The sequence below is a fragment of the Lolium rigidum genome, chromosome 7 (assembly GCF_022539505.1).
Source record: "Lolium rigidum isolate FL_2022 chromosome 7, APGP_CSIRO_Lrig_0.1, whole genome shotgun sequence".
Taxonomy (NCBI): domain Eukaryota; kingdom Viridiplantae; phylum Streptophyta; class Magnoliopsida; order Poales; family Poaceae; genus Lolium; species Lolium rigidum.
In genome coordinates, this window is record NC_061514.1 from 61,895,430 (window position 1) to 61,967,518 (window position 72,089).

The 72,089-nt window shown below is 45.5% G+C and overlaps 2 protein-coding genes across 2 annotated transcripts; one reads left to right on the forward strand and one right to left on the reverse strand.

Annotated features, from left to right (window-relative positions):
• The first annotated feature begins 37,025 nt into the window (after window positions 1–37,025).
• On the forward strand, window positions 37,026–37,515 carry LOC124672133 (FCS-Like Zinc finger 1-like). Its single transcript, XM_047208407.1, has 2 exons — window positions 37,026–37,180; window positions 37,266–37,515. Exons 1-2 carry the CDS (start codon window positions 37,026–37,028, stop codon window positions 37,513–37,515), a joined length of 405 nt encoding a protein of 134 aa, XP_047064363.1.
• Window positions 37,516–42,800: 5,285 nt separating this feature from the next.
• On the reverse strand, window positions 42,801–45,674 carry LOC124671435. The gene is made up of 11 exons (XM_047207806.1): window positions 45,579–45,674; window positions 45,295–45,492; window positions 44,950–45,138; window positions 43,970–44,077; window positions 43,850–43,891; window positions 43,668–43,763; window positions 43,484–43,573; window positions 43,243–43,359; window positions 43,105–43,134; window positions 42,957–43,028; window positions 42,801–42,881 (listed from the first exon to the last, which is right to left on the reverse strand). Exons 1-11 carry the CDS (start codon window positions 45,672–45,674, stop codon window positions 42,801–42,803), a joined length of 1,119 nt encoding a protein of 372 aa, XP_047063762.1.
• Between the last annotated feature and the right edge of the window lie 26,415 nt (window positions 45,675–72,089).

Sequence of the window (72,089 nt, forward strand, 5' to 3'; positions counted from 1 at the left end):
TTCGTGACAGCAAGAAATCTGTTCATGCGCAATAATCCAAATCTAGTATTGACTTTACTATCAAAGACTTTACTTGGCACAATAATGCAATAAAATAAAGATAAGGAGAGGTTGCTACAGTAGTAACAACTTCCAAGACTCAAATATAAAACAAAAGTGCAGAAGTAAAATAATGGGTTGTCTCCCATAAGCGTTTTTCTTTAACGCCTTTCAGCTAGGCGCAGAAAGTGTGAATCAAATATTATCAAGAGACGAAGCATCAACATCATAATTTGTTCTAATAATAGAATCATAAGGTAAATTCATTCTCTTTCTAGGGAAGTGTTCCATACCTTTCTTGACAGGAAATTGATACTTAATATTACCTTCCTTCATATCAGAACTAACACCAGAAAATTGCTCTCTCATAACAAGATTTAGTAAAGCAGGTTTAATTTCAAAAAATTCTGCTGTAGTAGCAGGTGGAGCAATAGGTGTGCATAGGAAATCATTATTATTTGTGCTAGTGAAGTCACACAACTTAGTATTCTCAACGAGTACCCATTTTAGCAGTAGTAAATAAAGCAAACTAAATAAAGTAAATGCAAGTAACTAATTTTTTGTGTTTTCAATATAGAGAACAAGACAGTAAATAAAGTAAATCTAGCAACTATTTTTTGTGTGTTTTTGGTATAAAGAACAAACAAAGCGGTAAATAAAGTAAAGTAAAGCAAGACAAAAACAAAGTAAAGAGATTGGATGTGGGAGACTCCCCTTGCAGCGTGTCTTGATCTCCCCGGCAACGGTGCCAGAAAAAATGCTTGATGGCGTGTAAGACACACGTCCGTTGGGAACCCCAAGAGGAAGGTGTGATGCGTACGGCGAACAAGTTTTCCCTCGGAAAGAAACCAAGGTTATCGAACCAGTAGGAGTCAAGGAACACGTGAAGGTTGTTGGTGGCGAGTGTAGTGCGGCGCAACACCGGGGATTCGGCGCCAGGCATGGAACCTGCACAACACAATCAAAGTACTTCGCCCCAACGTAACGGTGAGGTTGTCAATCTCACCGAAGCTTGCCGTGAACAAAGGATTAGATGTATAGTGTGGAAGATGATGTTTGTTTGCGAAGAACAGTAAAGAACAATTGCAGTAGATTGTATTTCAGATGTAAAGAATGGACCGGGGTCCACAGTTCACTAGTGGTGTCTCTCCGATAAGAAATAGCATGTTGGGTGAACAAATTACAGTTGGGCAATTGACAAATAAAGAAAGAATAATAATGCACATACATATATCATGATGAGTACTATGAGATTTAATCAGGGCATTACGACAAAGTACATAGACCGCTATCCAGCATGCATCTATGCCTAAAAAGTCCACCTTCAGGTTATCATCCGAACCCCTTCCGGTATTAAGTTGCAAATAACGAGACAATTGCATTAAGTATGGTGCGTAATGTAATCAACACAAATATCCTTAGACAAAGCATCGATGTTTTATCCCTAGTGGCAACAGACACATCCACAACCTTAGAACTTTCTCGTCATCGTCCCGCATTCAATGGAGGCATGAACCCAATATCGAGCATAAATACTCCCTCTTGGAGTCACAAGTATCAACTTGGCCAGAGCCTCTACTAGCAACGGAGAGCATGCAAGAACATAAACAACATATATGATAGATTGATAATGAACTTGACATAGTATTCAATATTCATCGGATCCCAACAAACACAACATGTAGCATTAGAAATAGATTATCTTGATCATGATAGGAAGCTCACAAGATCTAACATGATAGCACAATGAGGAGAAGACAATCATCTAGCTACTGCTATGGACCCATAGTCTAGGGGTGAACTACTCACACATCGATCCGGAGGCGATCATGGCGATGAAGAGACCTCCGGGAGATGATTCCCCTCTCCGGCAGGGTGCCGGAGGCGATCTCCTGAATCCCCCGAGATGTTATTGGCGGTGGCGGCGTCTCTGGAAGGTTTTCCGTATCGTGGCTCTCGGTACTGGGGTTTCCGCGACGAAGGCTTTAAGTAGGCGGAAGGGCGGAGTCGGAGGCGTCACGAGGGGCCCACACACTAGGGCGGCGCGGGCCCCTCCTTGGTCGCGCAGCCTTAGTGTGTCGCCACCTCGTGGCCCCACTTCGTATCCTCTTCGGTCTTCTGGAAGCTTCATGGAAAAATAAGACCCTGGGCGTTGATTTCGTCCAATTCTGAGAATATTTCCTTTGTAGGATTTCTGAAACCAAAAACAGCAGAAAACAGCAACTAGCTCTCGGCATCTCGTCAATAGGTTAGTGCCGGAAAATGTATAATAATGACATAAAGTGTGTATAAAACATGTGAGTATCATCATAAAAGTAGCATGGAACATAAGAAATTATAGATACGTTTGAGACGTATCAAGCAGTGTAATCCCACCATCGTCATCCTTCAGCAGCTTGATGTTTAAGATCACATCAGCTACTCCCAAGTCCTTCATCTCAAAACAACGAGATAGGAACTCCTTGACCTCCTTAATTATAGTAAGGTTGGTCCCGAATATCAATATGTCATCGACATAGAGACAAAGAATAACTCCCTCGCCCCCACCATGGCGATAGTATACACACTTGTCAGCTTCATTTACAACAAAGCCTTCAGGGGTTAAAGTTCTTTCAAACTTTTCATGCCACTCGCTTAGGTGCTTGCTTAAGCCCATACAAAGACTTCAGTAATTTACACACCTTTCCTTCTTGACCATCTACTACAAATCCATCGAGCTCGCTCCATATAAATTTCCTCTTCAAGCTCTCCATTTAGGAAAGCAGTCTTAACATCCATTTGATGAACGAGAAGAACATGTGAGGCAGCCAAGGATAGTAGCACTCGAATGGTGGTCAATCTGGCAACATGTGAGTATATATCAAAGAAATCTTCACCTTCTTTCTGGGTATAACCCTTGGCCACAAGACGTGCCTTATACTTTTCAATAGTACCATCAGGCCTAAGCTTTTTCTTGAACACCCACTTGCATCCTACAGGTTTGCACCCATAAGAACGATCAGTAACCTCCCAAGTTCCATTAGCTAAGATGGAATCCATCTCGCTACGGACAGCTTCCTTCCGGTAGTCGACATCCCGAGATGCATAGGCTTCGAGATAGAAGTGGGAGTATCATCCACGAGGTACACAATGAAATCATGTCCAAAGGACTTGGCAGTCCTCTCGTCTCTTGCTCCTTTTGGGAGCTTCATTGTCATCCTCCACAGGATTCTCAAAGTGTTCTATAGCCATGGTAGGTTCAGGAAATAATTCCTGAGTAGATGAACTGGGCATCTCCTGAATTGATGAGCTAGACGTTTCTTTCATAGGAAAGATGTCCTCAAAGAAAGTCGCATCATTCGACTCCATAATTGTACCAACATGCATGTCGGATACCTCAGATTTTACTATCAAAAATCTGTAGCCAATGCTGTGAAATGCATATCCCAGAAGAACACAATCCACGGTTTTTGGTCCAAGCTTGCGCTTCTTGGGTATTGGCACATTTACTTTCGCCATACAGCCCCAAGTTCGTAGGTAAGAGAGTTTCAGTCTTTTCCTTTCCCATTCCTCAAACGGGGTAATGGTTTTGTTCTTTGTGGGAACACGGTTTAGGACATGACATGCAGTCAATATCGCCTCCCCACCATGCCTTGGATAGACCCGATGTATCTAACATGGCGTTAACCAAATCAGTTAGAGTACGATTCTTTCTTTCGGCCACCCCATTTGACTGAGGTGAGTAGGGAGGCATCCTCTCATGGATAATACCATGTTCCGCACAAAAAGAATCAAACTCCTTGGAAAAATACTCTCCACCACGATCAGACCTTAGCAGCTTGATCTTTCGATCAAGTTGGTTTTCTGCTTCAGCTTTAAAGATTTTGAAGTAATTAAGAGCTTCATCTTTAGATTTCAGGAGGTACACATAACAATATCGAGTAGAGTCATCAATTAAAGTCATGAAGTATCTTTTTCCTCCTTTTGTCAATTCACCATTCATTTCACAAAGATCTGAATGTATAAGCTCCAGTGGTGCCAAGTCTCTTGCCTCCGCAGTCTTGTGAGACATATTTGGCACTTGGATTTCTTGACAATAGCAAATTTCGGAATTATATTCATATTCGCTAGCCGCGTCATGCACCCAAAATTAATATGACAAAGTCGTGAATGCCAAATATCGGACTCACTATCATTGCAAACATGATTAATAATTTGAGTACATAAGTCCGACGAGAGATAAGCGGAACAAGCCTCCGCACACATAACCCTTTCCAACAAATTGTCCACACTTGGAAATTACAACTTTATTGGACTCAAAAAACAACTTAAAACCATCTTGACATAAAAGCGATCCGCTAACGAGATTCTTATTAATTGATGGAACGTGCTGCACATTCTTCAGCTGGATGGTCTTTCCTGAAGTAAACTTCAGATCCACCGTACCAACACCATGAACAGAAGCATGTGAGCCGTTTCCCATCTGCACGGAGCAAGTCCTTGCGACCTGATAAGAAGAAAACATAGAGACATCAGAACATACATGTGTATTGGCTCCGGTGTCTATCCACCAATCAGGAGAATTACATGCGAAAGGACGGTAGGAGAAGTACCGTACCCAACGTCCTTCATCTCGGTATCAACAACAATAACAACATTTGCGGACTTGCCGTTGTTCTCACGCCGATCATGGCGTTACGGGCAATCAGGGAGCCCAATGTCCGGGAGCGCCACAAACATGGCAGTTCCCTTTCTTCTTATAAGGAGTCTTCCTCTTGAAGTTGGTTGAGTTGGAGGCTTTGTTCTTCACGTCAAACTTGCCTTTTCCATTGTTCTTATTCTTAGACTTGTGAGATTGGAAGTTCTTCTTCTGTACCACATTGGCACTAGAACCTCCCTCAAAACTATGAGCGCGTGTGTCCTTTGCTCTCGCCTTCTCTTCCACATGAAGCGAGCCAATGAGATCCGAAATGGAAAACTCTTGTCTCTTATGTTTCAGAGAAGTAGCAAAGTTCCTCCACGAGGGAGGAAGCTTGGCAATAATGCCGCCGGCCACAAATTTGTCTGGTAAGGTACACTAAAAACTGCTCGAGTTCATTGGCAAGGGACTGAATCTAATGAGCCTGCTCAACCACGGAGCGCTCATCAGTCATCCTGTAGTCATAGTATTGGTCCATGACATACAATTCAGTGACAGCGTCCGAGACCCCAAATTTGGCCTCGAGCGCATCCCACGCATCTTTACAATGGTCGAAAGCCATGTACGGGTCAATAATGTTGTCCCCAAGAATGCTGAACAAGGCCGCCTTAAACATGGCATCGACCTTCTCAAACTTTTCCTGCTCCTCTGCAGAGAGAGGCCCCTCAGATCTAGCATCTGTGGCGCTAAAACAGCCTAGGTTTGTAAACCATAGAACTGCCTTTGTGCGCCACCTCTTGTAATGCATACCATCAAAGAGGGGAGGTCGAGTAGCGGCAGCACCGCTGCTTGAATTGATTTGCCTAAAATCAGGTTTTTGGATTGTTGAATATATAAGCAAATATCCATATGAAATAATCCGTACAAGTAATTGATAAACCATGACTACGAAAATAACAAATAAACTAATCATGCAGACTAGTAAGGTAGTTGAACAGATCACATCTAAACAAGATAAACTGATCGCATCTACCACACAAACTAGAAGAAGAAAATCTAACAGAAACTGAAAGAGAAACGACAAGATCACATACTTTGCGACGAGCGTCGTTGTCGCCCATGTTGAGGTTGCCGAAGAAGTCGCCGAGGTCCGGGAAGAAGTTGTCGGTGTGGAGGAACTCGTCGTCCGATGGCGACGTTGTGATGCCGATAGTCGCGGCCGGAGCGCTCCCCAAAACCTGATTGCCCCTCACCCGTACGGGTTCACGAGAGGCAGGGTTCCGGAGGCCTACTGTCCCGGCAGTCGGTGCACGCCGACGGACGGGATGAGGAAGACGAAGGCGGCGGCGCAATGAACTGGAAACAGGTAGTCGCGTATGCGTCTCGTTCCGGTGACTAGGGTTGTGCAGGGTCTTATATAGTGCGGTTTGGGAAGGTCGTGGGGCGCAGCCCACATCCGAGTCGGCACAGCCACGATCCAGAAAAACCGGAAGGTAAAACGGCTGAGTAACGCGTCCGTTAATGACTCAAAATTGATTACACAATTAGTTTCCCAAACAGCAAAAAGATAAGCTCGGCTCAGGGAGATTCCCGCAACCCGCGGCGCGTCGTGACGTGTCATGGCGAGGCGAGGCGGGCGGTGGAGGAGGAGGAGTGCGCGAGGGCTCTCTCTCTTCTCACTCACTTACTAGGACTAGAACAGCCCACCTTATATACCACTCCAACTCCCTCCCAACTAGCAATGTGGGACTAAACTTCAGCCCCCCCTAGTGCAGCCACTGATTATTGGAATGGGCCATGTGAATTTCAGAATTTGATAATGGGCCATGGGCCAAAGGCCAAATGCCCAAAATTCCAGCAAAGACGACTAAGCGAAACAATAGGCATCCACCATCCCGTCCTCTAGACTTGCCCTACCACCATGCTTCTTGAGCCACAAATTTTCGAGTACCAAGGCAGCACCTTCATGAAGGGATGTGATGTAATAACGCCGCTGGTGCCCGCGTCAGCAAGTTGGTCCTAGGATTTCCCAAAGCACACTATGAGTAATGGATAGGGGAAAACTACGACACCCTCCAAGGAGGAAGCACGATGCCTAGGGGCGCCGCCGCGTAGATGTCAGACTTAGTAGCAAGGATTTCTCCCGTCCCCCAACACACAAACCCATAAAATCCTGGCCATGAATCCCCGACGGCACTGCCAGAACATGCAGACCTAGCTCTAGCGCACATGTGCACAAGAAAGGAGGGGGCAGCAGTAGAATGACAAGCATGTCGGGCACAACGTCTGTTGAGCTTAGGTCCATTAGGCCCGCAAAGGCAACCACCCAATCTAGGCTCACCTGGCCTGGGTTTGGCTCGCACGCTTGAGGCCACCGCCGTAGCGATGTGTTGTCATCCGTCCAACTCGGATCATGAGAGTCGACACGTGGGCTGGCCAGATCTGGCCAACCGACGGTCCAGTACCCCGCCGCCAAGCTCTCAACCACCAAACACCTCTCGAACCACCTCGAACAGCAGTGCCCTAGGCCAGCGCCCCTTCCCCCTCCCATGGTTGAGCAAACACAGCCGTTGCCCCCAGGGCGGCTCCCTCCTGACCAAAGAACTGGCCCGCGATGCGCGCAACCCACCCACCTAGGAAGCTTCCCACGGTTCCCACGGTCAGCAAGCACCCAAGCCGGGGAGCTCCATCCATGAGCACCACGACTCCCACCACTAGGGCCACCACCCCGTCATCCAGCTCCATCCATAAGCAACTGTTGAGATACATATCCTTGTATATCCGGATGTGTATCCCCTGTAGTTATGTATAGCGATACATATCTTTGTATTTATTATTGGACGTGCCTCCTTCCTTGTATAGCCGAGGACGTGGCCTATATATGTACCGCCATATGCATCCGATCAATACATCGAGCATTGCATCTCTTTCCACATGGTATCAGACACCACCTTGATCCTACCCCAGCCGCGCGCCGCCACGCACCCCCCGTGCGCCCCCACCCCTAAACCATAACCGCGCCACCCAAGCCGTGCGCCGCCCCCTCACCCCTAAACCCTAGCCGATCGCCGCCTCTCCTCCGCTAGTCGTGCGCCACCTCCTCTTCCCCACCATGTCCACTCCCAGCTCCAACCCCTTCGCCGACTCCTCCATCCCCGACCCCGGCCAGCTCCGCGCCGTCGCCATCACCGACCATGTCCCCGTCAAGTTGTCCACCACTGCTGCCAACTACCTCGCCTGGAAGACGTACTTCTACCTCCTCTTCCGCGAGTACAACCTGCGCGACCACATCGACGACACTGTCGATCTCCTCGCCCACGACTCCGACTGGTTGGCCATCGACGCCACCATCATCCGCTGGCTCTTCCTCACAGTCTCGTCGGACATCTTCAAGACCGTCGTTCAGGAGGGCGATGATGCCCGCACGGTGTGGGTGAAGATCAACGGCCTCTTCACCAATAATGCTCGAACGTGTTGCCTTTTTGCAGCAGGAATTCTTTGGTACACCCCAGGGCGATCAAGCCTTGGACGCCTAGTCGCCTACTGCCTGCGCCTCAAGGCCATCTCCGACGAGCTCCAGGACCTTGGGTTCCGGATTGGCGATGAGCTCTGATACGTCTCAAACGTATCTATAATTTCTTATGTTCCATGCTACTTTTATGATGATACTGACATGTTTTATACACACTTTATGTCATTATTATGCATTTTCCGGAACTAACCTATTAACGAGATGCCGAAGTGCGAGTTCCTGTTTTCTGCTGTTTTTGGTTTCAGAAATCCTAGTAAGGAAATATTCTCGGAATTGGACGAAATCAAGGCCCACGATCTTATATTTCCACGAAGCTTCCAGAACACCGAAGAGGGACCAGAGGGGAGGCCCAGGGCCCCCACACGCCATCGCGGCGCGGCCAGAGGGGGGCGCCCCTACTGTGTGGGCCCCCAGAACCCTTCCGACTCCGTCTCTTCGCCTATTTAAGCCCTGGTGACCTAAAACCTCGACACCAATAAGCCACGATACGAGAAAAGTTCTAGAGCCACCGCCATCGCGAAGCCAAGATTCGGGGGACAGAAGTCTCTGTTCCAGCACGCCGCCGGGACGGGGAATTGCCCCCGGAAGCCATCTCCATCGACACCACCGCCATCTTCATCACCGCTGCTGTCTCCTATGATGAGGAGGGAGTAGTTCTCCCCCGAGGCTAAGGGCTGTACCGGTAGCTATGTGGTTAATCTCTCTCCCATGTACTTCAATACAATGATCTCATGAGCTGCCTTACATGATTGAGATCCATATGATGAGCTTTGTAATCTAGATGTCGTTATGCTATTCAAGTGGATTTTACTTATGTGATCTCCGGAGACTCCTTGTCCCACGTGTGTAAAGGTGGCAGTGTGTGCACCGTGTGGGTCTCTTAGGCTATATTTTACAGAATACTTATTCACTGAGTTATGATTTGAGTTGGATGTCTCTATGAAATTGTGGTGTGTTAGTACCTCCTATGAATGCTCACCGTGACAGCGTGGGGTGTTTATTAGTACTTGGGAATACATCTTTAAGGTTTGCCTACATGATGAATTAGTGTTCGTTATCTTGCCAAAGAGTAATTCAGAATCACATAGTGAAGTGCTTATTTATATTCCTTTATGATTGCAATGTTGAGAGTGTCCACTAGTGAAAGTATGATCCCTAGGCCTTGTTTCCAAGCATCGAATCACCGTTTATTTACTGTTCCACTGCATGTTTACTTGCTACCATATTTTATTCAGATTGTTATTACCACTCATATTCATCCATATCACTTGTATTTCACTATCTCTTCGCCGAACTAGTGCACCTATACATCTGACAAGTGTATTAGGTGTGTTGGGGACACAAGAGACTTCTTGTATCGTAATTGCAGGGTTGCTTGAGAGGGATATCTTTGTCCTCTACCTCCCTGAGTTCGATAAAACTTGGGTGATTCACTTAAGGGAAACTTGCTGCTGTTCTACAAACCTCTGCTCTTGGAGGCCCAACACTGTCTACAGGAATAGAAGCGTGCGTAGACATCAAGCTATTTTCTGGCGCCGTTGCTGGGGACCAAAGAAAAGCTACACCACAGAGATTTCTACCTCCCACGTCAACCACGCGCCAGTTGTGGACAGCAAGCTATTTTCTGGCGCCGTTGCCGGGAAGGTAAGGTAAAGGGTATTCACATCCTCCGACTACTAAGCTATTTCCTAGCACTGTTGCCAGTGTGTGAGTGCTCGAAGCTATTTCCTTTAGATCCTGCAATTGCATCTTTTTGTTTCTTGTTTTTATTTTTCACTAGTTAGGCATAATGGAAAATAACAGGGAGCTTTTTATTCTATTTCCTGAGTTAAGACATGGATTGTTTGATGCGAAAATTAAAAAACCTATGGAACCTTATTTGCATGCTAATAGCAATGATATTAGTATGAACGCTTCGAACACCATTGTTGCTAATGCTATGGAAAATTCTAAGCTTGGGGAAGCTGGTTTTGATGAGCATGATATTTTTAGTCCCCCAAGCATGGAGGAGAAAATTTACTTTGATGATACTTTACCTCCTATATATGATGATTACAATGATGACTATCATCCACCTACTATTGAGGAGAAAATTAATTATGATCATACTATGCCTCCTATATTTGATGATTATGGTGATAATGATAGCTACCTTGTTGAATTTGCTCCCACTACAATTAATAAGAATGACTATGCTTATGTTGGGAGTAGTAATTATTTTATGCATGAGAATCATGATAAGAATGCTTTATGTGATAGTTATATTATTGAGTTTGTTCATGATGCCACTGAAAGTTATTATGAGAGAGGGGAACATGGTTATATGCATCTTAATAATATTAAGTTTCCCCTCTTTATGTTGAGAATCTTGAAGTTACTCGTGTTTTATCTTCCTATGCTTGTCACTTTGCTCCTCATGAACTTGTTTATTTACAAGATTCCTTTTCATAGGAAGTGAGTTAGACTTAAATTTGTTTCATACTTGCTTTTTGATGCCCTCTTTTGCTTCAACTCTTATTTCTTGCGTGTGCATCATTAAAATTACTGAGCCCATCTTAATGGCTATAAAGAAAGCACTTCTTGGGAGATAACCCATGCTTTTATTTTGCTACTGTTTTGTTGTGTTTTGGAAGTTGTTAATACTGTAGCAACCTCTCCTTATCTTTATTTTATTGCATTGTTGTGCCAAGTAAAGTCTTTGATAGTAAGGTTGACACTAGATTTGGATTGCTCGCGTGAAACAGATTTCTTCGTTGTCACGAATTTCAATAGGCCTCTCTGTAGGTAACTCAGCAAAATCTGCCAATTTACGTGTGTGATCCTCAGATATGTACGCAACTTTCATTCAATTTGAGCTTTTTCATCTGAGCAAGTTAAGTGCCTCAAAAAAAATCGTCTTTACGGACTGTTCTGTTTTGACAGATTCTGCCTTTTATTTCGCATTGCCTGTTTTGCTATGTTTGATGGATTTCTTTGTTCCATTAACTTTTAGTAGCTTTGTGCAATGTCCAGAAGTGTTAAGAATGATTGTGTCAACTCTGAATATGTGAATTTTTGATTATGCACTAACCCTCTAATGAGTTTGTTTTGAGTTTGGTGTGGAGGAAGTTTTCAAGGGTCAAGAGAGGAGGATGATACAATATGATCAAGAAGAGTGAAAAGTCTAAGCTTGGGGATGCCCCCGTGGTTCATCCCTGCATATTTCAAGAATACTCAAGCATCAAAGCTTGGGGATGCCCAAGGCATCCCCTTCTTCATCGACAACTTATCAGGTCACCTCTAGTGAAACTATATTTTTATTCCATCACATCTTATGTCCTTTACTTGGAGCGTCTGTGTGCTTTTATTTTCGTTTTGTTATTTTCATTCTCTGAATAAATTCATGCTTGTGTGGGAGAGAGACACGCTCCGCTTTTTCATTTGAACACTTGTGTTCTTCGCTTTATTTTTAATGTTCATGGCTAAAGTTAAAAGCTGCTGCATTTTTATTGCTATTTGGTTGGAACAGAAAATGCTTCATGTGGTCATTGGTATAATGTCTTGAATAATTTGATACTTGGCAATTGTTGTGCTCATATAGATCATGTTTAAGCTCTTGCATCATGTACTTTGCACCCATTAATGAAGAACTACATAGAGCTTGTTAAAATTTGGTTTGCATGATTGGTCTCTAGAGTCTAGATATTTTCTGGTTAAGGTGTTTGAACAACAAGAAAGACGATGTAGAGTCTTATAATGCTTGCAATATGTTCTTATGTAAGTTGTGCTGTACCGTTTTATACTTGAGTTTGCTTCAAACAACCTTGCTAGCCTAGCCTTGTATTGAGAGGGAATTCTTCTCGTGCATCCAAATCCTTGAGCCAAAAACTATGCCATTTGTGTCCACCATACCTACCCACTACATGGTATTTCTCTCGCCATTCCAAAGTAAATTACTTGAGTGCTACCTTTAAAATTCTATTCTTTGTCTTTGCAATATATAGCTCATGGGAAAATAGCCTTAAAAACTATTGTGGTGAACAATATGTAGCTATGTATCTTATTTCTTATAAGTTGCTTGTTAAGCGGTAACCATGTTTCTGGGGACGCCACCAACTATTACACCTTTGTTGAATATCATGTGAGTTGCTATGCATGTTCGTCTTGTTTGAAGTAAGGGTGATTTATCATGATCAAATGGTTTGAGTATGCATATTGTTAGAGAAGAACATTGGGCCGCTAACTAAAGCCATGAATCATGGTGGAAGTTTCAGTTTGGACAATTAATCCTCAATCTCTTATTATAATATTATCTGTTGTTGAATGCTTATGCATTAAAGAGGAGTCCATTACCTGTTGTCTATGTTGTCCCGGTATGGATGTCTAAGTTGAGAATAATCAAAAGCGAGAAATCCAATGCGAACTTTCTCCTTGGACCTTTGTACAGGCGGCATAGAGGTACCCCTTTGTGACACTTGGTTGAAACATATGTTATGCAATGATAATCCATGTTAATCCTAGCTAATTAGGACAAGGTGCGAGCACTATTGGTATACTATGCATGAGGCTTGCAACTTATAGGATGTCTTATACATAACACATAGGATTTATTACTACCGTTGACAAAATTGTTTCTATGTTTTGAAAATGAAAAGCTCTAGCACAAAAAGAGTAATCCATGCTTCCCTCTGCGAAGGGCCTTTCTTCTACTTTATTGTTGAGTCAGTTTACCTACTTCTTTCTATCTTAGAAGCAAACACTTGTGTCAACTGTGTGCATTGATTCCTACATATTTACCTATTGCACTTATTATATTACTTTGTGTTGACAATTATCCATGAGATAAACATGTTTCAGTTGAAACCAACCGCTGAAACTTATATCCTCCTTTGTGTTGCTTCAATGCCTTTACTTTGAATTTATTGCTTTATGAGTTAACTCTTATGCAAGACTTATTGATGCTTGTCTTGAAAGTACTATTCATGAAAAGTCTTTGCTATATGATTCATTTGTTTACTCATTGTCTTTACCATTGCTTTGAATCACTTCATTCACCTCATATGCTTTGCAATAGTATGATCAAGATTATGTAAGTAGCATGTCACTTCAGAAATTATTCTTGTTATCGTTTACCTACTCGAGGGCGAGTAGGAACTAAGCTTGGGGATGCTTGATACGTCTCAAACGTATCTATAATTTCTTATGTTCCATGCTACTTTTATGATGATACTCACATGTTTTATACACACTTTATGTCATTATTATGCATTTTCCGGAACTAACCTATTAACGAGATGCCGAAGTGCCAGTTCCTGTTTTCTGCTGTTTTTGGTTTCAGAAATCCTAGTAAGGAAATATTCTCGGAATTGGACGAAATCAAGGCCCACGATCTTATATTTCCACGAAGCTTCCAGAACACCGAAGAGGGACCAGAGGGGAGGCCCAGGGCCCCCACACGCCATCGCGGCGCGGCCAGAGGGGGGGCGCCCCCTACTGTGTGGGCCCCCCAGAACCCTTCCGACTCCGTCTCTTCGCCTATTTAAGCCCTGGTGACCTAAAACCTCGACACCAATAAGCCACGATACGAGAAAAGTTCCAGAGCCGCCGCCATCGCGAAGCCAAGATTCGGGGGACAGAAGTCTCTGTTCCAGCACGCCGCCGGGACGAGGAATTGCCCCCGGAAGCCATCTCCATCGACACCACCGCCATCTTCATCACCGCTGCTGTCTCCTATGATGAGGAGGGAGTAGTTCTCCCCCGAGGCTAAGGGCTGTACCGGTAGCTATGTGGTTAATCTCTCTCCCATGTACTTCAATACAATGATCTAATGAGCTGCCTTACATGATTGAGATCCATATGATGAGCTTTGTAATCTAGATGTCGTTATGCTATTCAAGTAGATTTTACTTATGTGATCTCCGGAGACTCCTTGTCCCACGTGTGTAAAGGTGGCAGTGTGTGCACCGTGTGGGTCTCTTAGGCTATATTTCACAGAATACTTATTCACTGAGTTATGATTTGAGTTGGATGTCTCTATGAAATTGTGGTGTGTTAGTACCTCCTATGAATGCTCACAGTGACAGCGTGAGGTGTTTATTAGTACTTGGGAATACATCTTTAAGGTTTGCCTACATGATGAATTAGTGTTCGTTATCTTGCCAAAGAGTAATTCAGAATCGCATAGTGAAGTGCTTATTTATATTCCTTTATGATTGCAATGTTGAGAGTGTCCACTAGTGAAAGTATGATCCCTAGGCCTTGTTTCCAAGCATCGAATCACCGTTTATTTACTGTTCCACTGCATGTTTACTTTCTGCCATATTTTATTCAGATTGTTATTACCACTCATATTCATCCATATCACTTGTATTTCACTATCTCTTCGCCGAACTAGTGCACATATACATCTGACAAGTGTATTAGGTGTGTTGGGGACACAAGAGACTTCTTGTATCGTAATTGCAGGGTTGCTTGAGAGGGATATCTTTGTCCTGTACCTCCCTGAGTTCGATAAACCTTGGGTGATTCACTTAAGGGAAACTTGTTGCTGTTCTACAAACCTCTGCTCTTGGAGGCCCAACACTGTCTACAGGAATAGAAGCGTGCGTAGACATCAAGCTCCTCCGCCGGCCTCAACGAGGACGTCGACAACGCCGCCTCCAACCTCACCCTCATGACCAACCGTACGTTCGAGCGGGCGGTCGAGTACCTCAAGCTGGAGGAACGTCGGCTGAAGGGCATGCGCACTCGGGCGGTCCACACCGCCCTATGGGCCAGCGGCAACAGCGTCCTTCCTTATGGCGGAGGAGCTCCGCCGGCGCCCACACCCGCCCCTCCACACCCCGCACCTCAACTGCAACAACACCAAGGAGGAGGGGGCGGTTGTCGCAACCATCGCCGTGGCCGTGGTGGTGGCCGCGGCGGTGGCAACAACGGCGGCCCCCGGCATCGTCGGCCCACGCCCTGGGTACTCACACTCCACTCCGCCGTGGGCGGGCAGACACAACCCCTGGACGGGGGTCGTGCAAGCCTACACCATGCTCGTTCCTCGCCCCCCATCCCCGGCACCGTCGGCCCCCGTCCGCCGACGCACCAGGCCTTCATCGTCGCGCCAGCGCAGGCTCCCGCCGGCCTGCCCTACGCCCCCGCCTACGGCGGCATGATGCCGCAGGCCCCGACGGCCCACTGGGACCCCGCGCTGTACACCTCCCTTCAGTACGCCCCCTCGCCGGGCGCTTACTCCGGCGGTGGCGACTGGTTCATGGACACCGGAGCCTCCGCACACATGGCTGCTCACCCTGGTAACCTTTCCACTTCATCTCGGACAACCACTTCCTCTCGCATCATTGTCGGTAACGGTGCTGGTCTTCCCATCTCTCATGTTGGCTCCACTCATTTTCCTTCTAACTCCACACCATTGTCTCTTAATAATGTCTTAGTTTCACCACATCTTGTTCAGAATTTAGTTTCCGTTAAAACTCTTTCTCGTGATAACTCTGTAACTGTGGAATTTGATGAGTTTGGTTTTTCTGTAAAGGACGCCCGTACCCAGATGGTTTTGCACCACTGTGAGAGTCCCGGCAACCTGTACCCCATTCAGCCGTCTCCCTCCACTCATGCTGCACCTCGGGTGCTCTTCGCCGCCGTCGACCTTTGGCACGCTCGTCTTGGCCATCCCAGCTCCACCTCGCTCCACCAAATAATGAGAGGCTTTTCCTTTTCATGTAATAAAATAGCGGCTCACTCATGTGACACCTGCCGACTAGGCAAACATGTTCGGCTCCCCTTTAGTACTTCATCCATAGTTGCATCTTTTCCCTTTCAATTACTTCATAGTAATGTATAGACGTCCCCTATAGGCTATACCGAGTCATTCTGCTTTTCTTTATTATCTTGTTATTCTCGACGATTTTTCTCATTTTGTCTGGACTTTTCCTCTTCGTAAGAAATCTGACGTCGCCTCGACACTCACCGCTTTTTATTCTTATGTCTCTATGCAGTTCGGTCGCCCCATCCTCGCCCTCCAAACTGACAACGGCAAGGAGTTCGACAACACCACCATCCGCACCCTCCTCTCCACCCACGGCACCATCTTCCACCTAACTTGCCCATACACTTCCCAGCAGAATGGTCGCGTTGAGCGCGTCCTACGTACCCTTAATTACTGGCGTCCGTACCCTCCTGTTCCATGCCCACATGCCCCCAGTTCTGGCCGAACGCCGTCTCCACCGCCACCCTCCTAGTCAACCTACGCCCGTGTCGCTCTCGCTGGAATTACACACCACATAACCTCCTGTTCGGCTCACCCCCTTCATACGACAGTCTCCGTATTTTCGGTTGCCGCTATTTTCCTAGTACCGCCACCACCACCCCTCATAAACTCGCACCTCGCTCCATTCCGTGTGTATTTCTCGGTTACCCGGCTAACACCAAAGGCTGCTATGATCTGGTCTCTCACCGCGTCATCACGTCCCGGCATGTGTACTTTGATGAGCACTGTTTTCCCTTTGCACAGCTGCACAGGAACATGTGACGACTTCTCCTCCTACGACTGACAGTCCACGGCGTCACGGCCCTACCTTGGTGGAGGTCCCTGGCTTGGCAGCGCCCCCGCGCGCCCCGTCTACTACAGCTGCGACGCCTCCCGTGACGCCCTCGAGTACTGCCTCGGGCTCACACGTGGCACCCTCGAGCCCCGCCTTGGGCGCTGACGCCTCGCCCTCGACACCGCCCGCGTCGCCCTCGAGCACTGCCTCGGGCACCGCAGTGTCATCTGCGCCCTCCACTGCGTCGCCCTCGAGCACTGCCTCGGGCACCGCCGTGTCATCTGCGCCCTCGATCGCGTCGCCCTCGAGCCCCATCTCGGGCGACGCCTTGCCTCCGGCCCCACCTCCGTCTCCTCCGCCGCCGGCGACGGGTCCCCTCACGCGCGCCAGTGCGGGGATCCGCGTCCCGAGCACGCAGCACCCCTCGGACGCGTACGTCTGCACCACGTCGACTTTCGCGCCTTCACCAGCCACACCGTCGCCCCTGCTCGGTTCTGCCTGGCTGCTCACCGCGACCTGCAGTGGCTTGCGGCCATGCAGGAAGAGTTCGACGCCCTGCAGCGGAACTAGACATGGACGCTTGTTCCCCGCCCCCTAACGCCAACATCATCACCGGGAAGTGGGTCTTCAAGCACAAGTTCCATCCGGACAGTACTCTCGATTGCCACAAGGCGCGGTGGGTGGTTCGTGGCTTTCGACAGCACGCCGGCGTCGACTTCACCGACACCTTTGCCTCGGTTGTCAAGCCTGGGATGATCCGCACCGTTCTTCAGCTCGCGGTCTCCCGTGCGTGGCCTGTGCACCAGATGGACATCTCCAACGCCTTCCTTCATGGCCATCTAGAGGAGCAGGTCTTCTGCCAGCAGCCCACGGGTTTCGCCGACGGCGCCCACCCCGACCATGTATGCCTGATCTCGCGCTCGTTATACAAGCTCAAGCAGGCCCCACGCGCCTGGTACCAGCGCATCGTAGCGTTTATTCACCAACTCGGCTTCCGCTCCACCTGCTCTGATGCCTCGCTGTTTGCGCACAACAACGGCGCCACCACCGCGTACCTGCTGCTCTATGTCGACGACATCATCTTAACGGCCAGCTCCACGAACCTACTGCGACAGCTCACCGAGCGTCTTCGCATTGAGTTTGCCCTCAAGGACTTGGGGCCCATGCACTACTTCCTCGGCATCGAGGTCGTACGTCGCACCGACGACTTCTTCCTTCATCAGCGCAAGTACGCCCATGAGCTCCTGGACCGCGCCGATATGCTTAATTGCAAACCCGCGGCCACGCCTGTCGACACGAAGTCCAAGCTCTCCGCCACGGATGGTTCCTTGGCCACGGACGCGTCATCTTATCGCTCCATCGTCGGTGCCCTGCAGTACCTCACCATGACTCGCCCCGAGCTGCAGTATGTTGTTCAGCAGGTGTGCCTTCACATGCACGCTCTGCGGGATCCTCATTGGGCTGCGGTCAAGTGGATCCTCCGCTACATTCGTGGCACCATGGACTTCGGCCTCGCCCTCCATGCCTCCACCGCCATGGACATCGTTGCCTACTCGGACGCCGATTGGGCAGGCTGCCCCGACACGCGTCGCTCCACGTCTGGCTACTGCGTCTACTTCGGACCTTCGCTCATCTCCTGGTCCTCTAAGCGACAGCTCACTGTCTCTCGCTCCAGCGCCGAAGCGAAGTACCGGGCTGTTGCTAACGCGGTTGCTGAGGTCTCCTGGCCGCGGCAACTCCTTGTTGAGCTCTCATGTCCTGTCGCCAAAGCCACCGTGGTCTACTGCGACAACGTCTCCGCCGTCTACCTCTCCGCCAACCCGGTCCACCATCGCCGCACCAAGCATATTGAGCTGGACATCCACTTTGTTCGGGAACATGTGGCCCTTGGACACATTCGAGTACTTCATGTGCCCACCTCCCAACAATTTGCGGATATCATGACCAAGGGTCTCCCTACGGCATCATTTGAGGAGTTCCGGTCCAGTCCTTGTATATTCAGATGTGTATCCTCTGTAGTTATGTATAGCGATACATATCTTTGTATTTATCATTGGGCCCGCCTCCTTCCTTGTATAGTCGAGGATGTGGCCTATATATGTACCGCCATATGCATCCGATCAATACATCGAGCATTGCATCTCTTTCCACAGCAACCACTGGAAGAACACACCACCGGCAAACGGTGTGCGCCACTCTCAGTCCTTACCGCTAGATCCAGACGACCACCAGGCTAGGCACGCAGCCGACCCTCGTGCATCGCGACGAAAGTTCACCGCCGCGCTGCTGCGACCCGCAGGACGCAGCGCCCCATGCCGATGGCGTCGGCCTAGGAGAGCCCTAACCGCTCGAGGAGTCGAGGAATAGAGGAGGAGCGGTCGGCGTCTAGGGTTCCTCCGGGACGCTCGCATGAGCGAAATGGGTTTCTGCAGGAAAGCAAAGACACGAGTCCTATCTTTTCCATCGTGCGTGCAACACATACCAATGGCGTCCACGTTAATTTTCTGGAGCGACCTGACCTCACACCCTGCGTAGCTCGCCGTGACCAAACGCTAAAGTACACAAAGCGAAAGCATGTTGGCGCTAGCGCAAACCTAATTAACAAGTACCCTAGAGATAACAAATCTTTCTCGTCCAGCCCGCAGATTTCACCGTGTGTTTCCCGCCCATGTGCAACGGACGGAGAATCAATTAGGCAATCTAGCCACTACAGAAAGCTCGACAATTGTTAATCATGGACGCATAAACAAACTCAATTCCATGCGCTCGCCATGTTACCCGCCACCGGGCTCACACACGAGGCGCGCCACCGTTGCGCCTCTGGCCGGACGGGAAAAACGTACACCACGGCGAAAGGCATCTCGGGGTGCCGGTGGTTCGGGGCGCACCGGCGGCAGCCCTGCACGTGCCGGACCGCGCCCATGCGCCGTCGTGCTCCGCGCCAGCGCCGCCCTGCCCCCTCCGCCCGCTACACCCAGCGACCGGATCGGAGACCCGGCAACCGTGCGCGCACGCGAAACCGGTTGCGGCAAACGAGATATCCGGCGACCGGCTGCATGTGTTTCACGGCGGCGCCACCGGTTGATGTCTCGGCGTTGGACTGTTCCGACCCAGCGTCGGCTTCACGATGAGGATGGGTTTGAATAAGCAGAGGTGCTTACAAACGGTTTTAATGGCGGTCCGCTTTCTGTGAGAGGGATATGGACGCTCCTGTCGTCGTTCAGAGTTAAGGACGCCTGCGAAGGCGACAATAATTTGTGTTTCACTTTTCTTTTCTTTCTTCCAGACCGGTGGGAGAGATGTGCTCATTTCGCGTTGTCAAGACAGCGACCCGAATAAAAATGACATCTTTGGACATGTGGGGTACGTACATGGTTTATTACCTGCAATTTCGTGACAAGAAAAAATATTTGAGTGGCAGTACGTTTTCTCACTGCTAGCTAGCGAACGAAAGGAACGTGTTCAGCACAAGTTGTGCAAGCGCGAGAACGAGCTGCAGACTATTTCAACACACGTTTGGTGTGGGAGTACACTGGTGTATATGTGTATCCGCAAGTGGTCTTTTTGTTTTCTGAAAGCACAAGTGCGCGCTTATATATGTTGATGTAGATGGTGAGAATTGCCCTTCACACCTCTACATAAGGTGAGAATGCACCACAAACATTATCATATTTTTACGGTATTCAGGGCACACTGCCAAAATCGTTCTCATAATGGAAAAAATGCAACTCGGCGACAACATGCTAGCCTTGATGGCGATGGTGAGAGCTTCTTAACTGAGCCGGCTGCGTGGAACACGCCCCCGACAATGGAGATGACGCGGAAACCTTGGCAACAGTGTCGAAGTGAATTCGAGTTGGGGGTCGTTTGTGGCAGGCAGAGGAAGATAATGTCCTTTGTAGAAGCGCCAACTTTGTGCGAGTCGAGGCGGTGCGTGAAGCGGCATAGAGGAAGACGAGTAGAGATCGATGAAGAGGGGTTGTCCAGGAGGTCATGGCGGTTTTACCGAATCGGGCAGCTGGTGGGAATAGATGTGTACATCACGTGGATAAATCAATTGCACACCGTCATATTCATGGAAACAACACATCACACTGCCACGGTCTCTAACATAGAAGCCAGATCCGAATCCACACCTCGTACAACGGCCCGTGTCAAACTGCTAGCATGCAATGCCTCCTTCAACCATTGTACATCACGCCTTCTGCACCCCTCACACATCCGTCGATGCTGAATACGCCTTTACAAGAAATGTCCCGCTAGCTTGATCGTGAGAAGCCCTGCCACCCCTTCACTAGCATTCGTGAGATATCACACCGCACCAGCCTATATAGAGGTGGCGAGGAGGGGTGAGCGAAAGGATGGCAACGATATGATCATGGGTTTGTTCCCTAGAGTTTTCCGGAGGGGTTCTATCCCAAGGGGGTTAGAAAGAAATTCGCCGAGATTCTTTTCCTCTTTAGATATATAGAGGGCCACTTACAAAATCTATCATAGCTTGTTTGGATCACATTATATGGGGCTAGAATCAAACAATTCATTGCGTGTTCCCAAGGAAACTTGTTTGGCTGCCACGAAATTGGTTACAAAATTCAATTGTGAATTTCATGTTTTCCATGCCATGTCAAATTTTAATTCCTTCCAGTACCCTGTCATTTCTGTGGATTTACAAAATGAAATGATATCATCAATGTCATTTCATTTCATTTGGAAAAAAGAAATGAAATGATGGTTGCCAAACGAGCTCTTAGCTTTTCCCCTCTTGGAAGTTTTGCTTGAAGGTGGTGGGGTTTTGGAAATCCACCAGAGTTCCTCTAAGCCACTTTAATCTTCGGAAGGTCGTCCTTTTCTTCTATGAAGTCAGTGGCTAGGTCCTTCGTTCATGGGTTGTTAGTCCGCTAGGCCATTTTATGAGTATGGCTGCATGGTTCTTTTACCATAATCTTTTTGGAGTCAAGACCTAGCCCAGCTTATATGTCATACAATGGAAAATATAAAAACGGTTCTCGATCAAGTGATCACATGCAATAATTTCTACATATCGGAAATAAGGTAGGATTAGAGCATATATCCAAAATACATGCGAGCATGGAAAGCAACCGAGAGCATAGATGCCATGCATAAATAGGGGAAAGAAAAAACAAGGGAAACAAACATAAGACAACATGAGCCAACTCTAGCACTGCCTTCTGCAGACTCGCTCCCAGCTCCTGCATTTTTCCAACAATTTTGGGAAAGATATCCTCCGTTCTAGCAAGACATTTAGCCACGATCAATGGCTTCCAGTGCAACACACAACATACGAGAAAAGCCTCTCTAAAGCGGGTGTAAAGGGTTGAATAACACCTTACGTTAAAAAACACTGTCATTTCTGGCCAACCAAAGTGACCATACAATCAACAAACCAAAACCAATTCACCTGTTTCCCTTAGTTCATTGACATGAGAAAAAAAAACTCAATAAAATCATCACTTGACCTAGGGGTTACAACCAAGGCAAAAGTATCCCTAATTGTGCACAAGATAAATCTGGGAATGGGGTAGTTAAATAGATTATGATTAATATCTTCAACCACCCTGTAGTTCACTCAAAATTTATACCCATGCCATTTCCTATGAACCAACTAACTAGACAATTATATGTGTCCTCTGAAACAAAGCCAATCAATTTTTTCTCCCTTAGGGGACAAGTGGTACTCTATATATCATTCATCATCAAGTCTTTCCAAAAAAAAATCCAAAGTGTACATATATTTGGTTGAAACTTTCCATTTTTTCCCAAGACCTCAATATTCCCTATCCTCATTGTCATCTAAGACCACTCCCTACACAAGTGCAATCGAATTATCCCATTCCCTTGCCTGCATAGGCTAAAAAGACTTGTTGAAGGTAAGGTCCATTTTGCTAAACATTAGTCATAGTCCAATCATGTTGCTCACAACATGCAAAGTGAAAGTATAGAGATGGTAAACCTAGAGGGGGGGGGTGAATAGGTTTCTACAAATTTTAATTCTTTCTTTGCAATATTAGGCTTTGCGGAATATAAAGATGAGCCTAATGCAAACTAGGTGAAGCAACCTATATGAGGATACAACTAACTCGAGCACGAAGGCTCTCACGGGCAGTTAAATCACAAGTAAGGAGTTCGGTTAGAGATAACCGATAGCACGCGGAGACGAGGATGTATTCCCGTGTTCCCTTGCTTTGCAACAAGGTACGTCACGTTTGGAGGAGTGGAGGTCCCACGAAGGATTCCCCGCGCCACGAAGGCTCACCCTATTCTCCGGAGCCTATCCCACGAAGGAATAGCTCACTCACTTGTGGTAGACTTTGAGGTAGCCTCCAAACCTTCACAATCTTGCCCGGAGCAAATCCACAGCCCGGATGCTTCCGGACTCCTCTTGCCTACCTAGGGATTCCAAGGAACCCTAGGAAGCAAGCTTCTCAATGAATACAAGGGGGAATGAGATTTGGCTTGGTAGAACGGTAGATCGGGTCCTCCTCTAATGATTCCCCGGAGGGATTTGAGTTTGGGTGGAGGAGGAGGAGATGCGAGGCTTTTGGTGTTTCTAGCAATGGAGTAAGAGAGAGAGAGAGCTCAAGAACAGCTTGTAGTGTAGTGCCTAACCCTTCCAAGGTAGAAGAAGGGGTATTTATAGTGTTCTTCAAAAACTGGCCGTTGGTCACTTGCCACATCGACGAGATTCGTCGAGAAACCCGGTTGACCGGATTTGGCGCCGGACGGGCCGGTCCACGGCCGGTCGGACCGGGCCACGGGCCGAGCCGGCCGGTTTCCAACCGGAGCTGGGACCGGGTCTTGACCGGGCGAGCTTCGGAGCTTCTTGGATGGCGCCGGATGTCATAGGCGCGAAGTCCGGTTGCTGGCCGGGCCGCTCGGTGCAGTGCCGGTCGAGCCGGGCCATGGACCGGAGCGGCCGGTCCTAAGCCGGGCTGGTGACCGGACGCGAGCCGGAGGAGCTCGCCTTCTTTCTTGGAACTTGCCCGGATGGCACCGGTTGAGGTCCGGTTGGCGACCGGGCTGTCCGGTGCTAGGGCCGGTCCGGCCGGATCTGTGACCGGCCGAGCTACGAAAAACCTCGCTGATTTTTCGTCGAATTGGGGGGTCTCCGTTGCCTTTTGTTCCATTGCTACACCATCATACCTCTTTGGCTAATACACTGAAAGTCATCTTGTAGACATGTATTAGTCCAAATACTCTAGCACGGTGTCATAGATACCAAAATAATGGATAAGGGTAAAATACCCTTACAATCTCCCCCTTTTTGGTATACGATGACAAACCGAGCTAGAGATATATATAGATATTATGATAAGCTCTAAACCTTGATTCCATATAAGATATTACGACAGCTCCCCCATAATGTGTGCACTTGGAGAATTTGCGTTTGAATGCAAAGTGCACCATTTGTGGAATATGAGAAGCTCCCCCAATATCTTTAGGAAACAAGCATGGTATGGACAAGTATATCAAGATATATAAGCATAAAGCATGATTATCCTAACATAGAGTAGCACACCTAATAGTCGTCCATACATATCCATACATGAATTATTCAAAGTAGCAAATGGTTCTTGAGAAATCAAAGCAAATACGCACAAGCCATATAAAATCCAAATAAAGCAACTCCCATGGCTTGTGACCATCAAAGAACCCCGTAATTCTAGGCTCTACTCACTTCTCCCCCTTTGGCATCGGAACACCAAAAGGCGAAGAAAAAGAGAAGAGATGCTAGCGTCCCATCAATAGAACTCGTGCCCCGCGGATGGAGAGCTGCCATCACCATCCTCATCATCATCCTCTTCATCCTCATCCTCGCCATTGTCATCCTCATCACCTTCATCCTCTTCATCTTCAGTATCAGCATGAGGTGCACGAGCAGGTCTAGGAGGAGGAGCACCAAAGTACAAGGAAGGATCAAAGTTCTGGAACATCTCATCAGAAAGGAGAGGCATCTCCCAGTTTGGTGCGTGGACGAGGCTCCAACTCGGGGCCGAGGAGGAGGGACAGGTACATTCCTAGTAGCCATGAACTCATTTTGGCGCCTCCTTGTCTCTTGGTTCAAAGAAAGACTTTGATGTGCAACATCATTGGTATTTTTGCACATCTGCCATAAGCTAGAGAAGAACCGTGAGACACCACGCTGTGGGCGCCTAGAGGAGCTGGAGCTAGCATGGTCATGGCGTTCCTTGGACCGGTGCTCAGAAGGCATCATCTCAGGAACATCCGGTCTATCACCTTGGGCAGGTACCTTGAAAGCTTCCATCCTGACCCGCTCACCTTGAGTATTGAGAGGTGCGGGCACAACATGGTTGATGAGCAGCTGAACGTACTGGGCAAGATTAGGAGTCAACCGCTCGCGAACACATCGCCGTAACTCACAGTAGATGAGATCACAGCCATCAATAAGTTTCCGGTGCTCAGGGTGACAGTAGTACATCAAGTTCAGATGATATGCACGGCATTCACTTGTATCGCCGGACTTGCTGATGAGGGTCTCACGGAATAGCTTGGCAAGTATAAGGTAGGAGTAGTACATGCCAGAGATGGTGGGAGGTCCAGGGGTGGGTTCCGGAGGATAGCAAAAAGCAATGTCCCCTCTGTTGAACTTCTGCTGAGAATAGATCTTGAAACCAGAAGCACTCCCTCCACCAAACCCCAAGGCTTCACAGAAATCAAGATAGGTGCAAGTGTATTTCTGTTTGCCAGTCATCCAAGTCATAGTCCGGGCTGCATCATCATGGAAAAAGACTGTGCAGTGAAACTGTCTCACCAAGGTTGGACAATAGCACCCATCAGTAGGTGTCAAGCACATAAGATCATACAACCCCATCCGCCTCAAGGTCGCAACCACAAAGCGAAACTTGGTGGCTTCATACATTCCAATGACATCCTTGATGGCCTTGGGCATAACAATGGTGCCTTTCTTCATGTGCTCGTGGGAGTCATAGTAGTCATCCCACATGACTTGCTGTGTCTTGGTCCAGAAAAACTGATCTCCCCTGTGTAAGTGGGTTCCGCAAAGCGATAGGGGTTGGACTCTCTGAGTCTTCTCCATGCACCAATATGTACATCACCAACATGGAACTACGGCAATACCTCATCACCATCTTGTGCGGCATGTTTATCTTTCCTCTTAGCGGCGAGATGTCTTGGTTCGGCCCCTAGATGAGCTGCCACCGGTGGGCCGAGATGCACGACCACTAGTACGGCGTGGTGGGTGTCTCGCATGCCTCCTCTCTTGGCAGGTGGTGTCACGGTCCTCACCGCTCCGGTCTCCTGTGAATAAGCAATATAGGGCGAGGAGAGCAATGAGGTAAGTGTACATGTCATCAGCATATATGAGGAAGCCAAAAGCATAGCCTATATTCAAGTGTTTCGACGAGATCATGCGAAAAAGCTGGGCGAGCCGGCGCAGGGGCCGGTCCGACCGGACGTCAGACCGGACGAGCCGGTTGACCATCCGGTTGACCGGGCGGTGCGCCGGACCAGCCGGTCGATAGGCCGGTCGACCGGGCTGTTGACCGGGTCGTGCTGAGTTGTAATGTTTGCCCAGAAATTCGACACAAAATCATGCAAACACTCACTAACTTGAACATAGATTACACCAGGAGAGTGAACAATGTGCATAGGAGGGGTGTGACACTCTAGGTGGCATGAGGACTTACTAACCCTAACCCTAACCCAAACTTTTCTCAACTTTCCCCAAAAATGGGCAATGTGAGAGGGAAAGCAAGAGGGAGAGGGATAGAGAGAAAGATTTACCCGAAGACATCGTCCTCTTTGCCCAAGGGAGCAAGAAGAACTCGTGAAGGAAGGCTTGAGGACCAAATCCCCAAGATCTCCCCAAAAAGCTTGAGAGGGACCAAATCCTTCGGTGAAGATGCTTGAGAGATCCCGATCTATGATTGTGTGAAGTTTGGGGAGAAACTAGTGGGGGGAAGTGCCTAGGACGTGGTGGAGATGGTGGAGGCGGCGGCCATGGAGGTTTGAGAGGTGGGGAATAATGAGGAAGAAGACCCCCAAGGGGTATCCTCTCCAAAACATAACAGCCCGCACGGCCGGTCGGGCGCCCGGTCGACCGGGCCAGTGACCGGACGATCCGGCGCAGAGGCCGGTCCGACCGGGCCAGTGACCGGCCAGAGTTAATTTTCCAAAAATGTGTCATTTTGCCTCGTTTTGCCCCTATTCTTTGTGTAAATGTGTGTGAGTGCTCAAATGATGACATGTACATATAGATAGATAGACGATGATGAGATGAGCATGGACATGGGGTTGGAAAACACAAAGTTCTCTAGGCATACCCATTGGAGTGAAAATGCAAACAAGATACAAATAGCTACAATGGGCATGATTCGCAGTATATCAAGAATCATAAGAGCATTTTGAAATAGTTTTTGCAATAAGATCATTTGGGCCTTATATAGTCAAATCAAGTTGTAATGAAGGCTCAATGAGGGGCGGGGGATTACTCCCCCTATGTGAAAGCGCAAATGTCATGTGACCTCGAAGAGACATGCTTGGGTCCATATAATGACATTGGGTCTATTTATGTTGCACACATAGGTATGCATCATACCAAGACATGGTAAGATGACTATCCCCATATGTGCTATGCCTCTAGGCTAGATAGCAAGATAAATGCAAGAATATAGTGTAAGAAGTTAATCAATCCAAGTTTTTAGGATCAAGAATACCAAGTTCTCCTCTCAAGTTAACAAAGCGGGCTTCATCCAAAGGCTTAGTGAAAATATCCGCCAATTGGTAGGTTGTTCCCACATGAGTGAGATCAATATCCTTATTGGCAACATGATCACGTAGGAAGTGATGGCGAATGTCAATATGTTTGGTGCGACAATGTTGAACCGGGTTGTTGGCGATCTTTATTGCACTTTCATTGTCACAAAGAAGAGGCACCGTACCAAGAGACACACCATAGTCTTTCAAGGTTTGCTTCATCCATAACAATTGAGTGCAACAAGATGCCGCGGATATGTATTCGGCTTCGGCGGTGGATAGGGCGGTGGAGTTTTGTTTCTTGGATGACCAACTCACCAATGACCGGCCAATAAATTGGCAAGCCCCGGAGGTAGACTTCCGATCAACCTTATCACCGGCCCAATCGGAATCCGAATAGCCAATGAGTTCAAAGGTTGACCCCTTTGGATACCATAGCGCGAGAGTAGGAGTGAGAACAAGGTATCTTAGTATCCGTTTGACCGCCACTAAATGGCTCTCCTTGGGAGCGGATTGAAAACGAGCACATATCCCTACACTTAGCATGATATCCGGCCTAGAGGCACAAAGGTAGAGCAAGGATCCTATCATGGAGCGGTATACCTTTATGTCCACATCCTTCTCACCGTCACATGAACCAAGTTGCCCCTTTACGGGCATGGGTGTCTTCATTGGACTCGCATTGGTCATGTTGAATTTCTTGAGCATGTCCTTCACGTATTTTTCTTGAGAGATGAAGGTGCCTTTTGCAAGTTGCCTCACTTGGAAACCTAGAAAGAACTTCAACTCTCCCATCATGGACATCTCAAATTTCCTAGTCATCAATAGCTCAAAAGCTTTGTTATGATTGGGGTTAGTTCCACCAAAGATAATATCATCAACATATATTTGACATATAAAGAGGCCACCCCCTTTAACCCGCTTGGTGAAAAGGGTGGAATCGACCGTACCCATGCAAAACCCATCATGTAGTAAGAAATCCCTAAGGAACTCATACCAAGCACGTGGAGCTTGCTTGAGACCGTAGAGTGCCTTATGGAGTAAATACACGTGGTTGGGTCGGCATGGGTCTTAGCATTCGGGGTTGAGCCACATATGCGGTTTCTTTTAGGGGACCATTCAAAAATGCACTTTTCACATCCATTTGATATAATTTGAAATTGTGGAAAGATGCAAATGCAAGCAAAAGACGAATAGCTTCAAGACGGGCTACTGGCGCAAAGGTATCCTCAAAATCCATACCTTCTATTTGAGCAAACCCTTGCGCCACTAACCTTGCTTTGTTTCGTATAACAATGCCATTCTCATCTTGCTTGTTCTTGAATACCCATTTGGTCCCAATGACATTGATGCGATGATCCTTGGGTCTCTCAACTAGAGACCATACTTCATTGCGAGTGAAACACTCCAATTCTTCTTGCATGGCAATTACCCAATCCGGATCGACCAAGGCTTCATGTACCTTGAGTGGTTCAAAACTAGACACAAAAGCATGATGTTGACAATAAGTGATAAGTAATGCATGGTGTCTACGAGTTACCACTCCTCTTGAGATGCTACCAAGGACTTGATCCACTTTCATGTCACTTGCCCTTGTAGCGGCCTTGATCTTCCGAATGGTTCCTTCATGATCAATGAATTCATCTCTTGCTAGTACTTGATCATGAGGGACCACTTGAGATTGATCATGAGTTGAGGAAGTTTCTTGATCGTCATCATGATCTTGCTCCATGGAATGAGGATCTTCTTCTTGTTCTTCGGATTGTGACTCATCTTGAGTAGAAGATGGTTCTTGAGTTGCACATGATGGTTCGGCTTGAGTTGAGCTAGGCTCCACTTGTGGCGTGCTTGAAACATCTACTCCATCATCTTGATCATCATTATGAACCTCCATGGGCCGGATGTGTCCAATGCCCATATGCTTGATGGCACTAGATGGATCATCATCATTACCTACAACACATGGAACAACTTGCTCCACTTGGGAGCCATTATCCTCCAAGAACACCACATCACAAGATACTTCAATGGTCCCGGAGGATCGGTTGTAGTATCTATAGGCGTGAGAGTTCTCCGCATATCCAACAAATATACCCTCTATGGTTCTAGTTTCAAATTTACCGAGCTTTCCTTTGTTGTTCTTAACAAGGCATTTGCATCCAAAGACACGAATATATGTGACATTAGGCTTGTTACCGGTAAGGAGCTCGTATGGGGTTTTGTTGTGGAGGGGACGGAGGAAGAGCCGGTTGGAGTAGTGGACGGCCGTAGAGATGGCTTCTCCCCAAAAGTTGTGGGGAGAGTTGAATTCACTCAACATGGTTCTTGCCATCTCAATGATAGTCCGGATCTTCCTTTCAACAACACCGTTTTGTTGAGGGGTGTATGGCGCCGAAAACTCATGCTTGATGCCCTCATCATCAACAAACTCTTGCATAGTGTAGTTCTTGAATTCGGTGCCATTGTCGGTCCTAATTGCCTTGATCTCGGATTCATACATACGTTGAGCTTTCTTGGCGAAGGTGATGAACTCTCTATGAGTCTCGTCCTTAGTCTTGAGGAGAAAGACCCAAGAGTATCTTGAGTAATCATCAACAATGACAAGTCCATACTTGCTCCCACCAAGAGTATCATAATGTGATGGCCCAAAGAGATCCAAATGAAGGAGCTCCAAAGGCCTAGATGTGGAAACAATACTCTTGATGGGATGCTTCTTCTTGAGTTGCTTTCCGGCTACACATGCACTACAAACACGATCTTTCTCAAAAGAAACGCCGGTTAGTCCCACAATATGCTCACCCTTTAGGAGTTGTTTAAGATTCCTCATGTTAACATGACCAAGGCGGCGATGCCATAACCAACCTTCGTCATGCTTGGCCGCCATTAGACATGTGGAGAAGGAGGGGCTCTCTTTCGAGAGGTCAACCACGTAAAGGTTGTTCTCCACATATCCAACAAGGACCAATTTGAGATTGTCGCTCCTAAAGACTTGAACATAATATTTAGTGAAATATGAATTGTAACCGGCATCGGCAAGATGATATATAGAAAGTAAGTTATAGCCAAGGTGTTCAACAAGCATAACCGTCTCAAGACACAAGTCCTTAGAGATTGCTACCTTGCCATACCCAAGTACCTTTCCCTTTGAGTTGTCACCGAAGGTAATGCTTGACTTCTTGTTGATATCTTCAATGAATTGATCAAGCACACCTTTTCCTCCGGTCATATGATTGGTGCATCCACTATCAAACACCCATTTTGGACCACCGGAGGAGTACCCCTACAAAATCAAGTAGAGGATTTAGGAACCCATCGATTAATGGGTTCCTTTGCAATGGCAACAATATCTTTTGGTACCCAAATTGAGTACCCTCTATAAGCATAGCCATTAGGAGGGCCAACATAGTTAGCATAGACATCACCATAATAATCAACAAATAATGCATAGTGATCGTTTGGCCCAGTGCGGTCACCACTAGTGGCTGCCTTAGCTTCATTGTTAGTGACCTTCTTGTTCTTATCTTGAGCGGGTTTCTCCTTCTTGTAGTTGTTCTTCTTGTGAGACTTGGGAACATATCCAAGTCCATACTTTTGATTGTTTGACCTTTGCTTACTCAAGAGGTCATCCAATCCCATCTTGTTCTTGGCGGTGGTGAACTTTGCAAGTTCCTTTGTTAACCTAACATTTTCCTCAAGAATAGATGCATGCTCACAAGAGGATTCATTAGGATTATAGTCGAGACCATATTTAGTCACCAAGGATTCAAGATATGCATTGGTCTCAATATGCAAAGAGAGTTCCTCTTGTAAACGAACATGTTCCTCAACAAGCTTAGCATGCTCATTAGTAAAAGATGTAGGGGGACTAGCATGCTTTTCAACAACAATGGGATCCTTCATTGATTCAAGTGCTTTCATGTAGGTTTCTTGAAGTAGGTCATGGTTCTCTCCAAGTTTCTTGAGCTCATCCTTTACAAGCTTGTTAGCTCTTTCAAGGTGGTCAAGATCCCTAGTGAGAGAAGCATGAGCAACTTCAAGTTCCTCTTTTGAGGTATGGAGCACTTGAGTCAAAGATTGAGCCCTATCAATAGTTTCTAGGTCCTTAACTTTATCAAGTTCATAGGTTTCAATTTGTTGCTTAAGGCCTTGAGATATGCACCTTTCGGTTTTTAGCTCTTGTCTTAGGAGATTGAATCTCCGTTCCTTTTCATTCAATTGATATTCTAATTCCTCAATGGACTCATCCTTTTCTTTGAGAGAGTCCATCAAGAAATCAAACTTGACAAGAGCATCACCACGAAGGGTGCATCTAACATTGTAAAGTTCCTTATGCACAATTAATTCATCTTGATTTTCATTTTCATCATCAAGAACACTAGATAGGGAAGGTGGAGATTCCATTACCTTGGTTTCCCTTGCCATAAGACAAGAGCCAACGAGTGTAGAGGGGGAAGAGTCATCGGAGTCATCATCTTGAGTGATTCTTGCCATGAAGGATGAACCAACATCATTCTCCGTGGAGTAGTCCTTGGAGTAGTCATATGTGAAGAGTGACCCGGGCTTGGAGAAAGCCAAACCGGCCACCCCGGCCTCCTTCTCCTCATCTTCATCTTCATCATCGGACAAGTACTCGGCTCCAACAAAAGCTCTTCCCTTGTTCTTCTTGAATCGATCGTTGATTGGGTTTGGCTTCAATGTTGGCTTGACCCCTTTGATGAATCTTGGCTTGTCTATCCTTTTCTCATAAGGGCACTCATTTGCAAAGTGGCTATCTTCATCACAATTGTAGCAAGTTCTCTTCTTCTTCTTGTCATTGAGGAGCATTGGAAACTTTGCCTTGTATTTCTTGGCAAAGAAAGCAAAGTCGGTAGCCATGTCACTAGTTGAAGTCATCTCTTCTTCTTCTTCAATTTCATAGTCTTCTTTGCTTTCATGGTCGGCTCTAGCTTTGAGAGCAAGGTTGTGTGACGCTTCATGGTTGTGTGAGGCTTCATCAACACGGTTCATTGCCTTGAGCCTCTTTCCGGCTTTGGCCATGCTTTCATTGGCGGCCACATAGGAGACTAGATCATCGGAGTTGAGATCGGCACTCTTGGTCATGATTTGCAAGTTGAGTCCAAGGTTGGTGTCTTCTTGTTTGACGGCAATCATAGCAATGACTTTGGATTTTATGAAGGCTTCGTTCATCTCGAATCCGTCATTGTACTTCTCGGCACCAAGTCCCTTGACCCTTACTTTCGAGCACCAAGCCTAGCATAGGCATCGAATACGGATTCTCCATCTTTAATCATGAGCTGGTAGGCTTCTTGCTTTGCGGTCTCATAGAGAGCTGATTGGATCAAATCGGTTCCCTCTTGGAGTACTACGATCCGATCCCACAACTCTTTAGCGGAGACAATGTCATCGACTTGATCAAGAAGCTTGCGGTTGATGCCACTTCTAATCTTGTCACGTGCGGATGCATTGAGTTGACGGTTGTAGAACTCGGTGGAGGTCAACCGAGTAGGATCTTGTGGCTCCCGATGTCCATGAACAATGAGCTCCCATAGCTCCACACTGCTGCATTGCGAATATGAGATTCCATAGCAGATTTCCAATGAGGAAAGTGAGTTCCATCGTAATGGGGAACGGTCCCACTATGGTTTATATGAGGCATGGGTGAAGTGTTTGCGGGATAGTTATGGTTAACCTCATGGTAGGATTCTTTAGAAGCCGAAGCCCCACTAAGAGTTCCACCCGCAGTTAGGTTCTTAAGCTTGGCGGTCATTTACGTCATTTGGTTTTGTAGCTCATCCTCCTTTTTCTTCTTCTCGGCATCATATGCCAAGAGTCTAGATTTCATCTCTTTAACCGAAAGGTTAGAGTCGTCATCTAGACCTTCGAAGAGTTTATCCATCTCACTCTTAAGGCGGTGAAGCCCTTAATAAGAGTCCGAGGCTCGATACCAATTGAAAGTATGGAGATGGTAAACCTAGAGGGGGGTGAATAGGTTTCTACAAATTTTAATTCTTTCTTTGCAATATTAGGCTTTGCGGAATATAAAGATGAGCCTAATGCAAACTAGGTGAAGCAACCTATATGAGGATACAACTAACTCGAGCACGAAGGCTCTCACGAGCGAGTTAAATCACAAGTAAGGAGTTCGGTTAGAGATAACCGATAGCACGCGGAGACGAGGATGTATTCCCGTGTTCCCTTGCTTTGCAACAAGGTACGTCACGTTTGGAGGAGTGGAGGTCCCACGAAGGATTCCCCGCGCCACGAAGGCTCACCCTATTCTCCGGAGCCTATCCCACGAAGGAATAGCTCACTCACTTGTGGTAGACTTTGAGGTAGCCTCCAAACCTTCACAATCTTGCCGGAGCAAATCCACAGCCCGGATGCTTCGGACTCCTCTTGCCTACCTAGGGATTCCAAGGAACCCTAGGAAGCAAGCTTCTCAATGAATACAAGGGGGAATGAGATTTGGCTTGGTAGAACGGTAGATCGGGTCCTCCTCTAATGATTCCCGGAGGGATTTGAGTTTGGGTGGAGGAGGAGGGAGATGCGAGGCTTTTGGTGTTTCTAGCAATGGAGTAAGAGAGAGAGAGCTCAAGAACAGCTTGTAGTGTAGTGCCTAACCCTTCCAAGGTAGAAGAAGGGGTATTTATAGTGTTCTTCAAAAACTGGCCGTTGGTCACTTGCCACATCAGCAGATTCGTCGAGAAACCCGGTTGACCGGATTTGGCGCCGGACGAGCCGGTCCACAGCCCGGTCGAGACCGGGCCACGGACCGGGCCGGCCGGTTTCCAACCGGAGCTGGGACCGGGTCTTGACCGGGCAGGCTTCGAGCTTCTCGGATGGCGCCGGATGTCACGAGCGCGAAGTCCGGTTGGCGGCCGGGCCGCTCGGTGCAGTGCCCGGTCGGACCGGGCCATGGACCGAGCAGCCGGTCCTAAACCGGGCTGGTGACCGGACGCAGACCGGAGGGCTCGCCTTCTTTACTGGAACTTGCCCGGATGGCACCGGTTGAGGGTCCGGTTGGCGACCGGGCTGTCCGGTGCCAGGGCCGGTCCGACCGGATCTGTGACCGGCCAGGCTCTGAAAAACCTGCTGATTTTTCGTCGAATTGGGGGGGTCTCCCGTTGCCTTTTGTTCCACTGCTACACCATCATACCTCTTTGGCTAATACCTGAAAGTCATCTTGTAGACATGTATTAGTCCAAATACTCTAGCACGGTGTCATAGATACCAAAATAATGGATAAGGGTAAAATACCCTTACACAAAGATTGCATAAAATATTATTTTCAAAGGACATTTCCCCAGCCACACATTAATCCAAAATAAAACTTTCATACCGTTATGCACAAATAACTAGACCCCAATTTAAACCACTCATTTATCTTATATAATCCTATCTAAAACTGAAATCTACCCAACTCACTACATTTGAAAACATTAGCCCAATGTATTTATTTCTAATAAATTGAAAAATTAAATTTTGAGCACCATTTTCCGAGGAAGAAAATAGTTGTGATTCTTGTATCTATAAAGCTAAAACCGTCAAAATCCTTAGGCATATGCTCATTTTCTCCCATTTCACCATATGGTATTTTTTCTCCCACTCCTTCCTAGAAAATTCAATTTCTAGCTATATCCATCATATTCCCTTCTGAAATAAAGTAAAGACCCATTACATAAGTAAGAATACTATCAGGACAAAAATCAATCAACATGGAGCTAGCACAGAAGACGCTTTTATTGATACAAGTTTCTAATCTTTTATCAACTTTCTAAGCCACAAAATTTTGCTCCGTTGGAAAAATCTTATGTGACTAACGGGGAGCCCCTTACCAAATTGCTGATGAGAAACCCTACTTGCAATCAGTTATTGGGCTAAACCTTTGACATGTCTAGTCTTTCATCATTAAGCATCTCTTGAAGACAATCCCTTACCAAATTGAAAAGAAAGGGAGACAAGGGGTCAACTTGCCTCAATCCCTTATATATATATTCTAAAGTAAGCACTATTTTCACCATTTATATTGATATACACCTACCCACTACTTATTTAATAGAGGAAATAAAGAGTTCACTAAAACCTTTTTTCTCAAGATCTCAACAAGAAAGCTCCAATGGATCTTGTCACAATGCTTTCTCAAAATCAAGCTTTATGACACTTCTAGATTTTTTTATTTTTTATTTATCAAATCATGCAAGACTACTACACCATCTAAAATTTGCCTACATGGGATAAAGGTTGAATGAGTAGGCCTAGTTTATTTTTTTATAAAGAGAATATATCAATATCGCTTAGATAGAAATTACACCCAACCTATGCACCAACAAGATGTTAAAAGAAATCAAGGATGCATACATACATCCAAGAAAATATAAAAAAGAGAGAAAACAAAAACAAAAACCCACTCGCGATAATGAAGAACTCGAAACACTCTATCCACCACAAATGACAACATCCGGACTAAAAAAGAGATTCTCCAGAAGTAACGCCTCCATGAAGTAAACAATGCTTACCCATTATCGTCGTCCGATCAAAGATCTTGAGTTTTATCCTGTCAAGTTTCCAAAATAATATCTTCAAAAAGGCTATTTACATGTATAACCTATGAAGTCTAGACGTTGGGTTTTCCCATTGAAAACCGCGACTCTATACTCAAGGAGCACCACAAAAAATGCAGTCCACTTGTGCTGTCACCTCCTCTTGCCAAGGCTGTTGCTGCAAGTCGCCAACACCCGACACACATGATGACATGAATAACCTATGTCGCATAGTCTTCGTCACAACCAATACACCACTCCGCCATTATAAATCTCTGATCGCATCCACCATGAATTACTCACTATTATTAATTTTATGGAAATCTATATTTTGGCATGTCCAAATGACACCGATAAGAAAGCGAACATTGGCGCCACTCCCTCGTGAAACCTCAATAGATGGGCCCACGCCACCGTCATCCGCACACCCTGAACAGCACGCCGGAGAGTCGCCAAGGCCGACGCCTCGTCCACTCCGCCAAAACCTACTGCCGCTGTCTTGCCTTCAACGTCTCCCCCGCAGTCTTCCCCGCGTGCGCACCCTAGTTACTTACCAGCAACCAAGGACAGCCTTATTGTCAAAATCTTTGTGATTATCTTTAACACGATCCAAATTTTGTAAGATCTTGTGTTCGTCTGAACTTCATATGGGTGTTGATGTAACACTAACACATATGACCATTGCCATGTCAAGGAAAACGGAGGTGTGCTTGGCCTCTCCATCATCAAAGAAGACGAAACTGCAGCAAAACCACAACAAAAACGAAAAGCTTAGATTCCTCGCGCTCCTTCGCTCCTATTCATAGCATTGTACTTTTCCGGCCCGCTGCGAAATTACAGCCTCTCATCGCTCGCCGTTGGCTAATAATGGCGCTGGGCAGTGCCCTATTTGTTGCACACCCCGGAAGACGGCAAGCCAGGCGAGCTCCTGGACGTACATTTAGTGGCCCATGTCACGGCGGCATTGCTCCCACTTCTCGCCCGCCTAAGGCGCTCGGTATCTCGCCGCAGGCAGCATGATGAAGGGGAGCGGTGCCATCACGAACATGAAGCCAACGTCGCCGTCGTCCATGTTCTACGTCCACGAGGGTGACGTCGCCCAGAGCCACCACTTCCTGGAGGAGTGCTCCCTCTGCGCCAAGCCGCTCTCCGGCGACATCTTCATGTACAGGCACGTCCATTTTCGTTCCGTTCGTCTTCCTCGCCGAGCAGAGATTCAGTTGCAGGTGGAAACGTGAGATTCTTGCTGCGTGCAGAGGTGACACGCCGTTCTGCAGCGAGGAGTGCAGGCGGCAGCAGATCGAGGTGGACAGGGCGAGGCACCGGCGGAAGAAGCACGCGGCGGCGCACGCCGTGTCGGCGCGGAAGGAGCACCACCGGCACCACCACCACCACCATCACCACCACCACCGTCAGCACCAGCACCAGCACCAGAGGGCCATGGTGAATGCCACCCCGTGGAACGACGCCGGGTTCGCCGCGAGGAGCCCCGCGTTGCGCGTGTGATCCGATCCGATCCAACCGCGCTCCTGCTGTCAACCCGCGACCAACGCGGAGACACACACTACCCGTCTATGACTACACGCGACCCCTTGAACGTTTAGGAACTGGTTGCATTAGTGGTGTACGTACGTACACCAGTACACGGGCGGCTGGACGGTTTTGTTTCTAGCATTTTCCCAAGGTTAGAACTTCAGAGCCACGAGACAGAGCCATGGATGGATGCATGGGCTCCCTCTCCACTTTTCTTCCCCGAGATTAACTTGGCTAGCTATTGTTCTGCTTTTGTGGATTGGAATTGATTTTCCGGACCAAAACGATCTAGATGACTTGTAAATCTTGTAAATTTTCTGAATATATTACTTGCTACAAGTTTTCTCAGCCTTGATGAACATAGCTCTGCGCAATAGAAAAACGGAGACAGAATAATCACTAATCAGGTTCTACTGGTGTTGCATTGAAGGTTTGAGAGCACCTGGATCATGTTATCTGTGGATGATCTTGCTACTTTTCTGAATATACTACTCTACTAAGCCTTGGATTCGATGAACGTACTACGAATTTCTGGAATGGAAAAAATGAACAGAATAATCAGGTTTCAGAGCGGTGGTGCATCGTAGGTTCAGAACTTCCGGCTTATGAACGGTGTAGCAGCGCCGAGTACGTCATTTCTCAAATCACCGGCTTTTTTCGACAGTACCACAACGTGCAGTGATGCATGTAGGTCACACAGACAACTTCTACACACCATATCAACCTGAAATACTCAAATCAAGGATTTTACAGTCCAGTGCAACCTCATGGATGACGATCAGAGGCGTATTTTAATCTGCATACTTGCTCACAAAGGTGATCTTCGATACTATATGAAGATTAGCTCAATCAAGGAATAATAAAGTATCGCAAAAAAATCCTTGATTAATACGCAAAAAAAAAAGTATCGCAAAACGAATCAAAAGCGGATGGCCAAGAGAGTCAGCGACCCAAAGGAAAACACAAACTATGCCGGTTTAGCTTCTTTTAAAAGTCATCTTAGATAGATGCATCGGATTGGATGGCCGTCAATATTGTAACGAATGCAATCTAACCCATAGATCTTATGCGAGATTTCTGGCCTGGTTTTCCGGCATCTTCTTTGCCGGGTCCGACAAGAACAGGTAGTGCATATTCTTGTGATTTGTGAAGAATTGAGCATTTCAGCCCCGGATCTCTTCCCCCACACGCTGATCTTGCTTTTCCTATATACTACCGTTTTCACGGAGATTTTTTATTTTCTCTTGGACGGTAGAAGTTGACTCTCAGTGGAACCTAGCTAGCAAGATTTATGCAAACGCTGAAACACCTACCTAGAAAAGGATGTATATTCGCGCGAGGAGTTTCATATGCCTGTGCTGGCAGCAGGTCCGTTTTTATTGCACCTATAACTTCAAAAGATGTGTAGGAACGTAGGAATTCCACCATCACCTAAGAAATTAGTTAGCTAGTACTAGTAGACCAGATCGAGGTATAAAGAAATGCCAATGATGTAGCCGTGGGATTTTACGGGGTCCGTCCACCTGCACTGCGTGTCTCTGTCTCCCCAACGTGAACTGCGCGCTGGCTGGAATCCGGGGAACCAACTATCGGAGTCAACTTTCCGTTATTTTACCCACCCCCGGCTGCTAGCTAGCCAGGTCCATGCTACGATCGCAAATTTCTTAACGTTAGGTTGGCACTAGCTTCTAGCTGAGAGATTAACTACTAGTGGTGCTGCGTACAAAGGTGACCATCAGGATATATACCACCAAAACCTACTCCACTTAACTAATGCCCCGTACATCACCAATAATTTGTCCACCTTTGCTGGGAAAGGAGGTTTAACATTTGTTAACGAACGGATAGGGTGCGGTATTCACATCGGAGTAACTTTTATTTTTGTGGGGGAAGCACATCATATATATAGTTGTAATTTAGTGCTGCCATTCTTAATGGAGAGTGAACAATCTTGCTGATTGTACCAGGATCTGCTGGTCGTTGGGGAGGCATACGATCACAAAACGGAGGAGGCGGTTAACATAGACGGGCGCGGCGTCGGTATGTGAATCCTGCCAAATTGCTGGCGTGTGGTGGATTTTAGATTATGTATGTACTGCTGCAGTCACACTTAGTTATATATCTCCGTACCGAAGCGGTCGATCACCTAAACCATGGTACAGATTGTCCAAATGTTCAGAACTCGTGATTAGCAGGTTAATGTTTTTATTACTCTTATATATTGTCGAAAAGGCAGGTGATTTGATGATGAAAGCTCTGAGTGGGTTTAGGGTTAATTATATGGCCTGACAGTACTGCACTAAGCCCAAGCCGTTCAGCAGCAGCAAGATTAGCCTCTTGTGGAGTTGGTGGCTGGCTCCTAAAAAGAAAAGTTTTGAAACCCTCTTCTTTTGGAGCTGGTTAATTCTCATGGAAGCTGACCTTCAGATTTCGGAATACAGGGGATTCGAACCTCTCTAGCCTTTCGCTGGATCATAACTAGGTTAAACTGTCGAGCTAAACTGCCTTGATTCAGAATTTAGGCAGATAGTGTTTGTTCACACTGCTAGTGGTTGAAAAGCATGAAAACCGATCCATCATAGGTAGATGCATGCATTCGGCCGATGTAAACACATTGAGGGACACCCTGATCCCGGTTAAGTAATGTACCTATATTATTTGATCGGTGAGTATTACTTACTCCCCATCCAGTACACTCGCTTAGACTACCCTTACACGCTAGACCCCCCCATGTTGAATCCTGAGTGAAAGAGAGTGGCTAACAAAGTTAGTCCTATATAGTTTTGTTTTTTTTTTCCTTTCTTTTCCTGTTATAGCTCTGCTACCTCCTGTTTGCTCCCGTTTTCTCGACGGTTTTCTTCTAATATATAATGACGCATGCTAGACGCATGCTTTAGCATGTGTTCGAGAAAAAAAAAGTTGGACGGTGCTTAGGTTGTCCCCAATTGATACCGGTGCGTGTCAGGTAACTCGAGTGCATGGGACCCTGGGTCCTCGAGGGTCTCCATTGCAAGAGCATGTTGGAGGGTAGGCACCGGCGATGCCCAGGTCAATCGAAGGAAATGTCAATATCTGTAATATTATTGGTACAAGACATAGATTTTTGATACTCCCTCCGTCTATAAATAGATGTCTGAGATTTGTCTAAATCTAGATATATCTAGACACTAAATAGCATCTAGATATACATTTAGATTTAGACAAATTGCATACGTCTATTTATAATATATTAATATGCCTTTTTTTGTTGGAACTGGGCATTTATTAAGGGGCAGCGCTGAGCGTCCCCGGGGGATCAAATCCCCGATCCCCCGGGTCGCCAGCCATTCGATGGGGATCTTAGCGATCTTCTGATCAAGTCAACCGTCCCGCGCAGAGGAAAAAAAAAAGAGCACAAGGAAAAATTCCCCTCATCTCCCTGACGCACGACCCACCCCGCGTCACCAGAAGCGCTGCCAGGTCCGGCAGCACCACCGCGCGCTTCAGCTGCACCACGGCCGCTCACGTGCACCACCGTCATCCTGAACATGTAGCTTCGCCGCCGGCATGTGGTATCCCCGCCGTCAACCTCGCCGGCCTCCTTGCAGATGGTGGCACCAGGTGTGTAGCAACCACCGCCGCCGAGGCGCCGATGGCCTCCTTGTAGCAACGGCCGCCAGCCTCCTTGTAGCAACGGCCGCTAGCCTCCTTGCAGCAACCGCCGTCGATATCCTTGCTGGCCTCCTTGTGCAGCAACCCCCGTCACCGACGGCCTTGCTGGACTCCTTGTAGCAACGGCCGCCACCATTTGCAGCAACCACCGCCGCCGTCCGTCGCTTGTAGCACATCGCCGCCGCCGCTTGTAGCAGACGACGCCACGCTTTGTAGCAGGGGCTATGGCCTGTTGTAGCAGACGCTGCCGCCCTTGTAGGAGAAATAGGCGCTGCCGGTGACTTGTAGCAGATGGCGACGCCGCTGCCAGCATCTGCTCCCCGTCCCTGGTGGCAGTTGGTACTAGCCTGGATGCGCCTTGGTAGCAACGACGGCAGCCGCTGGCAGCAAGCCGGCCGTGCCATTGTAGCAACGCCCCGGCTGCCCCTGTAGCAAGACCGGCCACCATTTGTAGCGATGGTAGTCGTCGATTGTAGCAAGCCTGGACACCCGCCGGCTGCTCATGTAGCAAGGCCGTGCGGCAATTGTAGCAAGACCCGCCGTCCTTTGTAGCAACGGCGGTCGTCGATCGTAGCAAGCCTGGCCACTCATCGGAGCAACGACGGCCACCCATTGGAGCAACGCCGGTCGCCGATTGGAGCAGGGTTGGCCGCCGCTGGCAGCAACCCCCGCCACCATGGTAGCAGCCCCGCTGTTCCCTCGGCAGCGGACAAGGGATCCACGCGGGCGATTGGGAGGCGGCGTCGTGGCTGCCGCGCGTAGTAGAGGCGGAGCTCGACCGTCGTGGGCGCAGACTAGGGCGCGGCGGCTTGAGGGGAGGAGGTCGGGAAAGCACGGCGACCACGCGCAGTGGAGCCGGAGCTCGGCCTGGTGGCGGGAGAGGGTGCGGCGGCGCCAAGAGGGAGGAGGTCGGGGGAGGCGGCGAGGGTGTGGCGGCCGAGCAGAGCTTCTACGGAACTGTGGAGGGAAGCGGACCGATAGATGCAAGTACTGGTAATGGGGCGACGTCGGGCGGCGACGCGCCTTGGAGCTATGGTGGAGAAATCTATGGCGGCGTCGGGCGGCGGCTTGCAACGACTAGGAGTTAGCAACAGAGCGCCTGGTAATTTCGATGGAGGAAAGCCATGGCAGTGGGTGGTGGTGCCGTTGAATTTGGGGAAGGATAAGGAAGAAGGCGTTGGGGGATGACTGAATGAGTGGAGGAGGTGAATCGGGGGAGGGGATATGGCATTGTGGTGGACCCCACTAGCTAGCATCGCTGTCCCCAGAAAACGGACGCGTGGCACGCGATGGAGGTGGAGGAAAAGAAGGCTGATCCCCCGGGGGAACACCAGCCTTTTCCTTTATTAAGACATTGGAGCGGACCAGGACAGTCATTCAACAACCAGCAAACTGTACACTTAAACTCTGTACAAGATACTTTCAATGCATCACGCGTAAAAGTCTACCCTTACACCCAAACTCTATACATATAGGAAAGTAAATTAGCAAAATTAGCTAGTTTAGTAGCAACGAGTACATCATTCATTTCAGTATATACAAGATCTCACAAATGGCTGCTGGCATCTTATTGTTATGCATCTAACGCTATAAGCCCGCCTGTATATCTATCTTGAAATTAATCCAATAGCTCTGGCAATATCAATCTTCTTTCTACAATAGTCCTCATAAAACTTTGGTTTTGGCGTCTGAAAAAAGAGAATCTTCAGTAAAGTAAACTATTGTTGGAAAATGTATGGAGATGCAATTGTACAATAAAATACCTCCTTTCTAAGTGCTTCTGCAATCAACTCGCGGGCTTTGTCCTCTGTAATCTGGGATTTATCCTCTGCAAACTACAGTCAGGTATGGCATCAGACACGAGAACAATTATTCGGATGGATCCCATTAAAGAGTGTGAACGGTACTTACTTCCTTGAGGCAAGTTGTGCAAGAAAGAAACTGAAAAGAAAAAGGTGTGAAAAACATAAGCATGTGAAACACCTATAACCATGATAAAAAAAACAATAGGTTGAATTTGCGAAACATCTGCAAAGAGAAAAAATTTACCTCCTCTTCCAAGTCGGAGCATAATGTGTCATTCTCCAGCGCAGCTCTCATTATGTGTTGGCGTAACGGGAACCTATTAAGTTTATATACTTCATCCAAAGAATCTCTGAATGTCCTCTGAAAATCGTTCAAAGGAAGAAATAGAACATGTATTATAACTTTATAAGCATCATCAAAACACTAGAGATACCACCATTCAATCCTTGCTTATCTGTTCAGAAGACTGGGGTACAGTGCTAACCTCATTAGTGTACCGCTTCCAAATCTCGTAGAAAACGCCATCTAACTCGTTGTAGTAACAAACATCAAACGTCATGCTATCAAACCATTCCTGAATCAAAAGAATGCAGCTAGTATTATTATTTTTTAACTTCTAAATATTAAAAACCTACCTTAGATTAACATGAGTGTGTAAGGGAACCTACGTAGAAGCCAGGAAAGGCTAAATTCCCAGTCATCATGGAGAAGTCGGTAGCGATCTTGATTGCTTGGTAAGCTCCTCTTGTTAAAATTCTTCCCCACTGAAAAAAAGGAATTATCATGGTGCTACAGTATATATCATTGACATGTTGGCACTCCTCTATGATTTTAGTGTAGTGAGACATACCTTAATAGATGGAGACTTGTTTGGCACATAAGCTTCCATCCACTGTATCGAGATAATTTATTGTGTTAATACAAAAAAATATCGACATCTGAGTAACCTTATCATATCTATGGTGCATACCTTAAGTTTCTTTGACAGTTCTTCACAATATTTGATATATTCTTGTTCAATCTCATAGCTATGACAATACCTGTGGTACTGATCCCAACGTTCGTACTCATAACCACCCTATATCGGAATGTAAGACAGGAAGTCAACAATAGAAAAGATATAATATCAAACAACAGATAACTCAAACAGTTGTTTTTTATTGTATATTATTAAGTGCGACGAAGGACACAACTGAAAGGAGTGGAAGATCCGATCCAAGTGATGATTTTGATTTGTGGGAAGACTACCACGATCACTAGATCAGTCTGGCCCAACCAGCTGAAATCAGTGATGTGGGTTGTATGTTTAGGCCCTCCTGAGCTAAGTTTATTTGTAGCTCAACACGCAAAAACTGAGCAGTGAGTAAAAATGGCTTCCAAAATTGGTTTGATCTTAGTAGTGTCTGGAACCTTACTTCTGCTTCGCTTTTGGGCGGATTCACGATGCATTTTATTTGGAATTCAAATCGGTCTCTGAAAGTTGTGGCCAAAGGAAATATTTTGTGGTGCAGTTTCCATCTACTGGCAAACTAGATATGCTTGTTTAATTTGAGGAATTCAATCTCAAAGGCACTAATGCTTATTCAGTGTTCATCATGTTGAAACTGAGACACGGAAGTGATTTTTTTTATTGTTGAACCGAGCCTGTACCAACATGGTCAAGAACTGAAGGAGTGCCAAAAAAAGCAATTGAAAGAACCTGTGAAGTAGGTTCTCTAATTGGAAAATGTAGATGAGTTGGACTTGCAAATCCTAGAGGAGCTGAGCATTATCAAAATTAAGGCGGATGTGAAAAGCATCGAGAAGTTCCCTCCGGCGCAGGGATTTACCAACATTATGTCGTTTTAGTGGGCAGTGACTGAGTAAACATTAATTGGCTTGTCATACTGGCACAGCAAAATATAAATTTATGCATACATCTTGCCCCAACTAAAAAAAACATATACGTACATAATTTCGAGGGACGAGCCGTTGGTAGTCCTCCAGGCCAGCTAGTTTGCAGTAATCAGGGTGGAAATACCAATCTAATTTGCTATCCTCCTCGCAGCACTTACAAAATCTCTCCTCAAGATAGTCACGGTGGCGACAGTCTCTCCATTTCTCATAGTAAATCTTGTGTTTGGGCGCTTGTTGTGACAACTACAAAGTACAAACAACAAGATTTAATTAAGTATAAACAAGGTACCTATACCAAATTAAACCAGCATAGGCAACATAGAACAAAGTGACGTAATAGTAGAAGGAATAACTGAAATGCAACGCCGGATGATGAGACTACGGATCGAAGTATCGAACCTGGTAACACTTGCTGCGATACAACGCATGGCGGGCGTTAAGCTCCTTGAGCTGAACAGCATCCAGTTTGGTACAAGTGTCGACATCAGGCTTGCTGCGCAACTGCCTAAGGTAACCCGAGTACTCCTCGTAGCTGATATCTTCTCCCAAACGCAACTCGTTCAGCCTTTGGATTTCGTTGTCCGCTTCTTCTAGCTCCTTGTTGGCAGGAGCGCAGGGCTTAGAAGAGCCGGAAACACGGAAGGATGTCGCAGGACGACGCGAGTCATTAGTCCGAAGGCGACCTGATGTGGGATCGCCGACGCGAGTGGATGGGCGGGGTCGAGGTGCACGACGGCGTGAGTCGAGGGCCGAAACGCGAGCTGATCGGGAATCGTCATCCCTGATCGGCGGTGAAGACGGGAGATTCGCCATGGTCGCGACTCGCTGCGGAGCTGGGCTGGATTGGACAAAGGCAAAGCGGATTGAGCGCAGAGGCATTAGGGTTTGGACCGTGGGCTTTCGTTGATGTGGCCTATCTTCCACGACCCAGCGTACCGTTCCCGAAACTATTTCTTGTCTTCTCTTCTTTCCGTTTTTGACCGTGACTCTATTCTCTTCGGATCTTAGAGCACTTCCATACCGGAAAAGTCCTTTTGGCCTTGTTTGGCCAGGGAGTTTTGACCGGATTTTAGGTGTATAATCCCAGTGTAATTAAATAAGTGCTCTCAAATCTGCTAACCTAGCTGTTTGGCTGAAGAATATTGAATGGAGTAATACTGAGTTTTGACCCTAAAACACGTCGGGTCAAAAGGGGATCAAAACGCGAGCTACCATTCGCGTTTTTTACACTCGGCGAACGCTGCGAACTCATGCGCATCCTAGCAGAGTTGAGTGCAACCTGCTCTGCCCAGCGCGTGTTCACACGAGAAGGAGCATGCAGTTGAGCAGTGTTCACACGAGAAGAAGCATGCAGTTGAGCGCCGTGTTCACATGCAGTTGAGCGCCGTGTTCACACGAGAAGGAGCATGCTGTACTGCGCTGTGTTCACATGCTGTACATTTGAGCACGATCACGGCGGGATCCACCACATGCATCCACAGCAGCGTGTGTTCACACGCGAAACCTGCAGAGTGCTGGCACCGTCCTTCAATCAGCTGCTGCACGCGCTAGTATAATGAGTATTAAGAAGATGAAGAGTATTTTGTGAAGGTAATTTTTCACCAAAAACTCTCCATGAAACACCTCTTAATACACAGAAATACTCTTGCACCAAATAAGGCCTTTGGGTATCCGAAACGAGTTTTCCGTATAAATTTTCTTCTGCAGCGGACACTATATTTGTACTGCAAATTCTGAAGAAAATAATGCATACGAGCTAGATTTCATACAAGATCAACTTCAGTGGTTCAAACAAAACCACCACCCTAACCCTAACATAGGACTACGAGATGTAACCCTAACCGACTTTCTGATCCCGAGGTGCTCGGCGACGAGGGAATGGAGGATCGTCGTTGCCAAATCAAGTGCCTCTGTGCCTCGACGGCGCGGAGGTATGCGGGCTCGTTGTCGCCATACACACCCACATCGGCTTAACACTCCTCACTACAGGAATGGCTCGCAACGCACACGACCGAAAACCCTCGGCACATGCCACGCCGACGGTGGTCGTCAGCGTCTAGGCCCTCGGCGCATGCTGCACCGTCCCGTCTGTTAACTTAAAAAAATCATTTTTTCCAACTTTTTTAATCTCCCACATGCATCATTTTAATTTGAACTAAACTTAAATTTAGATCAAATTACCCCTCGTAGTCAAACTTCCCACCCGAGTCACCCATCCTCCACCTCTAGCAAGGTTAACATCTTCGTTCGGTTGAGCTTCCATCTTCTTCATGAAACATTGCTGATAATATTACGATATCAATCCTATTAACCCTCACACCGTGATATCACAACTCTTTATTATTCTAAATTTTAAACAATTATTTAACTAAACATCAATTGTTAAGTAATAATAATCTCTACCGAGGATGCAATTATTAATTTAGTTAAAAAATATATATATAATCATGAATTGCTGTGAAAAACTAAAATCCTCCTGCTTTCATATTTTTATTTGGAATTTTGAGAATTTAAAAATTGGCTAACCGCGTAAGTCCCGGTGAATTAGGATGTATCTTTTTCCCACGATCATTTTGATGTATTATAAAAAAAATTATTTCGTATGCAACCAGAAAAGCCGTTTTATCGATACATGACGCAATTTTGCAAAAAAAAAAATTAAAATTAATTTTTTTTAAATTCTCTTGCAACTAGATGACATAACATATGGACATCTCGAAGGATTTTATTTTTTGAATTTTTATCATTTTCTACCATTCAGTTGAAAGTTAAAAAGGCGGTCCACAAGGGGTGCGTGGAGGGAGAAAAAAATTCAAACTCTACGTCGAGGGTGGCCGTCGGCGTAGTTAAAAAAATATGGGGAGAAGGCTATGTCGAGGGCAGTCGTTGGCGTAGTCTTGACAACGCCGTCACGGCCTAACTCTGGTGGGCCACATGCATGTAATATCCCAGGTATTGGGGTTACAAATATAGAGAAAACAGATGTGTGCATTGCATTCATGCATAGAAAATCTGGGGAATTTTCGCGCTTTAAAGTAAAACAATCACGATGAATCGTAGTTTCACTTGACCTTGGTGGAATTGAAGTAGCTCATCAAGTCAAGCGCTATAAACCTCAATGTGACTTTGTTTAAAACTTTGTTTTGGGTAGAGATAATTTGATCTAGGGGATTAGATCAAATGGAATTAAAATCAACACAAGAACTTATTAATCAAGGATCAACTACTTGATCTTATTAAAGATCACAACATGATATTCCTTGCCATAACATATGAACATCCATTTAATTGGAAATCAAGTAACAATAAAATGGAGAAACCATTCTTGACTATCTTCTCCATGTATTAAAACTATCCATGATCCTACCATGAAACCTCATGGTATTCATTCCACTTCAACAATTGGAATTATAACAAGGAGATCCACTCAATTAGTATATATTCTTCTCTATTCCAAATTATTACATCAAACCTAAAGAGGTGAGAGTCCTATTTTATTTAGGGAAGCAATGACAAACCCTGAGGCAAACCTTGGATATAAATATACATATGATCACAACATTATCTTCAAGAGGAACCCTAGAGTATTATTCAAGACATTCCTTAGAGAAAGAAACCAATTATGTGAGACATATATAATGGTGATCATATCAATCCCTATGGAGCCTAACCATAGGATAGTAATACAATCCTTTCCAAATGAGAGGGACCATCCATGCATTGAACTAAAGTATTAGGTTGTCAACCATTTTCCCTTGGAGTGGTGAGATAACCTAATATCACATGGAATAATACCATATCCATGAATTGATAAAGTAAGGAGGATATTAATCCAACCAAGATAGCCAAGTGGAGTTTTAGCCTAGATCCCTAAAGAGATTATGTGAGTACACCATAAACTTTAGAATAAACCATTCTTATATAGAATAAACCATTCTTATATGAGAGAACTCAAGTTAGTTGAGGCAACACACTTGGATATGAAGAAGAGAACTATCCATATATCCTGATGATTATATCATCATACCTTGGAAAGAACCCTAAGTAATTATCTCAGGTATTCTCCTGGGATATGAACTATTGAGACAACCATAACCATGTCCATTCCAGAAACTATAAAAGAAGTTCTATATCCTAGTTGATCAAGACAACACTTGACCTTAGAAGTGAGAAACTAATTCATGGGAGATAATTTAGGAAGCCAAACCTTGATCGTTATAAATTGAGTAATGATCATAAACCCTAAGAATTTGACACTACAAAAAAATTTCTGATAGACAACGTCTCAAAATCGTCCGCTAAGGGGTATTTTTTGTCGCCTATGGGCCTAACCCGACGATATGGGTTCTGTTGTCGAAACTGCGTCAGGCAAAGTCCTACGACGATTTTTTCGGTCCGTCGCGCTTGGGCGCCCTTCCGCCACGGAAAATTGGACCGTTGCGTAAGTGTTTCCGGGAGCCCGTTGACCGCCGATGTCATGCAACCGACACGTGGCGTACGCCGTTAATCGGCGGCTAACGGCGTTAACCGCCGAAACCCCGTGGTAGATGGTAGGCCCACACGAGGCCTCGCCACGTCTTAAGCGGGCCGGCCCATTAAGTTTGCGGGCCGGGCCAGCTGACTTAGTTTGACCGGTCAACTATATAGCCGGGCTGGTCCATTAGTTACGTGGGCCGGGCCTAACCTCTAAGGTTGATCTGGTCAAAACATTAATGGGTCGGCCCACTAAGCATGCGGGCCGGCCGAATGCACTCGTTTGACCTGGTCAACGAGCAAAAGGGCCGGCCCACAAAACATGTGGGACCCACTTTCATGTTATCGGGCCGGCCCATTTACCAAGTGGGGTCCACCTTAAAGCAAGTGGGCCGGCCCAACAAGTTATTGGGCCGGCCCAATTAGCATGTGGGTCCCACTTGCCTGCTACCGGGCCGGCCCATTTAGTACGTGGGGCCCACATTAGATCAAATGGGCCGGCCCACCAAGCCAGTGGGCCGGGCCAAAGCACAGGTGGGTCCCACTTTCCTGTTAATGGGCCAGCCCATTTAGTATGTGGGGTCCACCATATAGCAAGTGGGCCGGCCCAACAAGATAGTGGGCCGGGCCAAAAACACAAGTGGGTCCCACTTTCCGGTTAAAGGGTCGGCCCATTTAGTATGTGGGGTCCACCATATAGCAAGTGGGCCGGCCCAACAAGATAGTGGGCCGGGCCAAAAGCACAGGTGGGTCCCACTTTCCAGTTAAAAGGCCGACCCATTTAGTATGTGGGGTCCACCATATAGCAAGTGGGCCGGCCCAACACGCTAGTGGGCCGGGCCAAAAACGCAGGTGGGTCCCACTTTCCTCTTAAAGGGCCGGCCCATTTAGTATGTGGGGTCCATCATGTAGCAAGTGGGCCGGCCCAACAAGACAGTGGCCGGGCCAAAAGCACAGTGGGTCCCACTTTCCGTTAACGGGCCGGCCTAAGTAAGTAAGTGAGCCGGCCCAAAATGAAAGTGGGTCCCACACCATCGTTAATGGGCCGGCCCAATCTGTTATAGGGCCCCGGTTGTTTGACTAGTCAACTTGCATTAAATTTCATGAGCCTAAAATCCGATATCAATGATACACACAATTACATACACAAATAAAATAACTAGGAAAATTACAAGGCAATTGATGTGCCCAAATAAAAAAATTACAGAGAATCATTGAGGACTTCTATTAGCATCATCAATAACACGTTGACATTTGGCAATCGCCTTGATTGAATCTTGTGTACTCTTGGTCAACATATCAGCTACGGACCTTAAAGCAAGCAATACCATGTCTTTTATAAAGTACGGCCTTGAGATGTTCACTCGTTTGATGAAAAGAATGGTCTAGGTTGACGGCTATGAGAGGATGCATCGGAACAAAGATCGAACTTTTTGTGGGCCTCTCTTCTAATGAAGATTGCTTCATCGAACCGCATTCGATAATAATGCAAAAAGAGTTAAACGATGAACTATGCAAACATGTATTAAGCATTGTCGATATGAGATAGTCACAAGTACTAAGCGCAGACTTACATTATCTCATTGCATAGGCTCACGCCGGAACCTTTTTTGCGCTCTATCTTCTACTAAGGACTTCTTCATTACAAGTGCATTCTAGTAATATTGCAAACATAGTTACAACAGTGAACTATTCAAACATTTATTATGCAATGTAGATATAAGATAATAACAAGTTGCATAAATAAGACAATGTATGGAACTTGTACTAAGCTGACTTACATCATAATGTTGCACAGGGTCGCTTTGGCGACTATCTTCTAATGATGACTGCTTCACTAAAACCGTATTCTGGTAATATTGCAAAAATAGTTACAACAATTAACTATTCAAACATGTATTACGCAATGTAGAGATCGGATAACGAAGCATGTAGCGTAACATACCGGCTCGCTGCAGGTCCTTCTCTTGCGTGCACTAGTCGTGGTCGACATGCCCGTCATTTTAGGTTCAGCCATCAAGTGAAATGCTAATCCTCCCGCTCCATTGTCCTTAATCCGTGTTTAGATATCACATTTAAGACCAAGTCGACTGGTTTCAAATAACAAAAAACTTGAGCTGCCAAATGAATAAGCCAATATTTACCGGATATCGATTAAAACCAACTAGGTGTTGCTTTGCATGAGATACGAATTTCAGACATTCAGATTTAGAGTAGGGTAATGCCAAGGTTTTCCACATAAAGTAAACCGGCATTAAGAATGACCAAATGTCGGGTTCAAATCACCTTCGCAGCTTGCTCCAAGACAAGCATATCAAATAGGCGTAAACATAGTAAAGCATGGATGGCATTGCTATGGCAGGGTTCCAAGTGTTTATCTCTTGCATAAGGAACAATGCATATAGGTTATAGATAATAACGGAAGTAAACTCGCCAAAGTTACCAACCAAGAACTCAGATTCCAACCTTCCCTAGCGTCCCCGCCGTTAATGTTGGATATTCTAATAAGTGGTTCGCATGATCAATCCCTAGGAAAAATAACATTGACAAGTTAGTCTACGATAATACAAAGACCGGACATGCACGCAAGCAATAACTATACAAGCCGTGCGACATGAGCATTCATGGAAAAAAATAGCTATAAGCTAAAGACGAGGTATAAGAGCAAGCAGATTGGAAATGCACATAGCATGATTATAAAAGCAGCAGTGAGAATAGCGAGACACGAGAAAACAGACTAGCGGCTAGCGGTGAGCTAATGACGTGGTATAAGAACAACCAGATTGGAAATGCCCATAGCATGACTATAAAAGGAATAGCATGCAAGACAAAAACAAGTTAGCAGCAAATGAATGGGTCCCCTATAAATATGTGGATGCACACAGGTGTCAGTAGAATGAACAGGATGGTAGCGACCGGATAATGCTTTGGTACTCGTACAATATTTAAACGAACTTCATGCGAAGTAACACATCAAGAAATTTAATGGCATATGAGATCTGCAAATAACTACACAAAACATGGCTAAAGAAACACCGCGATCTAACGGGCCAGCGTACTAACCAAGCTGCGGCGGGGTGGACGGGGCGGCAACTTGCATTCCAGCGGCGGCGAACGCGGGAGACGATGAGTCGACCCTGTTTCGAGAGAAGCGGGCGTTAGTGAAGCAGATCTGGTTGGCTGGCAAGGGATTCGGTGAAGTTGATACAGCCGCTGCGCCGAGGTAGTCGGTGGAATAGATCGGCTTCTGTGGAGGGGGGCGCGGTGAAGTAGACACGGTTCCGTTGGAGAGGATCCGGTGCGTCGACAGAAAGGCGTTGATTGCTACGCCGTGGATGAGGTCGGCGGTGAAGTAGATCCGTCGGTGGCGAGGTCGGCGGTGGCAGCATCGGTGGCGAGGTCGGCGTGAAGCAGATCCGTCGGTGGCGAGGGCGGCGGGGAGCGGATCAGGTGGGTGGACAGCCAACACGATCAAGGCTACGATGTGGAGGAGTATGCCGGCGGCGAGCGGCATCTAGTACCGTAGAGAGTCGCAGCTTTGGCGTGTGAGAGTATTTTTGAGCGAATGGGCGAATAGTGGGTGGGTGTGGGCCTGTGGGGAGGGTTCGGGATCTACGCAAGATATTCAATTGTAACCGAATGAGCCCTCCATGGTTGGTGGGTTGTAGATTCCGGACCAGGGTTAAAAGGGTAAAACCGGTCACGGGATTTTCGAATGGATGCGGCGGGATGATTTGGCGCGCGGCCTGAAATTTTCAGCTTCAAGCTACGAGCGTAACGACAAAAATAATGTTCTTCCCCGAGGAGCTCTCATTTCTTCCTCTTCTCTTTCTCTCTCGAGTCTCTCCCACTCCCCTGGCTCCTCTCCCCCTTCTCTCCGGCAGCCTCGCCGGCCGGAGACGAGGCCGACTTCTCTCCGTATATCGTACACCCTCCGAACTAAATTAATTGATTCAACTTTCCTTAGACGTGTATGTATCTCGAGTAAAAACATGTGTGGATACATCCATATTTAGATAAGCAAAGTTGAGTCGGTTAATTTGGATCCGAGGGAGTTCATGTTGTTGTAAGCTTAGATCCAAGTGTTTCCCATGAGCAGTAATGGCGCAATGGAGTCGGGGATCTCGTCATCGGCTTCGGATCCGGCCTACGGTGAATCCGGCGGATCTTGCCGGCCAAACCCCGATCCGGTGCCATCAAGGTGATGGCGCTAACGGTGAGGCTTGCTTTGGTCGGTGCTTCGGATCCGGCCAATGGGGAAGTCAAGCCGCTAACGTTCACAAGCTCGGGGCATACGACGGCGTCATCCGTCTTGCCCGTGAACATCTTGGCCTTTCAGCGGCCCTTCTCAGAGCCAATGTGCCGTTGCCGAGGCCCTTCTTCTCCTTCGTCCCGGCGCCTACCGGCGACACCGTCCCAAGTGGTGCGTCCCCCGCGACGGAGTTGCTGGAAAGGATGCGGAGCAGAGATCTGATGTGCGGTCCAGAAGGACTCGATTGATTTTCTTCTATATGTTTTGGGGTCCTTTTTGTAAAGTTGCAGGTCCTATTAGTTATTGTCTAGTTCTCTTGGACCTCTATGTAATTTTTTGGACTAGTTTCCATTTGCACCGATAAACTTGAATTTTGACAAGTTCACGGGAAAAAAATTCCTTTGCACATATGGCCTATCATGTATGAACATTCTTGAGTTTTAAACTATATGTAATGGCCAGCACTTGCGCAAGGGGCTCGTCTAGTGCGCACTAGTTTCCATTAGCACCGATAAATTTGAATCTTGACAAGTTCTTGGAAGAAAAAATTGATTCACATATAGCCTATCATGTATGAACATTATTTGGATTCAAACTATACATAGATGGCCAACACGTGTGCAAGGGGGTCCTCTAATGTGCACTAGTTTCCATTAGCACAGATAAATTTGAATCTTTACAAGTTCTCGAAAAAAATTGCTTCACACATATGCCCTATCATGTATGAACATTATTGGGATTCATATTATATATAGATGGCCAACACTTGTGCAAGGGGTCCTCTAATTCTTGGGGATTTCAATCTATCTATCTCTCTCGATCTATCGTTGGTGGCCGAACAACACACATATGCATGCACTTTATGCGCAAAGGCGCGGGTGCCTCTAATAATTCATGTGTGTGCGTATATTTGAACATATTCTTGGGGATTTCAATCTCTATCTCTCGATCTATATATCGTTGGTGGACAAGAAACACACTTATATATATATACGCATGCACTTTATGCGCAAAGGCGCGGGTGCCTCTAATAATGTGTGTGTGCACTCGATCGATGATCCCTAAACCTTAAACCCTAAAACCCTAATCCCTAATTATACCCTAAACATACACCCTAAACACCCTAAACACTAAACCCTAGACCCTAAACCCTAAACACTACTCCCTATACCCTAAACCCTAAACACTAGACCCTAAACCCTAAACCCCAACCCTTGACCCTGAACCCTAAACCCTAAACCATAAACCCTAAATATATTTCAATCTCTCTCTAGATCTATATATCGTTGGTGGCCAAGAAACTTACTTATATATATACGCATGCACTTTATGCGCAAAGGCGTGGGTGCCTCTAATAATTAATGTGTGTGTGCACTCGATCGATGATCCCTAAACCTTAAACCCTAAAACCCTAATCCCTAATTATACCCTAACCGTACACCCTAAACACCCTAAACACTAAACCCTAAACCCTAGACCCTAAACCCTAAACCCTAAACACTAAACCCTAAACCCTAACCCTAGACCCTAAACCCTAAACACGTACTAAACCTAAACTCTAAACCCTAGACCCTAAACCCTAATTAACCCTAACCCTAACCCTAAAACCCTAGCTAGCTAACCCTAAAACCTAAACCCTAATTAAACACTACATATATATATATAGGCCAACGACACTTAATTGCGCATCAAGCACGCGACCAAATAATTAGCGCCGATAAATTAATTAACTTGAATCTTGACAAGTTCTCTCGAATGAAAACACATTTGATTAAGTTGCCTCATAATATATATACAATTAGTGTGCATGCGCGCATGGCATACCATGCACATATCATTCGTGCATATATATATCTCAATATATATCTGAACATATTCTTGGGGATATATATATATATATTTCAATCTCTCTCTCGATCTATATATATCGTTGGTGGCCAAGAAACACACTTATTATATATATATACGCATGCACTTTATGCGCAAAGGCGCGGGTGCCTCTAATAATGTGTGTGTGCACTAGCTCGATCGATGATCCCTAAACCTTAAACCCTAAAACCCTAATCCATGATCCCTAATTATACCTTAAACGTACACCCTAAACACCCTAAACACTAAACCCTAAACCCTAAACCCTAAACCCTAAACACTAAACACTAAACCCTAACCCTAGACCCTAATAAACCCTAAACCCAAAACCCTAAATATATTGCAATCTCTCTCTAGATCTATATATCGTTGGTGGCCAAGAAACACACTTATATATATACACATGTACTTTATGCGCAAAGGCGCGTGTGCCTCTAATAATGTGTGTGTGCACTAGCTCGATCGATGATATCCCTAAACCTTAAACCCTAAAACCCTAATCCCTGATCCCTGATTATACCCTAAACGGACACCCTAAACACCCTAAACACTAAACCCTAAAACCTAGACCCTAAACCCCCCTAAACCCTAAACACTAAACCTTAAACCCTAACCCTAGACCCTAAATGACCCTAAACCCTAAACCCTAAATATATTTCAATCTCTCTCTAGATCTATATATCGTTGGTGGCCAAGAAACACACTTATATATATACGCATGCACTTTATGCACAAATTAGCGCGGGTGCCTCTAATAATGTGTGTGTGTGCACTCGATCGATGATCCCTAAACCTTAAACCCTAATCCCTAATTATACCCTAAACGTACACCCTAAACACCCTAAACACTAAACCCTAAACCTTAGACCCTAAACCCTAAACACTAAACCCTAAACCCTAAACCTAGACCCTAAGCCCTAAACACTAAACCCCAAACCCCAAACCCCAAACCCTAAACCCTAAACCCTAGACCCTAAACCCTAATTAATTAACCTTAACCCTAACCCTAACCCTAAAACCCTAGCTAGCTAATCCTAAATCCTAAACCCTAATTAAACCCTACATATATATATAGGCCAACGACACTAAATTGCGCATCAAGCAGGCGACCAACTAATTAGCGCTGATAAATTAATTAACTTGTTGAATCTTGACAAGTTCTCTCGAATGAAAACACATTTGATTAAGTTGCCTCATAATATATATACAATTAGAGTGCATGCGCGCATGGCATACCTTGCACATATCATTCGTGCATATATTTCAATATATATCTGAACATATTCTTGGGGATAAATATATATATTTCAATCTTTCTCTCTCGATCTATATATATATCGTTGGTGGCCAAAAAACACACTTATATATACGCATGCACTTTATGCGCAAAGGCGCGGGTGCCTCTAATAATGTGTGTGTGCACTCGATCGATGATCCCTAAACCTTAAACCCTAATCCCTAATTATACCCTAAACGTACACCCTAAACACCCTAAACACTAAACCCTAAACCCTAGACCCTAAACCCTAAACACTAAACCCTAAACCCTAAACCTAGACCCTAAATCCTAAACACTAAACCCCAAACCCCAAACCCCAAACCCTAAACCCTAAACCCTAGACCCTAAACCCTAATTAATTAACCTTAACCCTAACCCTAACCCTAAAACCCTAGCTAGCTAATCCTAAATCCTAAACCCTAATTAAACCCTACATATATATATAGGCCAACGACACTAAATTGCGCATCAAGCAGAGCGACCAACTAATTAGCGCCGATAAATTAATTAACTTGTTGAATCTTGACAAGTTCTCTCGAATGAAAACACATTTGATTAAGTTGCCTCATAATATATATACAATTAGTGTGCATGCGCGCATGGCATACCTTGCACATATCATTCGTGCATATATTTCAATATATATCTGAACATATTCTTGGCGATAAATATATATTTCAATCTTTCTCTCTCGATCTATATATATATCGTTGGTGGCCAAAAAACACACTTATATATATACGCGTGCACTTTATGCTCAAAGGCGCGGGTGCCTCTAATAATGTGTGTGTGCACTCGATCGATGATCCCTAAACCTTAAACCCTAAAACCCTAATCCCTAATCCCTAATTATACCCTAAACGTACACCCTTTTAGCTAAACACCCTAAACACTAAACCCTAAACCCTAAACCCTAAACACTACACCCTAAACCCTAAACCCTAACCCTAGACCCTAAACCCTAAACACTAAACCCCAAACCCCAAACCCCAAACCCTAAACCCTAAACCCTAGACCCTAAACCCTAATTAATTAACCTTAACCCTAACCCTAACCCTAAAACCCTAGCTAGGTAATCCTAAACCCTAAACCCTAATTAAACCCTACATATATATATAGGCCAACGACACTTAATTGCGCATCAAGCAGGCGACCAACTAATTAGCGCTGATAAATTAATTAACTTGAATCTTGACAAGTTCTCTCGAATGAAAACACATTTGATTAAGTTGCCTCATAATATATATACAATTAGTGCGCATGCGCGCATGGCATACCTTGCACATATCATTTGTGCATATATTTCAATATATATCTGAACATATTCTTGGGGATAAATATATATATTTCAATCTTTCTCTCTCGATCTATATATATATCGTTGGTTGCCAAAAAACACACTTATATATACGCATGCACTTTATGCGCAAAGGCGCGGGTGCCTCTAATAATGTGTGTGTGCACTCGATCGATGATCCCTAAACCCTAAAACCCTAATCCCTAATCCCTAATTATACCCTAAACGTACACCCTAAACACCCTAAACACTAAACCCTAAACCCTAGACCCTAAACCCTAAACACTACACCCTAAACCCTAAACCCTAAACCCTAACCCTAGACCCTAAACCCTAATTAAACACTAAACCCCAAAGCCCAAACCCTAAACCCTAAACCCTAAACCCTAGACCCTAAACCCTAATTAATTAACCTTAACCCTAACCCTAACCCTAAAACCCTAGCTAGCTAATCCTAAACCCTAAACCCTAAACCCTAATTAAACCCTACATATATATATAGGCCAACGACACTAAATTGCGCATCAAGCAGGCGACCAACTAATTAGCGTTGATAAATTAATTAACTTGTTGAATCTTGACAAGTTCTCTCGAATGAAAACACATTTGATTAAGTTGCCTCATAATATATATACAATTAGTGTGCATGCGCGCATGGCATACCTTGCACATATCATTCGTGCATATATTTCAATATATATCCGAACATATTCTTGGGGATAAATATATATATTTCAATCTTTCTCTCTCGATCTATATATATATCGTTGGTGGCCAAAAAACACACTTATATATACGCATGCACTTTATGCGCAAAGGCGCGGGTGCCTCTAATAATGTGTGTGTGCACTCGATCGATGATCCCTAAACCTTAAACCCTAAAACCCTAATCCCTAATCCCTAATTATACCCTAAACGTACACCCTAAACACCCTAAACACTAAACCCTAAACCCTAGACCCTAAACCGTAAACACTACACCCTAAACCCTAAACCCTAAACCCTAACCCTAGACCATAATCCCTAAACACTAAACCCCAAACCCCAAACCCCAAACCCTAAACCCTAAACCCTAGACCCTAAACCCTAATTAATTAACCTTAACCCTAACCCTAACCCTAAAACCCTAGCTAGCTAATCCTAAACCCTAAACCCTAAACCCTAATTAAACCCTACATATATATATAGGCCAACGACACTTAATTGCGCATCAAGCAGGCGACCAACTAATTAGCGCTGATAAATTAATTAACTTGAATCTTGACAAGTTCTCTCGAATGAAAACACATTTGATTAAGTTGCCTCATAATATATATACAATTAGTGTGCATGCGCGCATGGCATACCTTGCACATATCATTTGTGCATATATTTCAATATATATCTGAACATATTCTTGGGGATAAATATATATATTTCAATCTTTCTCTCTCGATCTATATATATATCGTTGGTGGCCAAAAAACACGCTTATATATATGCATGCACTTTATGCTCAAAGGCGCGGGTGCCTCTAATAATGTGCGTGTGCACTCGATCGATGATCCCTAAACCTTAAACCCTAAAACCCTAATCCCTAATCCCTAATTATACCCTAAACGTACACCCTAAACACCCTAAACACTAAACCCTAAACCCTAAACCCTAGACCCTAAACCCTAAACACTACACCCTAAACCCTAAACCCTAAACCCTAACCCTAGACCCTAAACCCTAAACACTAAACCCCAAACCCCAAACCCTAAACCCTAAACCCTAGACCCTAAACCCTAATTAATTAACCTTAACACTAACCCTAACCCTAAAACCCTAGCTAGCTAATCCTAAACCCTAAACCCTAATTAAACCCTACATATATATAGGCCAACGACACTTAATTGCGCATCAAGCAGGCGACCAACTATTTAGCGCTGATAAATTAATTAACTTGAATCTTGACAAGTTCTCTCGAATGAAAACACATTTGATTAAGTTGCCTCATAATATATATACAATTAGTGTGCATGCGCGCATGGCATACCTTGCACATATCATTTGTGCATATATTTCAATATATATCCGAACATATTCTTGGGGATAAATATATATATTTCAATCTTTCTCTCTCGATCTATATATATATCGTTGGTGGCCAAAAAACACACTTATATATACGCATGCACTTTATGCTCAAAGGCGCGGGTGCCTCTAATAATGTGTGTGTGCACTCGATCGATGATCCCTAAACCTTAAACCCTAAAACCCTAATCCCTAATCCCTAATTATACCCTAAACGTACACCCTAAACACCCTAAACACTAAACCCTAAATCCTAGACCCTAAACCCTAAACACTACACCCTAAACCCTAAACCCTAACCCTAGACCCGAAACCCTAATTAAACACTAAACCCCAAACCCCAAACGCTAAACCCTAAACCCTAAACCCTAGACCCTAAACCCTAATTAATTAACCTTAACCCTAACCCTAACCCTAAAACCCTAGCTAGCTAATCCTAAACCCTAAACCCTAATTAAACCCTACATATATATATATATAGGCCAACGACACTTAATTGCGCATCAAGCAAGCGACCAACTAATTAGCGCTGATAAATTAATTAACTTGAATCTTGACAAGTTCTCTCGAATGAAAACACATTTGATTAAGTTGCCTCATAATATATATATAATTAGTGTGCATGCGCGCATGGCATACCTTGCACATATCATTCGTGCATATATTTCAATATATATCTGAACATATTCTTGGGGATAAATATATATAGTTCAATCTCTCTCTCTCTCGATCTATATATATATCGTTGGTGGCCAAAAAACACACTTATATATAAGCATGCACTTTATGCGCAAAGGCGTGAGTGCCTCTAATAATGTGTGTAGTGTGCACTCGATCGATGTTCCCTAAACCTTAAACCCTAAAACCCTAATCCCTAATCCCTAATTATACCCTAAACATACACCCTAAACACCCTAAACACTAAACCCTAAACCCTAGACCCTAAACCCTAAACACTGCACCCTAAACCCTAAACCTATCCCTAATTATACCCTAAACATACACCCTAAACACCCTAAACACTAAACCCTAAACCCTAGACCCTAAACCCTAAACACTACACCCTAAACCCTAAACCTAAACCCTAACCCTAGACCCTAAACCCTAATTAAACACTAAACCCAAACCCCAAACCCTAAACCCTAAACCCTAGACCCTAAACCCTAATTAATTAACCTTAACCCTAACCCTAACCCTAAAACCCTAGCTAGCTAATCCTAAACCCTAAACCCTAATTAAACCCTACATATATATATATAGGCCAACGACACTTAATTGCGCATCAAGCAAGCGACCAACTAATTAGCGCTGATAAATTAATTAACTTGAATCTTGACAAGTTCTCTCGAATGAAAACACATTTGATTAAGTTGCCTCATAATATATATATATATATAATTAGTGTGCATGAGCGCATGGCATACCTTGCACATATCATTCGTGCATATATTTCAATATATATCTGAACATATTCTTGGGGATAAATATATATAGTTCAATCTCTCTCTCTCTCTCTCGATCTATATATATATCGTTGGTGGCCAAAAAACACACTTATATATACGCATGCACTTTATGCGCAAAGGCGCGGGTGCCTCTAATAATGTGTGTAGTGTGCACTCGATCGATGATCCCTAAACCTTAAACCCTAAAACCCTAATCCCTAATTATACCCTAAACATACACCCCCTAAACACCCTAAACACTAAACCCTAAACCCTAAAGCCCTGAACCCTAAACCCTAAACACTAAACCCTAAACCCTAACCCTAACCCTAACCCCTAACTAACCCTAAACCCTACATATATAGGCCAACGACGCTTAATTGCGCATCAAGCAGGCGACCAACTAATTAGCGCTGATAAATTAATTAACTTGATTCGTGCATATATTTCAATATATTTTTGAACATATTCTTGGGGATATATATATATTTAAATCTCTATGTTATCTCGATCTATATATCGTTGGTGGCCAAGAAACACACTTATATATATACGCATGCACTTTATGTGCAAAGGCACGGGTGCCTCTAATAATGTGTGTGTGCACTCGATCGTTGATCCCTAAACCTTAAACCCTAAAACCCTAATCCCTAATCCCTAATTATACCCTAAACGTACACCCTAAACACTAGACCCTAAACCCTAGACCATAAACCCTAAATGTACACCCTAAACACCCTAAACACTAAACCCTAAACCCTAGACCCTAAACCCTAAACCCTAGACCGTAAACCCTAACCCTAAAACCCTAGCTAGCTAACCCTAAACCCTAAACCCTAATTAAACCCTACATATATATAGGCCAACGACACTTAATTTCTCATCAAGTAGGTGACCAACTAATTAGCGCTGATAAATTAATTAACTTGATTTTTGACAAGTTCTCGATCTCGAATGAAAACACATTTGATTAAGTTGTCTCATAATATATATATAATTAGTGTGCATGTGCGCATGGAATACCTTGCATATCATTCGTGCATATATTTCAATACATGTTTGAAGATATTCTTGGGGATATATATATTTCAATCTCTCTCTCTCGATCTATATATCGTTGGTGGCCAAGAAACACACTTATATATATACACATGCACTTTAATTTATTTGCCTCACAATATATATAATAAATATGCATGCATGGCCTAACCATGTATGCTTATATATGTGTTTAATTTGGAGATTTCAATCGCTCTCTCGCCGCTCTCTCGTTGGTGGCCAACAACACACACATGCACTTTGTGCGCAAAGGCATGTGCCTCTAATAATGTGTGCGCAGTCGATCGGTCTAGTTTTGATTAATCATAGCACACAAATATAGAAGTTGTATTTGAATCCACACAACCCTAATCTAAAACACATAGCCCCTAACATGGCCTAATTAATCGACCCCTTCTCTCTAGCTAATTAGTAGAAATTGCACAAAATCAAAAGGGGTCCCTCACTAATTATACATATATATCTAGATTGTGATAAACTTTTGCCCCATATTTGGTGGATGGGTGCATCTTGGCATGTAAAACAATTAATGTTTGCAAATGGCGTTGTCAAAATTTATGTACAAATGATTTCTTTCCATCCAAAGTGCATAAAATGGGAGTTTTAATGAAGAAGGTACAAATAAAACAGCTCAACATGCCTCCACACCCCGATTTTCACAGGAAGTAGAGCATATTTAAAGGATAATTCCAGAGTTTTACTATTTTTCAAGCAACTTTGCTAATTTCCACCCACTCACATGACTTTACGTCGATTTAACAAAAATAGGGCGAATTTAAACTACATGGGCGGGATAGTTTGAATTGTGCGCGCGGCAAAGGGAACCGCCTATTCCTCAACCTTGTGCACGGCAAATTACACACGCAACTCCATTAAACACCACCTACCGGGCGGCCCGGCCGCATGACCCCCCACCCACCGCTACACAACTTATCCCCGTCCGTGCGAAGAGCTTCTCCCGTCCCGTCCGTGCGAAGAAGAAGCTTCCCCTCCCCGTCGTTCTTCTCGAGACGCACCGGCGGTCAAGTTTATCCACGGTAGGGTTGCTATCTCTAGCTCAATCATGCATCGGGCAAGACGGCCTAACGATTTATATTTTCTTGATGCTGCTAAAAAAATCGTCAGTATGCTCGAACTAATTGGCACTTTATAGTTTTCCGCTCGATTTGTCCTCGATCAATTTGTTCATTTGCGTGGGCATATAGAGTCAGTTCTGCACTCAATCCGTTAATTTGCTGAAATGCCATGGCAGAGATTTGTACACGATCTGTTTGCTAAAATGTCGATGGGCATTTTTTGTTTTGTACTCGACATGATTGCTGAAATGCATAATCATGTACTAGTATAGTTTTGTACTCGATGGATATACATTTCCTACTTCGCCTTAAATTAATCACCAACCATTGTATCTCATAATTAAACAAGATGGACAGAACTTGGATACCGCATGGACACTTATGTTCCCCTTCATATATAAATGGTGTTCAACCCTTTATGGGGTTTATTAGAGCTCATGAAGGTCACGACCTGGACGTGTATTGCCCGCGCTGCACATGTATGAATGGTGAGAAGAGGCCTCACCATGTAGTGGAAGATCATTTACACATTTTTGGGATGGACCGCACATATGTTAGGTGGGTTTATCATGGTGAACCACATAATGATCCTTCAGCGGGAGAAGCAGATCTTGCTCACACTGTATGTGTGCTCGGCATATGTAGTTAATTATTTATATTGATGTTGCCGCTCGTTTCGATCAATAGTTTGCATTGCTGTGCAAGGTTCCGTACTCAAATTTAACTTGTTGCGGATGGATGGACGGGAAGGAGAGAAAAAGCGCTTGCTTCGAGAACCGGGTTTCAGCTTCGGGACATGTGCTCGTGCCGTATGAGAAGGTAAATATGTAAAACAGCATTTGTTCAGGTTGCATCCCCTAGATGTTTGTCTAATATGTTGATGTACTAATTGCAGAAGCATAGAGTTGAAGAGGTCTCTCAGTTTGATGGGAGATTTGAAGATGAATCTCAGTTTGATGCACTCGTGGATGGTACCGATGACGGGCCTTTCATAGACGAAGGTCCCGCACCCGAGATTATCCAGCCTACGAAGGAGGCCGTGGACCGAGTACACAGCTTTGCATTGAAGTGGATGCACGCCCAGAGATCATCAGTGGCGTCCGGGTAGTCTCAAGACCACCCAGCCCTGATGCACCCGTGGATGGTACCGATGACGAGCCTTTCATAGACGAAGGTCCCGCACCCGAGATTATCCAGCCTACGTAAGGAGGCCGTGGACCGAGTACACAGCTTTGCGTTGAAGCGGATGCACGCTCGGAGATCATCAGGGGCGTCCCGGTAGTCTCAGGACCACCTAGCCCTGATGCAAAATGTTGAGCTACTTTATGATTCGTACTCTTATGTTCTGGTGCTGTAGTATGTACTATCTTTGTTATGATTTGTACGCCTTTGGTGCTAGAACTATAATTAAGCATTCAGTGGATGATCGCGTTGCAAAATTTGACACCCACACAATCAGTTCATCGTATGAGTAGTAGCACAATTACTTCTACAGCCGATCCCGCCAGCGCATTAATTGGTAGCATGAAACACTTTCAGGCACTCCCTCTCGATTCATATTAATTGACTCAATTTTGTCTAGATATGGATGTATCTAGATGCATTTGTTAACTAGACTAACAAACTTGAGTCGGTTAATATGAATCGGTGTAAACCGCCCAAGTCCTCGAGCAGCCTAGTTTATTGACTCGGACTCCAAGCCTCTCGCGACAAGCCATCGACGAAGCTTTGACCAGATCTTGGCCCGCTTTTTTTGCGAATAGCAAAGCTTTGACCAGTTCCTCTCGGGATACAGCACGCCGGTGAGCTTGCACGGTTGCCATGAGCACTTTCCGGCGGAACTTCCTCTGCAGCGCCCTCAAGCCGCCGTTGCGAGACAGCACGCAGTGCCTCGAGGTGGACTGAATGGACGAACTCGGGATCTCAGGGCGGGGGGTCCGCCTCGTCCGGGAACGATCTCCAGCGGGTTAACGAGGACATGCATGGCGGCCAGGGGATTTGGGTTTTTTTTGTTGTTGTTTGAGCTTGGGATTTGGGGTTTTTTCGGATAGGGGAGGAGGAACCGAGGAAGAGGAAGGAACAGCCCGCGTGCTTGGCGCGTGGCGGTGTGCTTGAATTTCGAATTTTTGTGAAATGTTTCATTTCCCCGCTACAATTCGGGGGTTTTCTTGACGCGCCAATGCGTCCCGCCGTGCAGGTTCAAGTGAATTTGGGGTGCCACACTATGGGCCCCAGTTTTAGTGAGACATGTAATGACTAGTCACATCAGTAAGTTCACTGTGTAATAAAATATGTTACCCCTCCCCTTTATGTAGCCCCCTTTGTCTCTCCCGATCGAGTGCCGACAGCCGACGGATGCAAGCCGCTAGCTCGATCCCCTCCTTTCGCCTCCACCGTCCAGGCATCCAGCTTGGAGGGGCAAGCTGCATCTAGACCAAGCGGATTAGGTAGTACTAGTACTGCTCTTTCCTTTCTCGAGATCGGTTCTTTTTTCCTCACCTCGATATCTTGCGCATCTACTATTTCCTATTCTGGGCGAAGGGGTGTCTTTCTCGGTCACCCTCGCGCCGGGAGTGATTGATGGGGGTGGGGGCGGGGGCTACCTTTGCTTGGATTGGGGTGTTCTTCCTTTATTTGTCGACATTTGCAACCTTTGTAGTTTCGCGGATCCTCGATGTATCTTTTGTCGGCTTGTACAGAAAGGAAATACCTCGGTGGTGGTGGGGGGCAATGGAGCGTAAGGCCACCACGCATGTGGGCGCTTGGCTGAGCCCGAGCTGCGTCCCCAGCCCCGCAAAGCGTGTACTCCATTTGCTTATCCACTCGTCCGTCCGCATCCTCAATCTGTTCCTCGTTCCGGAAGATGCTTAAAGTAGCACATGTCTTCAGTCTGTTTGTGCATAAAGCCTCTGTGACACCATGCTCTATATTCTCTCGTATCAGGTGGGTACCTCCGGGTTCCGTGCTCGAGGCTATGGGGAACGAGAATAGCGCCCCACCTGCTGCAGGAGCATGGCCCGATCTGCAAGCACAAGAAGCGAAATGCCACCGCCGAGTCAGGCGAGGACCGCCGAGGGGTAATTTTTTTTAACCAACTTACCATGATGTAGTCCGAATCCGATACTCCCTCGGATCCAAATTAATTGACTCAACTATCTGTAGATACGGATGTATCTAGATGTGTTTTTAGCTCTAGATACTACTACCTCCATCCCAAAGCTTAGGGATTATATTATTTTTAGAAAGTCAAACTATACCATGTTTGACTAAGCTTTTACCAAAAATCATTAACATGCAAAATACAAAATTAATATCATTAAATAGGTTGTGAAATATATTTTCCTACGAGTATCTACACAATATTATATTTGTTGATAGAATGTTCTAAAATTTTGGTCAAACTTTACTTGTTTTGATTTCTCAAAAATAAATAAGCCTTAAGCTTTGGGATGGAGGTATCTAGACAAAGCTGAGTCAAGCTGGAGTAGTTTTTTTTGTCTCGTCCATAGCTAGTGTTCATGGTGCAAAAGGCTAAGAGCATCCACTATATGCATCAGTCTATCTCATACATTAATTCAATATCACCGCTGAGGTCCGCCTTTTGTTTTGCTATTCATATGCAGATCGAAACTTTAGGGCCTTTACTCAAAAGGAAGATCAAAACTGCGGCTGATCGAGCCGCCGTATGTTGATGCCGCCCCCATCTTCTAAATGCCTCTACAAGCACAAGGCCACGCGCCCGCTGGGTGGTGATCTTTTAATGAATATAGTATATTTTCTTAATCCACAAAACATGCCTTGATTTTTGTCTGTTTATTGTCGTTTTTTCTAATGCTTGCCAAAAGTTTACAACAACAACAACAACAACCAAGCCTTTCAGTCCCAAACAAGTTGGGGTAGGCTATAGTTGAAGCCCATAAGATCTCGAAGCCAAAAGTTTAGAAACACCAAATTCGTTTGCTTACAATCATCATACGAGTAATGTTCATCTACTCTCCAGCTCCCCTAACCCAACAAAAAATGATGTTAATTACGATTTTTAGATTAAAAGAGCACCATTAGGCGCTGTTAATTACGATTTTGAGATTAAATGTCATTTGCAATTGCTAATTACAATTTTGAGGCAAATGATTAGATTAACCTTGATCTGTTCCGCTCTCCATTTTTCCCAACCGAAAAAATGTAACCATTCCATTCCTCTGAAATGGAACCATTCCATTCCTCTGAAATGGAACCATTCCATTCCATTCCACACTGTTTCAGAACCGAACACACCCTTGCATTGTTGTGAACTGTTGTCCATACACAGCCACACCCTTCCACTTACATCCAGCACTATATGCATCAGTCTGTCTCAGAGTCATTCAATATCACTGCTGAGATCTGTTCCCATTCTTATGCAGGCTGAAACTGATGCGCCTTTACTCAAGTGGATGCAAAATGAGGCTGATGAGGCTGCTGTGAGGACGATGGTGCCGGCACCATCATCCGAAAACCTCTACAAGCACGAGGCCATGGGCCAGCTGGGTGGTGACCTTTTAATGAATCTGGTATATATTTTCTTAATCCACATACATGATTTTATTATTATCTGTTTAATTACTGTTGGCTTTGCCTAATGCTTACCAAAAGTTCAAAAACACTGCGTTTGCTTACAATCATCATACACTAATTTTTCACTTTTCGATCTATCTCATCCAAGTATATAAACTGTTGAGTTCCGTTGGCTTCTTTTGTAATCATTTGCATTGTTGTCAACTGTTGTCTATGCACAACCCTATTCTTCCACTTACATCCCGCACTTTTTGCATCAGTCCATCTCATAGATTTATTAAATATCAATGATGAGTTATGTTGCTATTCATATGCAGGATGAAGCTTCTGTGCCTCTACTCAAATGGATAAAAAATGATCCTGATGAGGCTGCTGTGAAGACGATGGTGCCGCCACCATCTTCTGAAAACCTCCTCAAGCACAAGGCCACGGGCCACTCGGGTGGTATCCTTTTTAAGCGTGTATATTTTCTTAATCCTCATACATGATTTGATTTGTCTCGTTTATTGCCGGCTTTGTCTAATTATGCTTACCAATAGTTCGAAACACACACAACCCTATTCTTCCACTTACATCCAAGCACTATATGCATCGTTGTCTCATAGATTCATTTTATATATCACCGCCGATGTCCGTTGCTCTTCAATTTTCATATGCAGATCGAAACCGCTAAGCCTTCATTGGTCAAAAGGATTGCAACCGCTGCCGATGAGGCATCCGCAGAGGCTGCCACCAAGTTACTCGTCAGCCCCACCTTCCGGATGCTTATATAAGCTCAAGTCCAAGGACCAGCCGGGCCGTAACCATCCAAGGGTTCGGGTATATTTTCTTAAGCCACATATACATGCCATGATTTATGTCTGATATTATCACCGGCTCTGTCTAATGCTTCTTGGAATTCGGAAACGCCAAATTAGCATGCTTATATTCATCATACACTAAATTTTGACTGTTCAGCTTTGTAACATAGTGTTATGCACTCGCTTGTCAACATTTGCATTGCTCTGAACTATGCACTTTACACAACCTAATTCTTCCACTTACATTCAGCGCTACGCACCAGTAGTACCTCCCATGTTTCCTTCACCATCCCGATGCCGAGCTTGCGGGAATATGGCGGGCCCATGTACATAACCCGCATATAACACCTCCTATGGCTCTATCTACCTTTCTAATAACTCCTTCACAGAGTTACAGGTATGTACTCTCAGTGATTTAGCATGAATTGGCATATAGTAAAGTCTTGTTTTTAGTCTTCCTGCTTCTTACATTAGTATCAATTTTCACCTGCAGATCGTACCTTGTGAACTTCGTCCAATGATTAACCAGTATGTGTCCGCATGAAGGGTCTTTCACTATGCATGGCAATGGCAAATTGATGAACACCTACACGGTCTATGAGGTGTATGTCTACAAGACGCAGTGCCATCACATATTTGTATGGACATGATTGGAGAAAGTTTTATTTTGACTACGGTCCGAAGAAGGGCGACGAGCCGAGGATCGAAACTCAAACGGGCGTATATAGGTAATCGCTACAGAGTTGGAGACACTTCCAAATATATAATATGTAACTTTTTTGTACTCATATCCTTTGATTACTGCATTCCGAGCAGCTTGTTCTAAACCATTCCCTCTCGTTCTAGCTTGCTGGGTTTAACATGATCAAAGCCGCAGATCCCCGATGGAACAGGAGCGGATGTCACAAAGGGCACCCACACCAAGCACCGGCACCGGCTTCCCACTCTCCCGCATCAGCACCGGTTCCCGTACCGAAGACCGTTTATTGCATCTACCCAAGCAGGCCCCTACATCGGCATTGGTTCCCGTAGAGGCCCCATATACTACACCCGCCCGAGCAGCTCCCGCATCAAGCACCGGTTCCTCTAGGCCGCATCGTTTATCGCACCTCGCCCAACAGTCTCCTCGCATCAGCACCGGTTCCTCTAGAGGCACCGTTTATTGCACCTCGCCCGGCAGTCTCCCGCATCAGCACCAGCTCGTGTAGCAGCCCAGTGCTCCCGCACCTGCCCCAGCCGCATCACCGAGGTCTCAGCTCATTGCCGTGGCCACCCGTGTGGTGACCAGGACGCATCCGAAGGCTATGTTCGTGAGTATATGACAGCATAACCGCTCTTATCTTGATGTCTTCTCTCGCTCAAAGTCTCACATGGTTCAGCTCTTCGGTGCATTGGTGCCATTGACTAATTTTTGTTGGTATCTCTTGCTTTGAATCAGAAATTGCCTAAAAGTATCGCCAAGGATCTCAATGCTGGCCGAAGGGGCAAGATTTCCCTCGTCATGGAGAGTGAAGGTCTCACCGTGGAGGGACGGTACTCCGTCGGTCCCACGGATGGCCGCTTGGTCGTTACTTCCAGTGGAAAAAGTTCATTGACGGTGCCAAACTTCGCATTGGATCAAAGTTGAAGGTCAAGATCTTTCGATGCCGCCGTGACATGCTGGTCATCAAGTTTGCGGTTGTCTAGTTCTATTGTCCCATGATCCCTTAGCAAATGCATTTGTAGTTATACTTATATAAGGTTATCTTATCTGAACTGCTAATTAATTGTATGGGTGGTAAAACTCTGGCAAGCTTTTGCTCTTAGCAAGTATGTATGTATGATCAGCTATTATGATAACTAATGTTTGTGTTCATCTTAATTTGTATTTCCGTTTTAGAAAAAAACTTAATTTCTATTTTGGCTGACTTGTTAGAGAACTATCGGATTGAATCCACAACATGATTCAAATAGATTCATTACACCAAGCCACATGTCTTGACCTTGCTATACACTAGTTCCATTAATCGAGTGCAAGAAGGCTTACCCGAGATGCTCGAACCACGACAGATTCGAATCCACCTTAGCTATCTAGCTAGAAATACAACCTTTGCAGAAAGAGGATTTGCAGTACGGGGAGGCTGACATTGGGGACCCATGAGCCAGCAGCGTCGTTAACGTTTTAAAGGCGGCAGGAGATCGAAACAAAAAAAAGCCAAAAATCAGTTGGTAAACAAAATCCAAGAAATGAAACTTTTACATTTCTGAGAGGATGACATGCGGGACCCATGAGGCAGCAGCATCCTCAACTATTCCAAGGCGGCAGGGATCAAAATAAAAATAGGAAATAGCCGGAAATTAATTAGGGTCAAAAATAAATCTATCAAAGGAAACCTTTATTGTTCATAGAGGATGACATGTGGGACCGACCCGCCAACTGCGTCGTCATGGTTTCAAAGGGGCAGGGGATCAAAAGAAAAAGGCAAATAGCCGGAAATTAGGGGTAAAAAATAAATCCAACAAAGGAAACTTTTATTGTTCATAGAGGATGACATGCGGGACCCATGAGCCAGCAGCTTCCTCAACGTTTCAAAGTCGGCATGAGATTGAAAGAAAAAAAGCAAGTGACCAAATATCAGGAGCCAAAAATAATCCAAGAAAAGAAATTTTATTGCACATAGAGGATGACATGCGGGTCCCATTTTGCAGCAGCGGTCTCAACATTTCCAAGGCGGCACAGGACCAAAAGAAAAATGAAGTAGCCAGAAATCAGGGGGTGAAAAAAATCCAAGAAAAGAAAGATTTCAATTGGGCTGCATCCGGACATCCGGGCCTTCGAACTATCCCGTCGGGCCTTTTGACTCGTACAATTTCAGCCCACTCCAAAACAGGAAAGTTCGGATTTTTCTAAAAAACAGGAAAGTCCTATGCTTCGCAAAAACACAAAACAAGGAGATTCAACATATAAGTTTGTTTATGTAAAAATAAAGATTTAATTTATCCGTTTGCAATAGCTCAGAGCGAAATACAATGTTTATTGTCCGCAAAATAAT

What these genes read in the sequence shown, in the direction of transcription:
- LOC124671435 (XM_047207806.1), bottom strand. Translation starts at nt 45,674, where the DNA reads ATGACGATTCCCGATCAGCTCGCGTTTCGGCCCTCGACTCACGCCGTC. An exon ending in GCTCCGACTTGGAAGAGGAG is followed by an intron (nt 43,135 to 43,242) that starts GTAAATTTTTTC and finishes TTTTCTTTTCAG; the next exon opens with TTTCTTTCTTGCACAACTTG. An exon ending in CAGAAGCACTTAGAAAGGAG is followed by an intron (nt 42,882 to 42,956) that starts GTATTTTATTGT and finishes CTCTTTTTTCAG; the next exon opens with ACGCCAAAACCAAAGTTTTA.
- LOC124672133 (XM_047208407.1), top strand. Translation starts at nt 37,026, where the DNA reads ATGATGAAGGGGAGCGGTGCCATCACGAACATGAAGCCAACGTCGCCG. An exon ending in GGCGACATCTTCATGTACAG is followed by an intron (nt 37,181 to 37,265) that starts GCACGTCCATTT and finishes TGCTGCGTGCAG; the next exon opens with AGGTGACACGCCGTTCTGCA.